The sequence below is a fragment of the Amblyomma mixtum genome, chromosome 7, assembly GCF_055824585.1.
Source record: "Amblyomma mixtum isolate Tamu chromosome 7, ASM5582458v1, whole genome shotgun sequence".
In the NCBI taxonomy this organism is placed as follows: Eukaryota; Metazoa; Arthropoda; class Arachnida; order Ixodida; family Ixodidae; genus Amblyomma; species Amblyomma mixtum.
In genome coordinates, this window is record NC_143018.1 from 103,076,439 (window position 1) to 103,148,350 (window position 71,912).

Genomic DNA, 71,912 nt, shown 5'->3' on the forward strand with positions numbered 1-71,912 from the left:
AAACCTTCTGGCCGTGAAATCCTCAATAAAGCGATGTTTTAAGAGGTGAATAATAAACTATATAGATTATCCATCTAATAATCTGGTCAGATATAAGCGAATATTACATTCGAACAGGGTCGCCAGACTACCTCTGCATTCTTACTAACCGAAACCTCAAAGAAACAGATGTGCCAATTGGGACAAGGAGCATGTCCTAGATTTATTTTGCTAGCCAGCTGCCCAGCTTTCGCGTGATCGAAGGCTCAGGGCTGCAGGAGTTTATACTTAAGCAAAAGAAAAACTTCCCTTGTGAAATGCTAATTGCTAAATATGCAAGTGGAGATGTGCAGACATAATTGCTTTGCACTAAAGCTTCTCGTAAGACGGAGGTCATTACTGCTACACCACCACCACTGTGGTTCAGCGGTTGTGGCGCTCGGCTGCTGACACGTAAGACGCGGGTTCGTTCTTCGCCTCGGTGGTCGAATTTCGATGGAGGCGAAATTCTAGAGGCCCGTGTTCTGTGCGATGTCAGTGCACGTTAAAGAACCCCACGTGGTCAAAATTTCCGGACCCATTAACTACGCCGTCTCGCGGCCTTAGTCGCTTTAGGCCGTTAACCACCCCGATAAACCAAACCAGCCATTAGCGGTACCTTGTTTACTCGTCTAAATTGGAATACTCCCTAAATTTACGTCAAAATGATGTTCAGAAAGCACTACCTGAGTATTTGACTGCAAGCCCTTTGCGGGGTTGTTAACGAGAACCTGTCATGCAGTGAAAAGGCCACGTATCTTTCATGTTGAAGGGATAGAAATTGTGCTGCTCAATTTAGCTCTTCACAAGAAGATATCTATTCAGGCATTTCAGAACGAGAAAGCCATCAAGGAAACGAATAAAGGCTGCGGTGGCAAGACATTTTTTTCTTCTCTTTACATTGCTCAGAAGAACAGGTGCCACGTCCGGCTCTACGCACAGGATTTTTCCAACAAGCAACACGTACTTGCAGGCTTATCTAATCAGTATACTTAAACGCATAAACGGCAAAGTTTACTCAAGTGCACCCCACCCACAATGATGCCATGTCAGAGCTCCGAAGAGAGTTGTTGACGACCTACGGTAAGGTGAGCGTGTTTTACCAGGCTTCATAATAGAAGCAGTTTCCGATGTCCCCGCATTCCTTAGTTCCTGGTTGTTATAATTTCACCCAGCAGAAGCAATCAACGCACTATGTTTAGGCTTCCCTTCAATCCCAGGTCCACTCAATTCCGTTAGAAATAATTGTTTTCTACATTGAGAGAGTAGAGAATCAATGGTTTTCAATAAAACACTAAACTCGAGCATATGCCCTAGTGTTATCAACGCATGATAACACTTGTACGTTTTTATTTTTTAATCAGATGCCGAGCGCCGTGCCATTTTCATCAGGTCTGCAAGCTAATCAAAACTTTTGCAATCGATTTTACTCTTCTCATCGCAAGATTTGTAATCTCAAGCCATCGATCGATCAAACCTCTATGGAACAAGTCATCTCCGCTCACAGCCATACGAGCCCGTCGAAGTTAGCACTGCTTCCCAGCTGTTCGTTGGACAACACAATGAAATGAAATTATCTTGATGTGATCAACCCACCGGCCTCAATTGAAGCACACATCCCGGAAAGAATGAGATGCTACAGAACATGGCAACTGGCAACCTTCTGACTAGGTATCGAAAAGGGGGTTAGTGTCAACCTCGTCGATCCAGCAGGGCCCCGCCAATTCCATTTCTTTGGCTGCTGTTAGCGATGATTTAATCTGAATCTCTGTGGGTGACCCCTCCACGGAAGGACGATGTCATTCATCGCACTGCAAGGCATTCACACAATTTTATAGACTGTAGCACCATAGCCACAACTGCAGGTACTCTTCATTCACTGTTCAGTGATATTGAGAACCCGTTAGTGCTTGCGCGTCGTTTTAGCAAGAACGCACTACTTCACAGGGTAGACCCCAACCAAGAATCCCGTGAGTGTGCGGAAATAAAATAAAAATTGGCTAGAACAGATCAGCTTCGCTGGCAACTCCAAGAGAGAAATGAGCTATTGGATTCGGGTAGGAGTGGCTCTGACTCCTTCTGTGCGTCATCGCTGGCGTGACAAACGTTTACAAGTGAATGACAAGTGTCCCCATTGTGGTGCTGCGCCAGACCAGTGTGACGAAAAACACTTGCTGTGGGCTCTCCCGGCTACAGCCTCCGTGAGTCCACGCTTCCTAAGGAAGGTAGGCCTGCGATCGGACGTTGCAGGCGACTATCGCAAGTTGACTCATGATAATTGCTTTATCGAGAACTTCTGCCACTTTTTAAGCGAGGTTTGTTTACACTCCTTCTTCTAACTTTCTCTCCCTTTCTTATTGTGCCTAATGGCAAACATCTCGAAAAAAATTATGCTAACGCCGAAGTCAATCACGCCTCGTGCTAAACTGCGGCACACTCTCGCGCTGACCATTGATCATCATCGTCTTCATCAACTTCCATCTGCGGTGCCAACAGATCTGATGACCTTAGCCTGAGTTTAATATTGTCGCAAGACGTGCCGAGGACCCAGCAAAGCAAAACCATGAGCCAGTCAGTCTCAACACATGCTTTCGCACGTCTACTCGAATTAACTACGTTAAAACCCTACCACTTTTTTCACTTAAGACGCGACAACGACGGAAGCACAGCGGTTCGTATTACATGCACTGAACCATTTGCTCTAAATGTATTATCGCGATGACAGTGCTCGTTAACTCGGTCACCATGACGCCAAGCAAGGATGCAGTGTAGGGTCATTAATAACAAAACAAAGTAAACAAAAACTGGAGCTTAAAACAAGAAATCGGCAAATGCGCGTGCAGAATTCATATTGCCTTCCTTCTGCGCGTGTTCTGAGACAAGAAAAAACAGGCCGCCCATAGAAATGCTTCTGTTTCTGTTCTCTCGGTATGATCAAGGCATCGCATTCCTTGAAGTGCATGCGGATAAGCCTGGCAGGTTCCAGTTTGGAGGAGGAAAATGGCAGACACTTGAAATAAAGTACTTAGTCTTCAATAAGGACAAGAGAGGCTGACGCGAGAAACCGCAGCTCAATCCAGAGCAAAGTAAGAAAGAGCTGTAATATCTCTTGAAGTAATAAAGCCCTGATTTCACTGAAATGACATCAGTTAAAATCTTACCACAAACACCACAGGCGCAAAGAAAAATAAGGAAGGAGTGGTGACTGTACCGTTCACGCAATCCTCGAACTGCAGGTTTCTTAATCGTTCATAATGGGCCAGAACTACGAATACACTCCGGAAGTACTATTGTAGTAGAGACCAGGATCATGAAACATTGACATTTACAGTATGCTTTAAGGCCACAGTGCTGATCTGCGGAAGCAAACCCTCTGTCACAAACCCCTCTGATGGCAGAGCGAAGTGATATCTCCTTCAACTCATGAACCAAGGCAAATTTCAATTCAGGTGATCCTGAAGATGCCAAAAAGGGCTATCATCCCAGAACGAATACTTACTTCAGCACAGTTGGGATGCAAGCAAATAAACGCTGAACTGAACCAATGAAGCTTCATAGCGCTGTAGCTTTACGCAGGTGTCCCAAGAAAGCATCAGCCATGGCAGCCAGGGCAAATTTTTCATGGAAGATGAGAACCTCACCTTCTATTTTAAAGGTCAGATGTACCAGTAATTCCTTCGGACGGGTCACAAAAATTCGAAGTGCATGGCGATAGTATGGGGTATGCCGCAAGTTTTAGACAGCGTCGTTGAAGGGAAGGTTCTCGAAGCAAATTCACGAAGCGTGTGTACAATGTACCCGTACAATTAATTTCAGCAAATTTACCCATTTCTTCAAATTAAATTCGTGTCCTGAGCACTCAAGAGCATTACGACGAAGCCCTTTTTGCACATTAAGAGCTTAGTGCAAAAAAGATTTTCCGTGCAGATTTCTGTTCCGAAATCATAGCTGTGGCACGGAGAGTGGCCAAAACAACAGCGTTTTTAAATATTAAGTGAGCGGAGAATAATCATTTCAAAAACTATTTCTCAAACAACCGCACCTAGCCGCCCTCTGAGACAGCTCCCACAATACGTGATGTCATGCCAACCCTCCTTGCCGCAAAGCTAGTGCCAGCAAGAAACGCATGAAAGGTCACGTTTAACCAGTGCTTAACCGGACTGATAGTATCTCTAATAAATAAATAAAGAAAGAAAGTGACGGGATTCCTGCGGGATCTCCCACCCCCACCAGTATTGGCAAGGTGCCTAGAACCGTATGCTAGAATGTAGGGACTACTTGAATCCGAAGCAGCTAGCGATTTTTAAGTCTTTTTGTCAGTGGTCGTCGGAATATTTCTCCGTCGTTTAGAAAATTTCACTGTGATTTTTATTAAGAATCATTAAGTTTTCGATAACCGGAGAACAAGGAAATAAAATTTCGCACCTTTAAACAAAGGCTGGAAGAAAAGGGGAAGGCATTGCTCTCACCCCATGAGGCAGTCCAGACCAAGCTACTAGGCTCCAAGGCTACACAATGGCAACCAGCACCCTGGCAGAGCATGGGGATCGTTTGTTGCATGTTTTTTTTATAAATGGAACAAGCAACAACCTTTAAAAATGATTCCTCCCGTCTCTATAAAATTATGTGTGAAACATGCCGACATCTTCTTACTTTCGCTTATTTCTCTTTCCACCTGTGCTCGAACTACTAAAAATCACCCATGAAGCCAGACTTCAAGCAATGCGTTTAACTCGGTTTTCTCGTTGTAAACTCTATTTCGTTCAGTTTCCTCGCATCCAAAATACAAGTTTCTCAGCCTGCATCTCCCAGTGGTTAAGGCACTCGGCTACTGAGTTGGAGTTACCGGTTCGAGCAGCCATAGAATGTCAAGGTCGCGAATTAGCCTAGACTTAAAGAAGGAACTGCAGAAATAAGTGAGGCGAAAGCCCATTAACGAGTTAACTGTAAAATGGAATATAGAAGAATTCAGAATATCGCTGCCGAACTGATATACGGCTTTAACTGAAGGAGACCACCCTAATGTTCAAGCAATAAACTATCATCTCACAGCTGTCATTGCGGAGTGCTCAGTAGGAGCAAGCGGTAAGCTGTTTAGACGGGATCCGGCAAGGTGTGTAAGCAGATGAAAGATCTGATTAAGAAACGCCAAAGCATGAAAGCGTCGAACCCTACAGACAGAATAAAACAGGCAGAGATATCAAAGTTAATAAATAAGCGCAAGGTAGCGACATAAGGAACTTTAATATGGAGTTAATCGAGCATGCCCTAAAGAACGAAGGTAGCCTAAAATCGGTGAAGAGTAAGCTATAATCAGGAAAAAGCCAAATATATGCGTTCAGGGACAAAGAGAACACTTTAATTAGCAATACGGATCAGGTAGTCAAAGTAGCCGAAAGTTCTACACAACTGTATGAGTAGCCAATGTAATCAGAACTTTAATGAGACAGGCAGTAGAGCATAGCAATGAGATATTCCACCAGTAAAAAAAAGAGGAAGCCGCTGGTGAGAATCAGGTGACCGCAGATCTGTTGAAGGACGAAGGGAAGATGGTCCTAGGAAAACTGGCCACCCTGTATACGCGATGCCTTATGACCTCCAGCGGACCACAAGTATGAAAGAACACTAACATTATCATAATTCATAAGAGGGGAGACGCGATCTCGCCAATGGTATTGCCACGTATCATCGTAGTGTCCGTTCGTTCGCGCAAGGCCGCAGGAAAGGGGTGTTATCATTTGTGTTCGCGACGCGAGAAGCGACCGGACTAATCTCGATTGATCACAGCCATGCCGAGCTGCAGCTACGTGTTTCCCGATTACTCTAGTTGATCTCGACCTGTTATCTCGAAGTTTCCTTGCCGGCGTTAAATTGAGCGATGCCGTGAGCAGCGGGCATTCGTAGTTTGATGACCGACGAGCACGTTTGTTGCTTACGCCGCCGCCGAGTGATTCAGTTCTTTTGCGGGCGCAAGTCAGCCCAAATAAAGAGCTTCGTTTCCAAGACTGGCTGGTGTCTTCCTGACCGCTGGACTGCCGTCACTACAACGTGATATCTGGTGGAGGTGCAGGGTGGCCTTCCATGTTCCGGACACCCCCTACAAATCGTGACGCCAGCCCTCTGAGTCATCTACCGCAGGACCTAAGCCCAGTCCACCGCGCAAGCTGACGTCTGCAAGGGGACGCACCTAAGTTCGGGATTCTGCCCGACCCTACCCGGAAGCGAAAGTCAGCCACAACGTCTCCCATGAGCTTGCCCCAGACGACGACTCCAGTCATTCTTCAGCAGCCCCGGGTGCCACCAACCTTCGACGCTTCGCCTGGCGCCGACCCCGAAGAATGGCTGGAACAGTTAGACCGGGTGGCGGTCTGTAACAACTGGGACGATGCCATGAAACTTAGGTACGTCTTCTTCGCTTTGGAGGGGCCAGTAAGAGTGTGGTTTGAGAATGAGGAAGTTAGCCTTGCGGACTGGGAAACCTTCAATGAACAGCTTCTGAAGACTTTCACAAACGTCGTGAGAAAGGAGAGAGCCCAGCAGCTGCTACAGTCTCGCATTCAACACCCAAACGAGACCGTTGCAGTGTACACTGAGGAAATGAAGCGTCTCTTCCGGCGTGCCGACGTCAGCATCAAGGAAGAAGAGAAAGTGAAGTTGCTTATGCGAGGAGAACAACTCTTTGCCGGCCTCGTCCGCAACCCACCAAAAACCGTCGCGGAATTCGTATAAGAGGCATCCAAGATGGAAAAAACACTTGATGCCAGCGCCCGCCAGTATGACCGCCAGCAGCGCGTTATCTCAGCAAACTGTCTGGACGATAACAACGATAACCTGCGGGAGGTTATCCGTCAAGTTGTATGACAGGAGCTCCGACGATTGCTGCCAACAAGAACGCAGCCTTAGCTTTCATCGCTCACAGACGTCATCCGGGACGAAGTTGAAAAGGCTTTGGGTGTGACGCCGTCATCCACGCAGCCTCTACAGGCCCCAGTCATAACTTACGCCGCAGCACTGCGCCGTCCTGCACCTCGACGACGGTATCCAAGCCCCTATCGCCCACAGCCAGCTGCATTGGACCGCCGCCCTCTCGCCCCGACCCGCCCGTACTCCGAGCGTCCCACACAGCCGAGGAAATGCGACGAGTGGAGAACTCCCGACGAGTGCCGCCCACTATGCTTCCACTGCGGCGAAGCCGGTCACATTCTCCGGTACTGCCCATACAGAAGAATGGACATCCGAGGGTTTTCTTACGACGCCCCACGACCCCGACACGGCCAGAGACCAGCCGAAATCGAGTTTTTGCGTCGGGAAGAATACTCATCGCCGAGCCGCCTATCACGTTCCCCGTCTCCATCGTCACCATGCTTTGTATCTCCTAACCCAGGTTACGCCGTGCAGGGACGCTCCCCCAGCCCCAAAGGTTAAACTGAATAAAGCAGCCTCTGGAGGTGAGGTTGCTTCTAAGCGTAAGGACAAAGATCCTCCACCGACGACAACTCCGACGACAACTCCGACGACACCTACAACTTCGACGACAACACCCACGGCGTCGACAACGCGGCCAGACTTCACGCATTTACCGCTGCCCATAGAAGTAACGTCGGAGTACGCCCACCGCAGCCTCACTACCCGACGAAGCCGAGATCGGACCCCAAAGACAACGTGCAATACAAAAACGCGAACAAGTGACCTTGTAGTTACGGTCGACGGTCACGCGATTACAGCCTTAATCGACACGGGAGCTGACTACTCCGGTATGAGCGGGCCATTCGCTGTCCGACAAAGGAAAGTGACAACTTGGGATGGCCCGCTGATCCGCACCGCAGGTGGTAACCTTATTACGCCCGTCAGGACGCTGCACCGCGAGAGTTACAGTAAATGGGCGAACATATGCTACCACTTTCCTGGTCCTACAGAAATGCTGGCGAGACGTGATTTTGGGAATGGACTTCCTGAATGAATATCGAGCGATCATCGACCTTCGATCCAAGTCGATCAAGCTTTCCACGGACAAAGCCATATCTGCAGCGACGACAGCGACTCATCGCGTTGTCTTAAACGTCCTCGACGAAGCACTGAGCGTGCCGCCCCGATCAAGTGTCGTCGCCTGCATAGGTACTGGAGACATCGAAACTGCTGAAGGCGTCGTCGAGGGGAACACCCAGTTACTCTTTGATCGAGGACTGGGCGTCGCAAGGGGAGTCGCTCAAATCCGAAATGGCCGAGCCCAGGTGTTGCTAACCAACTTCACCGAAGAATACCGGCATCTAAACAAAGGTACGACGATCGCTTTCCTCGACGAGCTCGCAGACATCAGAGACGTATTTGCCCTACCCGACCAGCCCGCAGAACCATCTGACCAAGGCCATCAACCCACGTTCGACATGAACCCGGCATTACCCCGGAGCAGACAAGACCAAATACGCAGTCTTCTTCAAAGGTACAGCGATTGCTTCTCATCAGCATCGAATGTGCGACGAACCCGGCTTGCCAAGCACCGCATTGTCACGGACGAACACGCCCGACCACTGCGGCAGAGCCCCTGCCGCGTATCGCCGATAGAACGCCAAGCTATCCGCAAGCAAGTAGAGGAAATGCTACGTGACGACGTCATCCAGCCATCAAGGAGCCCCTGGGCAGCACCAGTTGTCCTAGTGAAAAAGAAAGACGGCACCCTTCGCTTCTGCGTCGATTACCGCCGCCTGAACAGCATTACGAAGAAAGATGTCTAACCCCTCCCCTGAATTGACGACACACTGGATCGGCTATGCAACGCTAAGTACTTCTCATCGATGGACCTGAAGAGCGGCTACTGGCAAATTGAAGTCGACGAAAGAGATCGCGAGAAGACTGCGTTCATCACGTCAGACGGACTCTTCGAGTTCAAGGTGATGCCATTCGGCCTCTGCTCTGCCCCAGCGACGTTCCAGCGAGTAATGGATACGGTGCTCGCAGGCTTGAAGTGGCCGATTTGCCTAGTCTACTTAGATGACGTTGTTTTCTTCTCCTCAAGCTTTGAAGACCACCTCATAAGGCTTCGGATAGTGCTGGAAACGATCAAGTCTTTAGGCCTGACACTGAAACCAGAGAAGTGCCACTTCGCCTACGAGGAGATGCTGTTCCTTGGTCACGTCGTAAGCAAGGATGGAGTTCGCCCAGACCTCCAGAAGACGGCTGCGATCGCAGAGTTTCCACAACCTAATGACAAGAAAGCTATACGCAGATTCCTTGGATTGTGCGCTTATTGCCGGCGATTCGTCAAGAACTTTTCGCGAATCGGTGAACATTGACCTAACTTACCAAGGCGGACGTGCCTTTTAAATGGGAAAGGCCGCAAGAGGAAGCTTTCAACGAGCTGAAGCGCCGCTTACAGTCCCCTCCTGTGCTCCGGCACTTTGATGAAAACGCCGAAACCGAAGTTCATACCGATGCAAGCAGTGTGGGCTTAGGAGCGGTCCTCGTTCAGAAAAATGGCAGACAGGAGAAAGTTATCGCGTACGCTAGCCGTTCACTGTCGAGAGCCGAAGCCAACTATTCGACGACAGAGAAAGAATGTCTCGCCATTATTTGGGCCACGTCCAAATTTCGCCCCTACCTCTACGGACGACCATTCAAGGTTCTGAGCGATCACCATGCTCTGTGCTGGCTGGCCAATTTGAAAGATCCCTCCGGCCGCCTTGCTCGTTGGAGCCTGCGTCTTCAAGAATTCTACATAACTATAGTCTACAAATCTGGCCGCAAGCATTCCGATGCAGACTGCCTATCGCGAGCCCCCGTAGACGTAGCACCGGAAGAGGAAGACGACGACGCTTTCTTAGGACCGGTCAGCGCCAGCAGTTTCGCGCAGCAGCAGCGCTCGGATCCTGAGTTGCAAAGCCTAGTTGATTATTTGAAAGGCAAGACCGCATCGCCTCCCCGGGGGTTCAAACGCCAACTGTCGTCCTTCGTCCTTCACAGTAATGTCCTTCTGAAGAAGAACTTCGCGCCCAACAGGACAGTGCATCTTCTTGTCGTGCTCAAAAATCTCAGGCAAGAAATTATGCAGGCATATCACGATGAGCCGACTGCAGAGCATCTCGGGATTGCTCGCACGTTGCACCGCATCCAGGAGAAGTAATTGGCTGCGGCTAGCTGCCGACGTTTCCCATTACGTGATTCAGGAGTGCAAACTGCTGGGCTAGTTGGTTCATATTGCAAATAAAGGGAACCAGCGAAAAAAGACGTAACACAAGAACAAAGAAGGCACACACCACACCAGCGTAGTGGTGTGTGCCTTGTTTGTTCTTGTGTTGCGTCTTTTTTCGCTGGTTCCCTTTATTTCCCATTACGTGAAAACGTGCTGTGAGTGTGAGCGACGCAAAACGCCTCCGACTAGACCAGCCGGACTCCTGAACCCCATACCACCGCCAACTAAGCCCTTTCAGCAAATGGGGATGGACCTCCTCGGCCCCTTTCCGACTTCATCATCAGGTAACAAGTGGATCATTGTGGCCACCGACTACATGACCCGCTACGCCGAAGCAAAAGCGTTGCCTAGTGGTGCCGCAATAGAAGTTGCAAAATTTTTTGTCGAACAAATTCCCCTGCCACACGGCGCCCCCGAAGTGCTCATCACAGACAGAGGAACGGATTTACAGCGGAGCTCACGCAAGCCATTTTAAACTACAGCCAGACAAGCCATCGGAGGACAACTGCCTGTCATCCACAAACCAACGGACTCACAGAGCGTCTGAACAAGACCATCTCAGACATGATCTCCATGTACATCGACGCCGAACACAAGGGATCTCCATTCTGCCCTACGTGACCTTCGCTTATAATACTGCCGTCCAGGAGACAACCAGGTTTACCCCATTCCAGCTGGTATACGGCAGGAAGCCCACGACAACACTCGACGCAATGCTCCCGTTCGTTTCGAACGAAGACAACCTCGACGTCGCCGCCTACCTTCATCGCGCCGAGGAAGCCCGAAGACTTGCGCGGCTTCGCATTCAAGACCAGCAGCACACCGACGCCCGACGCTACAATCTGCGCCGACGAGACACGCATTACAAGCCAGGTGATCGTGTTTGGATATGGATCCAGTTCGCCGCCGTGGATTGAGTGAAAAGTTGCTGCGACGCTACTTTGGCCCGTACAGGGTTCTCCGTCGCATCGGTGACCTCGACTATGAAGTCATCCCCGACGGCACGACAGCATCTCAGCGACGCCGCAAACGCCCGGAAGTCGTACATGTCGTACGCATGAAGCCATATTATGAACGCTAAGGGACTCAAAGTTTGCATCCTCCGTGTTTATTTTTATTTTAAAGCATCGAGACGATGCTTCTTTGGGAGGGGGGGTAATTCCACGGATCATTGTAGTGTCCGTTCGTTCGTGCAAGGCCGCAGGAAAGGGGTGTTATCATTTGTGTTCGTGACGCGAGAAGCGACCAGACTAATCTCGATTGATCACAGCCATGCCGAGCTGCATCTACGTGTTTCCAGATTACTCTAGATGATCTGGACCTGTTATCTCGAAGTTTCCTTGCCGGCTTTAAATTTTGCGATGCCGCGAGCAGCGGGAATTCGTAATTTGACGACCGATGAGCACGTTTGTTTCTTACGCCGCCGCCGAGTGATTCAGTTCTTTTGCGGGCGCAAGTCAGCCCAAATAAAGAACTTCGTTTCCAAGACTGGCTGGTGTCTTCCTGACCGCTGGACTGCCGCCGCTACAACGTGACAGTATGCATCGGCTGTTTACAGGAGGTTTTCCGAGGCATCGATTGGGAACAGTTGGAGATAACAGTTCATGGAGAATACTGTAGCCATATGCGATTCGCTGATGAGATTGCGTTGCTAATTCACTCAGGAGATAAACTGCAAAGCATGGTCAAAAGTTAGACAGGCAGAACAGATCGGTGGGGCTAAAAATTAACATGCAGAAAACCAAAGTAATGTTCAACAGTCTAGCTAGATAACAGCAGTTTGCAATTGATGGCGCAATGCTGGAAGTAGTAAGATAATATGTCTACTTAGGGCAGGTAGTGACCGCAGATCCGGATCATGAGAAGTAATTATCTGGAATAATAATGCGGTGGAGCCCATATGGCAAGTTCTCGCAGATCATGAATGGCAGTTTCCCAGTATCCCTCAAGAGAAAAGTATATAATAGCTGTATCTTACCGGTACGCACCTATTGGGCAGAAACATGGAGGCAAAGAAAGAGGGTTCAGCTTAAGTTAAGGACAACTCAGCGAGCTATGGGAAAAAATGGTAGGTGCAACGTTGAGATCGGTAGCGGGCGGAGTTGATGAAGAAACAAACGCGGCCTAATAAAATCCTAATCGCAATCAAGAGGAAGAAATGGGCTTGGGCAGGCCATGTAATGTGAATGTAGGATGACCGCAAGTTTTTAAAGCTAACAGAGTGGATTCCAAGCGTTGCATGCATAGGAGGGGGTGGCTGAAAGTTAGGTGGGCAGACGAGATTAAGTTTGCGGAGATGGGTGGCCGCGGCTGGCGAAGGACGGGGTTAAATGGAGAGACATGGGAGAGGCCTTTGCCCTGCAGTGGGAGTAGCCAGGCTGATGATGTTGATGATGACCTCATTTTTGCGTTTGAACATTTTAGGAGAAAAGCACATTCCTCGGACAGCGCTTCACAACTGCCATTTTAACGCCCCTTCCATGGTGACCCCGTCATCTTTTAGGAGATTTAACTGTTTGAAAAGACAAATAGGTCACCAAAAGGTGGATGACTTGTTCTCTTCACCCATTTCACCCTATGGGACACGAGTGAGCGTTGATATATAAGTACTGCAGGCTAACTGATGGCTACAGTGGCAATATTAGAATAGGATATCAGGAAGATGCATATAGAAAATGATCAGTAACTTTGCTACAAAGGGGGAATCTTGGTGCAGGTCTCAACACCTCAGCGATTTTTTTAGAGAGCATCCCGAACTCTCCCATAGCCTGGCACTCCTGCAAACGACCATGGTTTCGCGATTTTCTCGGGCCCTAATGTCTTTCTTTTTCAATGTTAAAAATATTAGCTGACCTCAGGATGACGTTATATAGTATGGTTCTGGCTGAGACGCTAAAGACGTCAGGAAACCAGCCAAAAACGTTAGCTGCTGTCCACTGAGAAGCATACGTTTCTGGCTTATTCCGGTGCACCGAAGTTCGGTCGCCTACGATGTAATGAGATGTTCGTGGTTTTATCGCCAATATTTACCATGTGTCTACATTATGCGGCCAACTTTACTTCCCGCATTTATGCAGACACAGCCATTTTTCCTAAGCACCTTCTACACGATGATAACAGAGGTGGAATATTGCCCTTGACAGGGGCTGTGTGTAGATGGTGGCACCCACGGCTTTTCGATGGATATCACAGGTGCCGTGAACGAGCTGTAACTTTTGAAAGACTCTTTTTTGTCATCAAGTGAGAATAGTTTGCAATTATAAGCATATAAAATTATCTGTCTGCGATATTTTGTGCAGACATCCTTGCTTTCCTTTAGTTTCGTTACCTGCGGAATTACCGCCTGCTTTTTAGTAACGTTGCTGCTCACGTCGCACGGATTTCAAGGTACCTATAATATGAGCAAGTTTTGCATAACCTTTTGCTACCTGCATGCGAGCCTCAGTGCAGCCGGCTTCAGTGCGCCGCGTTCTTCCCAGACTGGCACACAATAAGGTATATGTTTGGATCACACTCAGTCATACCTAGTCCAGAGTTCGACGAAAACTCGTCTGCAGTCATAGCAGTCATACCTTATATGCTCGACTCTAGCACGGATACTTTTTTTTTTCGGAAAAACGAGCCTGAAAACGAAAAGCGTGTTAGAATTGAGCACGAGCATGAAACTATGTCAATAACACCCTATTGTCATCGGCAGTACAATATGGCGGTTTGGTACTTATTGCACGTGCGTCGAACCAGTAAAACCTCGTAACCTCGAGCCCCGTTAATTCGCACTATGAGATAAGTGGAACAGGTGGCATGGTCCCGAACGACGGCCACGCAAGTCTATGGCGTTGGACGCTCACTAATTCGCATATTACCCGTCTCCCAACAGTCGATTTGCACAGCTTCATAAAGGGGAGCCACGTTGAGGTACAACTGCACCGTCGTCAAAAGTTGCCCTACTCAAACCTGAGCTACATGCTGCAGATATGAGGGCGAATCTCTGATGTGGGCGCAGCGGAAGGCTTCACGAAAAAAATGACTGTGGCTTAGCTAAGGGTAAGCCTAGATAAGCGAAAATCTCTCGCTGCTTTTGAGCCAATTCCCAAGCTACCACTTCTTGATAGGTGTTTCTGCGCCGCCCGACTGTTGCTTCGTTTTCTCCTTCCATGGCGAGTGTCGGCGCCTGTCCTGTGGGCAAGCGCGCCTTATATACCCCTCCTTTCAAATGTGCGCGGCTGCGGCGAGAGGTCAAACGGTGGCGAGGATGGCCGCCTCTTCTATGGCCGCCGCCGCCGCTCACGCGTTCTCGCAACGCCTTGCGAAAGAACCTTCTCCTCTTGGGACGGCGGCGGCGACCGCGCGGCAGCGGCGAAGGATAAAACGGTGGCGACGAGGGGAAGCGGCGACGCTCAGACGACGGAGTCAGCGCGCGGCGGCGACGACGGCTGCGGCAGCAGCGGCCACCTGCGCTCCGAGTAATTTCGCTCGGTTTTGCGCATGCGCAGCTGCGGCTAAAATTGATCACGGCGCACGCCAGACCCGGTGTTGATGAGCCTAGTGAAGCTTTTCGCTTAAAACAGACGGCCCTCACCTCCAAGAACAGCCCGACCGCTTAGGCTTGGTTTCTCTTTCCTGAGTTTCTCGCCAGCCCTCGGCGACTGTGGTTATCCGCAGCGCATCTGCCAGCCAACCGAGCTCAGCTGTGCGCTATTTAGGATGGACGTTGATTGGTGCTTCTGCGGATTTCTTTCGCTTCCAATTCGCCGAAAACTGCGCGCTCATCACGTGGCGTTCGCTTTTTGTACAGGAAGCATGAAAATCTGGAGTGCGTTACAATCGAACACGTAGCGATTTTTTACCGGAATATAGCCTCGAGTAAGAGTATAGCCTTGAATAATCGTTTTACTTTGGCCGCTTTCCTCGTGCTATGGAGGAACGGGCGGACAAACGGGCAAAATTCGGTGGGCATAGATACGTGTAAACGCACGCATTTAATGTATTTTTGCTATAATACCGCTTATACGCAATCTTAGGTTTTCTGCTTCCCTATCAACTGACCTTAGAACAACCCTTGGGAAATTAAAGCTCATAAAAATGTTTTAACAAGTAAACTATTAAAAGGAGACCACCTAGCAAGCAAAGTATACCATACAGGTGCTTCAGAGTTTGATACGAAATGCCGTTAATAAATGTAGCCTTAGCATTTGTGTTTATTTTTGCTTTAATTTTATTTTAGCTAAGATAGCTGTCAAGTTCTAGTTTCCTCAGAACAGCAACCAGCCATTGGATCAGTGTTATACGTACGACTTCTGTGCACCATCGTTGTAATTTTTTTGTTTCTCTGGTGCGGTATATCCTTGTAATGACCGTTTGTCGCGATGAAAACTGGGCAGGTCTGGCTACTGTATGCGGTAAAAAGCATGTGCTCCGGCTCGATTCTCTCTGTGTCACTTTTATTTTTGTTAAGCAGTCACTTTTATAGCGGGCATCCGACACCGTTCAGCCAAATACACTTGAAAATTCAAAAATATACTCTTACATGCGCATACCATTCTGTATTTTACCATTTTCGCCACCATCATGTTAAAAATGTTAACGATTATTTTGGAGAGCTGCCGTACTACAATATATATTTTCCATAGTGCTCATTGCTTTTTGTATATTTTATACCTCTGTGTATATCATCATCAGACGTGAGCACGAAAATTTGTAAGCCTCTTTCCTCTGTTCTTACTTTTTTTTTAATTTTTACACATCTTTACTTTGTATTCCCTTAGCCCCTCCGATGTCCAATGTACTCTGTAACTTGAGGATAAAATAAATTATATGAAGCTACAGGCCTATTGCTTATCTCCGGTGGTAAAGAGACGTTCATTTTGTTTTTTAGTTTTCCGACATTTTTATTCACTAATTCATTCATCTTTCTTGACGTGTCCGCAGTTCATAGTTCTCAGCGCAGTTTTAAGTCTGCAAGTACTGTGCCGTGCCTGTACAGTGTGCCATCAGTCTTAATCAGGAGCTCTTAACTCAGCATCGTAAGAATTTGAAACCAAACAGCATTGTCTTCCTAACGAGAGATTCTTGGAGGTATACTTTCGCATTTGAAACCATCTTTTCTGCATTCAGACATCCAAAGAAAATAAAACATCTAGCACAACCTCTCAGCGCTTTTGGTTATAACTGGAACCGGAGATAATGCGGAAGAATGGGCAAGCAAGTGGTTATAAAGAGAGTGACTGCAGTTCTACGACTATGCACTACCGTTTCACTGTCTTCATGTGACTTTTCACGTGAACATGTGCCCCTACGCGCTTGATACTCTCACTGTCTTTGTACGGTTACTTTCTATGGCCGATTGGTTTGGTGTTCTTGCGTTTTTCAAGGCATATGCTGAGAGTTGTTGCCGTTCGGGCGGGCTTCCTGGAAGTAGCTACAAGAACGTGTTTGTCATTTTTTCTAGTGCCTCAAACTTCGAAAAGCATAGAGATGGCCTGTAGATTTCAAAAAGGACCTGTTCCCGCCTTCATGATGCTTTTTGATCAATTCAAATACCTATTAATAAAATATTGATTTGTTCATTTAAAGCACACAGTGCCACCGATTTATTGTGAAATGTTTTCTGTCGGGAATGTAAGAGTGCCATTTATAGATGCTGCTAAGCAGGGTAAAGGGTTCACGTTCGCAGAGCATGCTAGTGGAAGTAGCACGATATTAGCTGTTCAGCATCAGATGGTACGGCACACCATGCTGTGGTAAAAATCTGCGATGCTTTCTTCGGTACAGACTTTAAATTTTTATCGAATTGTAGCCATTCGTTTAAGTTGCTTCACTCGAAGCCGCTGTGTGAAGACGATCTCGGGCAGCGTCATGAGGTCGCACAGGCTGGTGTTAGTGTTCTTCACTTCGTATGTCAGCACCTGCGATGAAGAGGCAGGACATATCAGTTTATAATGATAATTATGCAATGCACAAAAGCCATTATAGGCTCGAGCTTCTAGACATTTTTCTCTGGCTTGAAAGATTGAAGCCACGTACAATGAGCAATTCACCTGGGTAAGTTATTAGGCGAGTTGGTGATACTATTCCGTAACTACACCGTGATGAACGCCACGTAGAAAAAGGGAACACGCGGGGACACAACACAGCGCTGTGTTGTGTTCCTTCGTGTTCCTTTTTTTTCAGGTATGCCCCATTCATCGCGCTGTAGTTAAAAAATATTCACTGTTTTTGATGTGCTGTTTTCAGTGTTTCTGCCTGAAATCGCCACCGCTCTTGCTTGCCTTAACAAAAAGAAATCTTGATCCCGAGCGGTATTTGGGACGTCTTGACGTGCTGTGCACTTGCGCCCTCTTTTAAATGTACAGAAGCTTTTGATGTCGCCGTTAATTGTCTGCTCACTGGACTCACCTGAGAGTGGTAGACATAGAACTTGCCACTCTTATCCGACTCGTTGTCCCGTGCGACACATTGGTGGTACCAGTAACGGGTCCTCTGCTCCAGTAGCCGCAGTTCACTCTGCATGCGCTGGGCACCGAAGGACTGCACACGTTCCTCAAAACGCTTGGCGAAGTATTCATAGATCCGGGTGTCGACAGCGTTTAACTTGCGAAGCTCAGTAGCCAGGCTTGCGTCAGGCGGACGCTGGAAGACGCTCTGCGCGCATGTAGTTGAAATATTATAGCTTCGCCAGGGCTCGTTAAGTCATTTATCCATATCAGCTACCTTTTACTGAAAGCACATATGCGATGAAGAATTCATGCAGGATGCTTACATACCTACGAACGGCTGAACAGTTGTCACACCTCGTTCTCCCAAGCATGTCTCAAGATATATTTCAAATGTTTGCACGCGCTTTACATCCCCCGGCATGACTTATTGAGACGTTGTCTATTTCAATACATAAGAAACCCGAGAATACTAGTAGAGTAGTACATGAAAAAACATACTGACTGGCGTTACTGATCCGTACGCATGGGCGATGTTGCAAAACACTTGCTACATACAGTACTTACGATTTTACTAATCCTTCAAGTTCTTTTGCAATAAATTAAAAAATTATGATAAATATTTCGCCTGTTTTTTAACGATGATAAATCGCAGTCTGGAGAATATATTGAACTTTGTCATTACGGCAATAATCACGCGCAACATTTCCGGCTTTTTTCTTTCTTTAGAATTTTCTGTAACTCCAGATGGCATTGGCATGTTCAAAAATTTGTCATCGAAATTAATATCATGCCACGAATCTCAATTTTTTACCCTGTGGTGGCACGCTAGTGAATAAATAATTTCAACAATGTTTTAACAATCAATATTTTGCTACTCTCTGGACTAGCGCATGTGAATACTCACCAAATTACTTACCTAATCTAAATTCGCTAAGTAAAACATAGCTCCGCGGCAGTAATATTTTTATTTTTAGGTCTTCAGGGACGTTTGTGGCAAGATATTCGTATCCCAATTAAAGCACCATGGCACCGTTATAAATCACTGAAGGACAAGAAGTTGGGCAAGTTGGCTGTTATGCATGGTTGGAAAAGCGCGTACCAAGACAAACGGACGAAGAGAAAACACAAGGACAAGCGCTAATTTGGAACTGAAACTTCATTCGAAGCAGCTTCACGTATTAATAGGGAACAACGGCCCAGAAACAACAATTGTCCGAGGAATAGATCGGCTGTCACCGTTTGTCAAAAAAGACTTGAAGCAATAAAACAAATCATCGCTGAAACCCGAGTAAGGAGGTAAAAATTCAAATTCTCCATCTGTCAACTATTCAAAAGTTTCGCCGGTCATCTGTATGGAAGGCTTGCATTAGTTCATGGACTGGCTAGTCACGGTGCCTGAAAAGAATAGACACTGTGGCAAAAAACGGCGTGTATAGGATTTTTTTCTTCTTATCGCTGTTACTTCAGTACGGCAATGCTTTGGCATGTTATGCAGCGAGTCTGCGCTTAGCAGTCTTTTGTGTTCCCCTAACTTCTCATTATTATATCCGCTGGTTTGGTGTACCAAGCACAATATGACAACGGCAACTTGTTGGTTTGTTTGTTGGGGTGTAACGTCTCAGAGCGACTCAGGCTATGAGGGACGCCGTAGTAAAGGGCTCCTGAAATTTCGACCACCTGGGGTTCTTTAACGTGCACTGACATCGCACAGTACACGGGCCTCTAGAATTTCGCCTCCATCGAAAATCAGCCGCCGCGGCCGGGATTGAACCCGCATCTTTCGGGTCAGCAGCCGAGCGCCGTAAACACTGAGCCACCGCAGCGGTGCCAACGGCAACTTGTACACTACCCGAGACCACAAGAAACGACCGCGCCTCTGTGCTTGATTCTGAACTCGTTTTTTTTTCTTTTCCTCTCCCCAGCATCAATCTTCTGGCTGAGCACTTAAAAACAAATCACTGCCAAATTGCAAGGCGCTGAAAATACCGCCTTGTGAAAATACCAAGTTTTAGAGCAACCCCAAAAATTTTTGAGTACATGTGCCATTTTGTGCACGACTGGTGACACTGCGATCTCTGATTCTCCGTTGTCACGGCTTGGGACCTCGACCCAACCTTGACCCTCTTATCAACCTGCTACAAGCTAGCACGTTCACATGATTTGGATAAGCGCTACCCTTGAGTTTGTTCACCTGTGACCTAACACTCTCATTCTATGAATGAGGACAGGACGCTCTTGGGTTTCTTTTCCTACCTATATGTGTCCCAGCTTCGAATGTTTCAGTGACGAGTTTACGCTTCTCCTTGTGTCTGTTCGTCCATTTATCTTTTTACGTTCTTTTGCAAGCAGACATTAAACGTTATAAGCATATAAGCAACGGTAGTTAAGGTTATTCTGATCTTTAGGTAAAAGCCTTTTAAGTTGTTACCAAGATCGGATTTGACGAATGGCTAAAAAATATTGGTCTGTGCAAGAACATCGGCTTATTGTGGATTAATTTTTGGCGCATCCCGAACAACATTTCTCGTCTGCCAACCAGGCAGCTTTTAACTTCATTATTTTGGTGGCGGTGTAGAAGGCAAGCTTCACCATACGTTAATTTTACCTCAGTCGTTATTTCACAGTAAAAAAAAAAGCATTTTCTGGCGGGGCTATTTGCCCAATGCCGTAGCGAAGTTTTGCAGAGAAATATAATTGTTCACGCTCATTTGTAGCTGCCGTTTAGTCACAAAGCGGGGGAAACGTCTGCGTAAAGGTTTTAAAGTGAAAAGCCGGATTGGGAACTGCACTGGTAGGCAAATTAAACTATTTACTCCCAAAATATATATGGGAAATCATTTCTTCTATCACCTTATCAAATACATCAATGAACGATATAGATTTAGTTATGCAGCGGGTGTCGATTACCGTTCCTAAAATCAGGTATAGTAACCTCAATTTTAACGCCATATATCCTGGTGTTTCATTAACTGATTGGAGCAATAAAATGCTCCGCATCGTAACACGCCATATGTTCAGGAATAGTCACATCAATCGATATCCAGATCTTTCATTCCCTTAATACGCCGCCTTGTAATGGATTGTTCTGATATTGGTCAGTACTAAGAGGGAAACAGAAGCAAGTTCGTGTCAGGCGACGAAGATGCTCCCTGTATTGTTCGAATGAGGTAAGCACTAGGCCCCAGCTGCACAGCACATCATCTGTCAATTTTGAATTGAGAAAAATTGGAAAAAGGACGGTCCACCTAGGGTTTAGTCTCAGTAAGGTGGCGTACACACACATTTAGGATCGTAATTCAAGGCGTTATTCTCGAAATAAAGCTGTTACTCTGAAAACAAAAACATGTATGGTATAGGGTAATGTCTTAAATACGTCACGTCCAACGCTCGGTGAAGCCTCTTTTACAGGGACATCTAATGAGACACAAAAAAAGGCGTGTTCTGAACCTTATAATGTGCCTTAAAGTAGCCTTATACGCGCTTTTTTTCTTGATAAGGCTCCTGAAAGGAACCTGTCAGTAGTGAGTGCACGTAGCAGGGTTCAGGTGTCGACATTTTTCTTACTCCGCGAAAGCGAAACGCTGACGTTGTAATTCCTTGCGATTCCGTCCGCTCGGTGTTGTTACTATGCAAGCCTTGTGGGATTGCCTTGCACTGCACGAAAATTTCCGCTCTAGCGACCAAGTTTCTGCGGTACCGAATGTTGAAATTAAACCTCACAAGTTCGCTTTTTTGAGCGACAAAAGGTTTCAAGCACAGTACCACGCAGCTACCTAGCAAGAGATATAAAACCTGCACACAAGCCTAGGAAATACCTCTGAGATATTCGTTTAAAAATGGAATGTATTTAAAAACGGCAGTGCATAAACGCTACTGTTAGGGAAAACAATCAGAGAGGCAGAAAAGAGAGTTAACGAGTGTACGGTTTGGATTATGAGGATCTCCACAATACAGCTGAGCATACCGCAGCTTTCAGACATGCGTGCCGCCCAGCCATCTCGGCGTTCTATTAAGTAGCTTCAAACGCAGTGCACATTAATGGGAAGAACGCATTCCAACTCTGCAGTGCTATGCTCAAAATTTTTCCCCCTATGATCTCGCTACATATGAAAGGGTTGTTTTTACTGACAAAAATCTTATTACGTTATAGAAATAATAATGACAGTACATTTTGCACTTTACGCTTCCACTGAGAGTTCGCGATTTTTGTTTGTAGTTCATGCTTTGAGTCTATGACAAAAGAATACCTTTCCAGCCATGTCAGCATTGGTGGGCTTGGTTTAGTCTACCTTTATTTGCGAGAGATTTTTCGCGTTCCATGCTGTTCCAAGAAAATAACATTGGAGTGTCCACGCATTCCTTCAGATAAAATGATTTATTGTTTCGCCAACTCTCATTACTTTGTAGAATTTTTAAGCTTGTCCTTGCCCTCTAGTTATGCGTCAAGTTAGTTCCCTGTTCATTTCCTACTAGTCCTTTGTATGCTAAGTTTTCTTGTTTAGTGTGGCGCAAGCAATGAAAAAAAAAAGGATTTCTCTGGTTTTCTCTCCGCCCGCGTGCAGCTGGATATGCTTTTGCTGTGATTCGATACGACTCGTTACGAGGGTACAAATTCCTCCCTTCGCATATGGTGCGGTTCGGGTGTCCACAGAGATACGAGACAATTACTGCGCTAATTTCATTCCTCAAAAACGGATTTTCATTTTTGACTAATGCTGGCCTACACGCCTTACAATGAATAAGGGCCGTAACAGTACAAGTTAAAAAGTTACCTATTCGATATAAGGTACCGAACCTACTGTTAGCACGTCTTGGCTGTATTCTCAAGCGCTACAGCGCTGACAATGCTATCCGAAAATATTACTTTTCTAACTGAAAGGGCCTAATTGAAAAAGTGCGGGACATCTTAGGTGAAACACTCGGTGTAGTATGTGTAGAAATTGGTTGCGTCACCAAAGCGAACACAGCAGCTGCTTGGTCCCATTTTGTGTTCACGCCCGCTTTCTTTCTGCGTACAGTACATATTACTACTCCTCAGCATAAACTGATCAGGCGAAGTCAGTGTGGTGGAGTCTGGCTATTCTATGCCCCTGTCTCTTTACTCTGCTTTAGCCCTTTCAAAAGTGGCTATGAGTTAAGCAAAAAATCCATCAGTCCCTCATGCTGAATTACATACCGTGGTGGCACTTTTCGGTGCGCTTCCTTGCGATTAAAGGCCTGTGCAGTCTATCGCGCAAGCTCTGGCGACGAAAAAGATGGCATTTGTGCTACAGTTGCATTTACGTGACAGTAAGTTTCCCATAAAATTGGGCGGTGGGAGCATAGCAATTTTTTTTTTATTTTACTTCCACGCCGGTGTGAAACGCGAACTTTGCTTTGCGTTGTTCCTCGGTTGGGCTGCGCGCGAGTGGCTGGCGAATTGAGGTCGATTGTTCATTTACTACGGCTGAACGCCAAAAGTAAAATAATATTTGTGTATTAGACGGTGTTCGCGCCACACTATCGCCTGACACACTGCGTTCGTAAACGTTAAAAGAATCAATTACAGCGCTGGCCATTTAGGCGCAACTCCTCGGGACAACACGTCTTCGTCGCCTTCAAGAAGCGGCTTTGAAGCCCAACCTGATGGTAAAAGGAGGGGTTCAGCGGTGATTTATGAAGCGGGGTAGGGAGGAGGGGGGGCCGGGGGGGGGGGGGGGGGGGGGGGCACAGCACATACCACAGCACATAGCGGGATCACTTAGTCCCCCTGTGCATATAGCTCACGACTCGCGCCTGGCGCTAAACGTCCCCGAGCAGTAACGCACTGGTCACCCCCTAATGCATGGCAAATGCTGGAATTGCAAATCAAAAGAAGCAATAGTTATCGCGAATCATCTGCCTAACCACGTTTGCAAATTTCAATAATTGTTTTTTCTGACGCTAACAGCTGAATTAGCTGCAAGTGCGCAGAGTAACATTTCAGATGGCGTATAAGATGGGACTCACCCGGCGCGCATTAATTTTGAACATGACCACATCGTCCACATCCCAGCAAAGGAGGCCGCGAAGGAGCACCAGAGATTCGTTTAAGCGCTCGACGACCATCACGAGGTCAAACATGGCGTCCATTCTCCCTATGAAGGCATCCACGGCCGAGGAGTTGCCCTCCTGGGTGAGGTCAAAGCCGAGGTCAAAGGCCATCTGGTTGAAACCCAGGATGCCCCGATTGGGTCCTGGGAAGAACCTCTGCAGGCCATGCTTCCGCGATACGTGTCTCACGGCGTCCGGGAGTTGTTCGAGCTTGATGCCAAAGCTTTTCTGCAAGGAGAGAAACGCGAGAGTAGATTTAAAATCAGACGTTAAGCACGCTCCCCCTCACCTTCTTTCAACGGAAACTAGAAAGAAAACGAAGACTAACTTGAACAATGTGGATACGCTTGGAGGCGTCGGAGGAAGCACGTAAGGAACATTCCGCACGATACTTGTGCGGGACAAAGATGAACAGAAAACTTTGTGATTTCTTAGTGATACCCACAGTTCGGCACATGGCAGACACAGAAGGAGCACCTGCTTACGCGGCACGAAAATGGAACAGAACGTGCGCTCACACCACCGGCTTTCCCATCTGTGCGACCCCTTTCTGCCTTTTCTACAGCTCTTGCTCCAATGCAATACGAGTTTCACCGATTGTTGTATACCCGACCGAGTGGCCCTAACTCGTAATGGACAGATGTGCCTCGAAATAGGCTCATTAAAAGCAGTTTTTCTCAAAAAGAAGGCGTTTCGGAGTACCAGATAATATTTTTTATTTCATTTTTGTTTCCAGAAAAAATTTTGGCTAGACACCTGAGCTAAAAGCTGCTTTTTTCATCTTGACGAGGCCCAGGGCCCAGCGTATTACGAGAAAAGGCAAGTCATACAAATATTGAAAACACCAATTTAAAGGAACATAAAAATATAAATACTTAAACACACAGCACAGGTAGACGTGTAAAATGTGGTTACAAGTAGAACGTGTATGCAGTTTTGAAGTAATGTAAAACTGAAAAAGAAACTTGTATATGGATGATTTTAAACATATTCAAAATCAAAATAACTAATATTAGTCCAACACGAAATAGAAAAAGAGTGCAAAAGAAAATAACAAATAGTTTATATAATATGGTTATAATAGTATGATTATACTGCTTCAAAGCCGAGAGCTTCCCACCTTTGAATACTCTTGAACTGCCAACACTAAGTCAGATACCGCCACTTGAGCGCTGTGTGACTACACGAGACACGGGAGGTGCCTCAGTATTTGATGCTTTAATTTTCTTGGTTATTTTATATATTATGCATAGACTATTTAGTTAGCGAAGAGTCAAGTTTTTTTCTTTGTTGACTTTTTGTGAAGGAAAAACTATTAACCAAGTCGCGCGCGGCATCAGCCACGTTTCCTTGGAGTGCACTTCAGTTTTGCAATTACCAACAAAGCGTATAATAAAACCCATGAGTAATCTGCAGTGTAAGCCAAAAATATAGGCGACAAAACATGTTTCAGCCTTCTTTCCGACTTTGTCAGAAAGTTGCTGCTTTCCATACAAAATTTCATTTTATGCCCCATGTCACAAATGAAGGTACTCTAAGCATTTCTTTTTCCACGGCTACAAGGCACACGTCCTTAATATTTACAGAATAAATTGGGATCTAAGCGATAAAAACATGTACCGGCGACTTTCATTGTTATATACGAAACAAAGCGATAAGAAAAACTGTCCAAAAACGTCATTTCCTAATGCAGTTACTTACTTTGTCCAAAATAAAGAAAAACCAATCCCCAATTTCTCTGAACATTTCCGCAAAACGACCCTAGAGCGTGGCAGGCAAGAATACGAAAGAGCACATTTCTTTAGACTGTTTGCGTTTTGAACGCTCAAACTTATAGCTTCTCGAGCACTGGCGTGGGTGCCTAAGAAAGGTTCGAAAGCCGCAAAATGCGGCGTCCGCCGCTCCATGTTTTTCTATACATATTAAGACTGAGACCTTTCCGGAGAAGAGTGACTGTACTTCATCACAACTTAATGAACAACATAGGTATCAGGCGTAAGCAGTGTGAGGGTAACAGCTTGAGGTGCCGCCCAAAGGAATGCACGTTAAAAAAAATTTAAGTAGGATTCTTATTTCACAGTGCACCTACGAGGTCATCATTGGTCAAGAAAGCAAATTATATCTTAGAAAATAATGTTAAACAGAATGGAAAACCGTAAAACATGTCTTCGAAACCCATATATCTTCAAAATACCGCGGTATGGGCATATGAAGCAAGTCAACTTTCCTTGAAACGAAGGAATGCATACGAAATTATTGCGGTTTTCACCAATAAAAATTAATAGTTTCAATTCCAATGACTATTGCCTTCCTTTATACGTGAATTGTACAAGCTCCACATTTTTTTTTTACCCATGTCTGCTCACTGTGCGCTTCCCAAAGTTGCACCGGCAACAGCAAACTGTGGTAGAAAAGACCCATTCGCTGTGAAATGTCATAAAACGTCATTTGGAACTGCAAAATTACAGTTCCACATTTTCTTCCAGAATACACTTGGCTTTTGCTAACGAAGGACGACCTCGTAAGTTCGCTGTGAAGTCCTTGCTTTGAAAACTTTCGCTTGAATTTACTCCTATGAGCCGCACCCCACGCTGAGACTCATACCCTGAGATGGCGGCGCCACTGCGCCCTGCTTGCGTCGCATTTAGGTCTCCCTCTAGAAGAATTTAATTAGGTATACCATCAATCCGCCGAAAAGGTGTCTTGATATCTGGGAAAAATGAAGGGCAGTGGAACGAGGATTTTCAGGCGTCCGAATTTCTCTAGAGGTTCTTATTCCGATGCTTGAGGTGCTACAGATTGGAGCTCGGACACGACTGTTCCAAACACGGAAACGGAAGATATTTTAGCGTATTCTTTATCGCCTGCTTTTAGGGACCTGTTTCGGAAAGTCATAAGAGAATTGTAGTGGTTGTTTTTGCTTTTATTTTTTAACAATACCACTACATTAAACATTCCAAATTTGGGGCCACGTTTCTTATACCGAAGTTCAGTTCAGTTCAGTTGATTTTCCTTAAAGGCCCCCTTGTATCGGGGGTATTACATAAGGGGTGGGATTTTAATTAAATGAGCAAACAAAACAGCGAATGTTATTTAGCGCTGAAGGTGATCGGTTACATGTTCTTGAAAAGTAGAGGATGAAGCGATGTTGTCGATGTCACGGGGTAGGCCGTTCCAGACCGTTGCTGCTGGAAAGAAAATGAAGCGCAAAAGGTGGCAGTATGCGATGGCGGCCGGGCAACTTGTAGGGGATGACTGGTGCGGTGAGATATGCGTGCTGCAGCTGTGATGTACGGTGACCTTACACACAATATAGGGCCCATCTGGGTCCCACGCAGACAAATGGGGTTAGGGCGACCATTCTAATACCTACCTCGGCTTCCTTTTGTGGAATAAGAGTGTAAGCACAAAGCAGGATTGCTGCCGTTACTTTTACGTGGGTACCATATCGACGTTGCTAGAACTAACACTGACCACATTCCTACATCCAGCCCACATCGGTCCCTTGTCGGGTACTTTAGGGCATAGGCAGAGTCAATCTAGGCTGTATGAGGAAAAAAAACTTGCCTAGCCTAACTGAGGCTACACGCACAAAACCACTGTGGGTTCCGCATCGGCCCTAGCGGGTCTCGAAAACAGGCGTACACGCATGCAGCCCAAACCTGTTCCCTGTAAGGTACTTCATGGCTGACGCTTCATAAATGCGGGCAAATTTTCAAGTCTCGTTATGGAGGTTCCGTGTCGGAAACTTTGGAGTAGCTGCCACGTAACTATGAACTCTGAGAAAAAAGCGCAGCAAGCCGAAATGAGGCTATCGATGAAAACGTGCAGCCGGACCTGAATCGATCGTAGCGGAGCTAAACAAAGCGGCGGGAATCGATCCTTCGTGCAACTTTTCTTTCGGTTCGCTCATTTGAACTGCGTGTGCCCATAAGTTACCGTTCCAGATTATTTATAAAGTAATTAAAAGCATCTTTACTCGATTAATAAATTGTACACATTTTTGGTGGCCACACTCCCGTATAGTGCGCACAATGGCCATATCACGCTCTGGAATACCTGTACCACCGTGCCAGGGTTGTAGTACTTGTGGCTCTTCAAATAACCTTATAGTTCAGAACACACACATCGGTTGCTTCCAGTTGGGCCAGCATAGGCTCAGTGTGTGCAGCCTATATTGCTCAGTGCTAAAAAAAATGAGGTGGGCTGCTTAGATCGGGCTTAGATTAGATCGGGCTTAGATTGGCTAAGTTGGCCTTGCCTCTGCAGAACCCTCACTAGTGCCCACGTCGGTTTCGGAGAGGATAACCAGAGAAGAAAATGAACAGTCACCCTGAGGGGCTGCCCACAGCAGTCTAAAGTAGGGCGGATGGGGTAGCAAGGTGCGCAGCCTACAATGAGCAATGCGGGCCGAATGTGTGCATCTCCACGTGGGCCGATTACATCGATCTCAAATAGGAACAATAAGCATGTTTTGCGGGCCAGACTGTGAGGGCGACTTAGGCCCCCGTTGCACAAACCGCAATATTCCCACAGGGGCTCAGATGTGAAGTCCACATCAGACCCATAGGGGTCCCACTCCATAGTCCAATTTGTGCTACATGCATGCTTCACTTTTATATATAAGAATGATAGTTGTTAAACTTTTATTCGCTAGAGGCTTGTTTTTCATGTACAGTTGAAGGCGCATTTACTGTAGCGTGGAAAAAAATTTTGTTTTAGTTTCTCAAACTTGGTGTTTTTGAAGCTGTTTCTGGAGAGCAGAAACTTCCTCACAACAATGTAAATTAACCGGACATGCTGGATCCTGCCATTGCATTTAGCACAGAAAACATATTCAATTATGGCTTCCATGACATGACTCGTACGTCACTACAAAGTTAAAAAAAAAGCCCTGAGTGTGAAAAAACTGCCTGTCCCACGAGAGCGCTCATTACTTTTGTGTACGGAAAATTCGCATTTTTTCTAAACGAAGTTCTACTGGCCTAATAAATATTGCGTGCATAACGTACAAAAAATGACTAAAATTAAGCTATAAATATTTAGGCTATCCCGATAGCTTGTGGAACCACCCTGCTTAAAGAGCATCGCGCGTTTTTAGACACACTTCTACTCAAATTGAACGATGTGGTCAAGTGCCTCCCAAGAGAAAAAGCAGCTCCCCAGCGTCAGACTCTACCAACACAGTACAAAGAAAAAAATGAGCATCTTTGTTTCTTTGCTGTCCCTGGAGCCCTACTATATTCTGTAGCGTTCTGTATGCGCAACTGCTTGTTACACCAAAAATCTGTCTTTCTTTCTCACTGTACGAACACTCACCTCAGTAACGAATGGCCGGCAATCTGTCAGTGCTATCAGACGTACTACATACTAACATCAGGCTGATGGGCAGTTCAATGCGTGTCTGCTATAAAGCAGGGGTTAATAGGTGAATGTGAAAGTCGGGAGTCAAATACATTCGCTTGTATGAATATGATCTTTACTTGTCGGCTTCAGTATGCCACTCGTTACTTTACTAAATGATTCAAAAGTGGTCTACACGAAGGATTTGGATGCTTCAGACGCCAGCAACAAATGGAAGCTGTTACGCTTCGTCCTCGTGTTTTCAACTTGCACCGCCAAGCATCGACCACGCTATACGCAAGTTCTGCAATAAACTGCGAGCCGGTTAGTAACAAAGAGTAGAATAATAAGCCAAGGGAGTGTTGTGCAAAGCTCAAAGCGCAAGCATAGGTAGCAAGATACACGCGAGAACAGGCAATCATGTTCTGACTTCGTAGACTGCACTCGTATTTTGCCTGGCAATATTAAACACTAAAGCACAAACATGTACAGTCAAAGGGAGTATGGAAACACATGACCCACATTCTTATACCCATTCCACCTATCCAGGAGAAATTGGCACCAGAAGCAAAATGAGGTATGAAATGTGCTATGGTGGCTGAGTCAGTACTTACATCGTAAAAGAAGTACGAGTAGAGCGACTCGAACAGGGCAGCCGGCTCGCGCACGATGGTCACGAATATTGGGTCACGGCGTAGCACGGCCCGCATTTCTGTCTCCTGGAAGCGGGTGTGATGGGCCAAGATGTCGAACGGCGGCTTTCCTACGGCGGCCATTGTCCGGACAAAGGGCCTCGGGTACCCCATGAGGTTACCCCGCGAAGGCAGTGCGAACGAGAGGTTGTGTACCTCACCGTAGCGCATCAGCACGTTCTGCACTGAGGAGCTGGCGCACTTGTGCATTTTCAGGAAGCAGACGCTGCGGTTTGTGGCGGAACAGGGCTGAGGTTGCCTGGAGGCAGTGGGTTTTGACCGCAGCCTGCGTAGACAAGGCCATTATTTTCGCTACCTTCATGCACCAACTGAATTTTTTTGCAACGACAAAAGCATTACGTCCCTCAGAGGTTGTCAATTACCGCCATTTTGAGATGCTGCTGCCCACCCCATCTCTGGAATTGTCTGGTTTATTCGATCGTCTTGATATTTTGTGGTCCCCGACTACGTTCCTTTCACTTTGTATCCCTTCAGTTACAATACAATTCATTCCTGCTACACTGTAGATCGATGATGTGATCACAAGTGGTACTTCGCTGAGTGTTTTTGGTTGTAACAGCTGCTAAGTGACTAAGGCTATCAAGCACCAAGCGCTAGAAGGATTCTGAGAGCGTGAGCTCTTGCTACTTACTTTTGTCAAGGACGGGCCTTTCTGCAATAAAGGTGAAATTGACCAAAACAGTAACCCACATCACAAAAAACTCAATAGTGGTCACGTAGCGCCTTAATTCATGCCTATACTTTCGATTCGTTATATTTGTGCCAGTATAGCCGCCACCGAAGTAGGACACCCCTCCCCCACGAAACCACCTTTTGCATAAAATTTAGGGGCTACTCGTTTGATGCACAATGTTCCAAGTGGTGTGAAAATACGACATGCTCCTCAGAATAAAATTACTAATTGAGATGAAGCCCAAAGTATGTGCTGAATTCGCTATTGCAACCTTTCGGCCCCCAAAGCGTGCCTTCTGGTTACCTTCAGACGATCCTTACGGCAGGGGGTTCCGAAGGGAGTAAAGCGATTCGTTCTGTTGATAAACGAAACCATTTACAGTACGTACTTAGACAGATAAAAGAGACCATTTACAATAACTGCATAGTAGCCCGGTGTAGTAGAGTTCCGTACTACATTGGAGGTAAAAGAGAAACAGGCAATAAGGGAGTAATTACTCATTGACGTCCACCCGAGCGCAGCCATACGGCTACAAAGGAAAGCTATACAGCTTTCTCATAAACTTCGCAGATAAAGAAAAATTCGTCCTGGCCCGGGGTTCGAAACCGGGACCACCGCTTCACCGCAGCAGTCGCTCTACCAATTCAGCTAACCGGGACGGCAAGCTTATGGTAGGGCGAGAGCGAATTGATCAATAACTCGAAGTGGGAACAGTGTTGACCAAATGTTTAGGGGAATCCCCCAAGGTGGAGTAGATCTGTGATAAGGGAGTAATTACTCATTGACGTCTACCCGAGCGCAGCCATACGGCTACAAAGGCAATCTACTCCACCTTGGGGGATTCCCCTAAACATTTGGTCGGAAAAACAGGCAGTCCAGAGCAAGAAATTCTATATAAGGATAAATCACAACCTCTTCGAAAATTGCGATTACTTTTGAGAAAAAACCGAATCCCCTTAATGTAATTTCAGAGTGTTTCGACCACTCGTTAGTGGTGCGCTTCATATCATCCTACAAAGAGTCTGAATCGTCCACTGCACCAGTAGAACAGAAGAAACCAATAGGACGTATTTTGGAGCTGCACCTGATGACGATGTCCCAAACTGCAATGGAGAGTATAACAGCGCCCAGCAGCAGGCATATGGCAACCAGTGCGACCAAACCAGTAGGATGGCGTTTGCGAGAAACACTGGACGACCGGAACAAAACCTGCGAAAGACCTAAGACTGAAGATTTCACTAGCAAGTAAAGAAGCAACCAATACAGCGCACAAAGCAGACCTAACCGAACAGTACTGCCCCCCCCCCCATCTTCCTCACTGTACCAGCAATGAGATAATATAAAATTAAACAAAAAACTTGTAGCTCGGCTTTCTCTAGTTCCGACCGCCTGCCAGATCAAACTACATTGAGCAACCGTTGCTATTTAATTAAATGGGGTTCATTTAGTTACGGCGTATAAATTTAGACGGTAAAGCGCGTTGCCGCAACATTGCTGACGCCATGTAAACAAGGGTGTGCTTAATTTCTCGTGTATTTTATTCGACTGGTTTATCACCAGCCATTTACACGATTACCGTACTATTTGGCATTTTCGCCTTCTACCTTGGAGTTCCTACCAATACTGCTGAGGATGGAGGAGCTCGCGTCGACATCACCTATGCCCACCGCATGCACTATGTTCCCGGACTCCCATAAAGATATTCGAGCAGTACAGTACTGTCACATTCCATTCGTACTCCACGACGAATTAACATTTCCAGTTGGTTCGATACCACGTACCTCTGCGTGCATCTGGAGAGTTCCTGGGAACGCTGGGATTGCAGCTAACAATATTCCCACTCTCCTAAAAATTAATACATTGAAACGTGTTCGTGCGCTCTTTCCAGTGTGGAGGCTGTTCGATACAAGAAAGACGACTTCTCCCACTGTGACAACTTCCGCGAAAATACGCTCAAAATTCTCTCCCCACACACCTCCTTATCAACTTCGTTCACTGGACTCCTTCATCGTTTTCAACTCAACGTCCTGCTCTCACCCGAAAAAGCGGACTTCTTAAAACAATCAACGTCCCCCACATGCTACAACTACCTCAAGCCATTGGGCACTTTCACTCATCGCCTTCTAGAATGCCCCACGACCGTTCAGCCTCTGCACCTTCCCGCTCCCGTGGAGTACCTGGCTCGCCTCAGTTCAGCTGCTAGACTAGCTGGCCGTCTCGTACGAGGTTCGCTCCCTTCTTGGCGCTGATTTTGAGCAACCAAATAAAGGGATTCTACTTCGCCTAGAACTCGATTTTCAAAAACTAGCCATGAAGCAACAAAGGGGCAAATATTATGCTCAGTCACTAGTGTGACATTGAATCATGCGGCGCTGCAAATCGCAGTGTACTGAAAAACATGTCACTGCCGACAAAACGTGAGAAAAATAGGCTCACTATTCTTGTCAATGAAAGAGTCTGTCATCGCTGATATCCATGAAAGCCAAGCCACACCTCTCAGACATCTTGTGGTGATTTCTAATGAGGCTGACGTTGTAAAGACGCTTAAAGAATGTTCTCTACATGTTGCCAACTGCACTGCGATAAATTTCAGTTTCTAACTTCAGGCGAAGCGCTGAAAACTACAATATTTACTAACTGATTACTTGGACATTGTATTCAGCACCCTAGAGCATTGGTTGGTTGGTTGATGGCGGTTTAACGTCCCAAAGCGATTCAGGCTATGAGGGACGCCGTAGTTTCCGGCGCTCTTCCCTACTGCGTCCCTTATAGCCTGAATCACTTTGGGACGTTAAACCCTTATCAACCAACCAACCAATACACTACGGTCCCGCAGGTGGTCTTCGAAGCCGCCAATATTTTCGAAGTAGGAAAACAAATCGAAGAGCGACCCGACGCGAACGCGAATAAAGGACTAGTCAAAGCAAGGCCTACGCATTAAAACTACAGAGAACCAGGCTGCTGCATTCAACTTAATAAATCGACTATACCTCAACTAGGTGCTTATAAAATTCAGAGAATTTTTCAGCGATTTTCTCTGAGTGTATATGCTATCACAATAACGAGAACGAGCAAAAGCACTAAACACACACCTTCGACTGCAAAAAACTGAAGAATATTTTTTTTTTTGAGAAAACAAGTTGCCGAAGCCTAGAATTAAAATGTTCTTATTGTTCTGCGAATTCGCTGGCTGTGCACGGATTGCTCTCACTGGTTCTCGGTAAACACTGCTTGTCATGCGACGACCGGCTTTTTTACGGTATCGAGTACTTGCCTTAATCCTTCGCCGAATTTCTATGGAGACAAAGTGCAAGAGAACAGGTGTAGGGAGAGTCGAAGCTGGTTAAAGAATCTTCGGCTAAAGGTTACTGTGCTGGCAAGTCAAGTTTTGTGGTATTGGACCAAAACGTTCCGCATAAATTAGCTCGAACATTACGGCTACTCATACATGACTTAAATGACAGCGATATCATCCACTTAATCCTCCTTACTCGTTTTGAACAAGTTGTTAGATATTCGCGCCAACTTAATGAGCGCGAAGGTGAGAAAATTTTTCTATCAGTTTATACAAATGAAACAGGCAATAGAGAAGTTTTCGCCCAGCAATAGTGTGATCCAAGAAGCGTCCTGTAAGCGAGCCTTGTTCAGAAAAATAAATCTAATCAATATGCAATGTAGTTTAAGAACACAAAGCTACTTTTCTGTTTTTTATCTTATACTATGTGCAAGATACGTGTGCGTGTGCAGCTTTGTTGTTGTAAAAAGAACTCGTGCGCATCTGTTGGATTAGGTTTCATGAGTAACTATTTTTCCTGCCCACTGGATATTTTAGGAATAAAGGAAAAGCGCCTTCTTAATGCTCATTTTAAAAGCAGTTCATGCCATCTTTTGTGCGACAGTGAACATTCTGCTAGCTAGGTAAAGAGATACACGTACGCTAATTCCGTCTGCTTTTCTGTCCTAGATGCTTTTCTGTCCTAGATGTCTTAGTACCTATTCCCGCCATTACCGCTGAGCAGTGCTGTGCTTGATCAGCTGTACACTTCCATACAGCTCTTGCAATGTTCTCTCTCCGCTCTCTAGGTCGCATATGTAGTTAAAGTAGTGAGAAGTGCATTATTAGAAAAAAATAGTTGCAATTTCTTTGAAGCCGGTGTCTTCGCAAATCGCGACAGATGTTTTTCACGTCATTATGAAGTGCGCCGAGACTCTTTCGTGGTCTCTATAACATAATAGTGGGTTCTTTCTGTAACATCACTCTGACTTCTTAACAAACCCGTTTTGCGAGACTAGTACAGAAGACAAGTCTCTCACCTGTTATTACAAATGAAGTGTAAGGATAGCCACTTTAAGGCCAATGGGGAAGGCTCATCAAGTTTAAGCTAGCAGCGAAGGGTTTACTATGCTGCGTGGCACAAAGTAAAACGTTGTCTTCCCTGAGCGCTCTTTGTTTTTCGCCTGCTTTAACAGTGCGAGTGTGACAAAAGAAATTACTTTATTTACAGGAGCAAGGACCTTGTTGAGATATAGCATCACTTTAGTGTGGCCATTAGCGAGCAGAAACTCTTCAAAATTTTATCACTTCACAATTTTTGGCCCAATTTTCGTTGAAATCTTCGCGCATCTGTGTGCCTTTTTTTCTTCACACGAGATGTGGCAGTTGTTTCTTGTGTACCGTGGAATGTGCATTAATGCAGGTCTTACACCTCCACAGTGATTTCTTAGCTCCACATATAAAATAGCTACAGATAATCCGCACAAATGCATGACTTTACATAATATCTTATGCGGAGCATGCAACCAAGGAACCGAAGACTGTGCGATTCTAGAAAGCTTGAAGCCTTCAACTCACCCGCATTGTTTGCTTCTGGCTATGGTACGGACTTTTGGTGCCTCCTAATTGCAGAGAGCGTGAGAAAGTCCAAAATCCACTCGAAAGATATGACTCTAGGTGTTCTCCTCAAACGCTCTTCGGATACTGCGGCTCGGAAAATACAGACTGGTTGTGACAATCGAGAGAAGAAAAAAAGTATGCATTGCACTAAGCGGAGCAAGCGCAGAGCAGTGCTTTGGGCTTTGAGGCAGCCATCCGGTACCGCCGGGACAAGGTCTGAAAAGAGGGGGCGTCTCTTCCAGCGGTCCAGTTGCGCTTGGGTGGTGAGTGTGCGGTGAGCATTCGTAGCCTGAGAGGTTACGCGCACAGTGGCTCCCACATCTGTGCGCTCACAGGAGAAAATTCGGTCAGGGCCTAAACGACATGAGCTGTGCCGGTTGGTCTATACAGTAGGTGCTTATACTTTTCAACTCCGTTTATTTCATTCATATAAAGCGTTCGTCATTCTTCCACGTCACAAAGAAGGGGCTTCACTGATATGAGCTCCCATGTTTTTAATGCCGATATTTAGGGCAGAGCAGAGCGACGAAACAGAATTTTGTGTGGAGCACGCTGTTTTCTCCTGCTGCAGTATACCAGTTAATGAAATACTCATAGCACCGCTGTATGTATAACGGGCTATTAACATTTTGATTAAAGACAGCTCTTGCGCTGTGCAGTACGGAGACCATTGTCGATCTACACGAAATAATGCCGCATTGCAGAGGCATCGAGGTCTGCTCAAAGCTGAGCATGTTCACGTGGAGGCACATCAGTTGACTAGTTTGCTGAGAGGTTCGTCGATACACTGAGACAGTATTATCAGAGTCTTGGCGTAGAATATACCTTAGCAGCGCTGCTTCATGGGTGTTTGCACAATGCGAAGATAGACCAGCTGCGAAGTGTTAGGGCGTGAATTTTGTGTGCTGGCGATACAGAAAGGGGATGACAGTGGAGTTCTTGTCGGGCACTGAGAACATAATTCTAGAAAAGATGATTCACCGGGATTACAAGGTCTTACGTAAATCCAAAGCGCTGTTGCTTATGAAACATCGCAAAACATACAGAACGAGCGTGTTTGAAGCGTTACATTACGTCATCGCCAAGGTGACGATGGATAAACGCCGCTCCCTCAAGACACAAGTCGTCCATGTGGCCCGCTTGAAGCGCTGCCACCGTCGATCTGCCTGACTTTCTCGAGGACGAGAATCGTCTGCACCAGGTGAAATTGTTACGCCGCGTAGCGGCTTACTGAGTACTTGGAGGAAGAAGAGTGAGGCGCGCGCAGGCTGTTCTGGTCTCTGAGCCGTTTGCGGCCAGCGTTGTTCCGTCGAGCTCTCGCCTGTATTAAAACCACTTCATCCGGTACAATATATTTTCTCTGCAATGCGCAACACAGTACTCACTTCAATTAGCTTTTTGCGCTCAAACTTCTTCTCTGTTTACGTTTTTTGCCCCCACCTAATATAGTGATTCAACGTGAATTTATTGGCACTAGTCCCTATATATATTTCAAGAATATCGTGCGCCTTCTGCGTGCAACACGTATCGAAAACTAACCACGTGGCTGGTCATTGGCGCGTCACTTCATTAAGAATGGGTGCAGTCTTGCTGGTGTCACAAATGCCCAGCTGAAAAAGCCGCTGATTGTATCACCTCGTTGAAATGAAGATTGTAAAGTCAATGATACAAAAACCTGTTGTAGAAAAAAACTCGGAGCGAAGAGAGTGAACACGTGCCTTTTGGTGTCGGAGAAATTTTAGACCTCCTTTACTCCAACAGTTTGGGTAATTCTCATCACTACGACTTATGAGACTGTATAATTATTTTCCTTAATTCGAAAAACACGTTGGCCCTGGGACGAAAACAGCTTTCAGGTTATAGGACGTTTACTGTTTCACTGAGTGTACAGTAGGTTCCTCTCGTCTATATGCCGGGTGCGCAAAATCTGCTTGGCAGTTTGACTTTTGGGAATACAGTGCAACCCACTTACAATGACCGCAGTTGCAACAAACGCTCGCTCATTAGGAATGAGAGTGGAGGCACCATCAAAATTTGTATTAAAGCTATGGCACAGCGTCTCAGATAAAACGAACAATCATGGCTCAACCACTCCGTTATAGCGAACAACGAGGCGCAGTAAATTTTTCTCCGCCGTCGGGACACGCCTGCTCCTCGCCTGCTCCCCGCCAGATCGTATCTGGTGGGGAGCGCAGATCATATCTCACCTACCGTGGACCCACCTCCTTAATAAAGCGAAAGCGTAGGAGCCCAAGAAAAGAAACAATTTAAAAAGGTGGCATAGCTTTTGCAGTTAACCGCTGGCCAAGTGCAGCCCGACAGGTTACGAGGTTAACTGCTGCTTGCATGCGTGCGTGCGTGCGTGCGTGCGTGCATGCGTGCGTGCTGACTGCGCCAAGCATCTAAAGTGGAAGAAGTTTAGTAAGCGCTTGACACGGGGGAAAGTTGAAAGCTAAACTACCGCTCACGGTCGGCGATCAACCAAAGACCATAATTTGAGAAGTTTGAATACCAGTCACAAGGTATCCCTTGTTGATATCCGTCTTCGTCGGATATCTGCCTTCTGCTCTACTTGCGCGCAGACAGAAGACAGTCTACTTCACCCTTGTGTAAAGAAATCGAGCAGTACGCACCAATCAACGGCCCCAATTTTTCTTTTAAAGCCTTAGTTCTCGTGTGGTCTTTAGGTCTATGTGGCTCTAATTCCGCTCAAACGTTGCTTCATGAACGGCGGCGAGGTGTCGCTTTATTTGGAGCCCGACGCGCTACTCGCGTGCTTTACACCATGGCTGCGCATACTGCATGTCCTGCGTGCACATACCCCGTAGTAGCTTCGCGGCTGCATGCTTGTCGATGACCAAAGCCGAGGATGCAATCCTAACGCCATTTGCCGTAAACTTCCCAATTGTTATTGGTATTATGCATCCTTAAAACGGCTCTTCTGCAGGTGATGTCTCGGTCAGGAGCGTATGATCGCGCTGGAGCGCTTTGAAAGCAACCTCATAGCTCTGGTTAGAAGAAACAGACATCCACAAGAGAGTTTTAAAAAAACTGAAAGCAAAGGAAATAAAACGCCACTTCAGTTAATTACCAGTATTTAACTTTCTTAATTTTTGTTTCAGAGGGCATGCTGTATTTACGCAATTGGAGCTCGTCCTGCAAGTAGTCCAACCAAGAAAAATAAATTTGATCAACTAATTTTTACCTCGCGTCACCCTAGAAGTCACCCTGTAAGGCAGATTCACACTGTAATAACCGGAAATGAGCGCCTCTGACGTCGATTGCTCCGCCCAGCTCTTTGCACCGCACTGTTGACGTCACCAGATGGCCATACTGGTGGGTCAGCAGTATCGATGTCAACCTCGGTCCGCTCTGCGCCCTCGCAGTTTGGCCCCGCGTCTCGTCCTGATGAGCACTGTCATTGCACTCGCAATCCTACCTCACGAGAACTGCATGGTCATTGTCGTCTGTCGGTGTGCAAGAAGAAAGGCTCACGTCATTTTCAACCGCTGAGTGCACGCCTTGAACAGCTGCGTTTGCATCAGCAAAGCGTTTACTCCCACAACTGCGCACAAGCACATTGGATATATTATCTGTCTAGACACCCTAGTTGGAAAACTCTTGAGCGTGAAGACTCCTCTGTGTGGATAACTGTAGTAAACCGTGCTTTAAAAACAGCTCCATAAGTATATGAATTTTACTTTCTGTTCAAGGCACATATTAGGCTCAAATTATAACAAACATGAAATCCCGATGATTGAGGTATCACGCGATGATAATGAACTAGATGGAGCGCAAACTGACCGTTTATGGCCTCACAACTCACTTCTTGACAGCGCATGACACGTTCAATGCCATACATAATTCATTGAAGAAATAACTTTGTTCGCCTCTTGGTACATTGAACACTTGCTATTGGAAAAACGTACTCAACGCGAGTTTTTTTTTCAAGCGAACGTCCCTATGATGGTTGATTGGCAGCACTTTTATGGCACTGAATGTTGTGATGCGTGGTTCATTAGACGCGCGCGTTCATGCGAAAGAGCAGACAAGTTTCCAGGGGCGAACGCTGCGCTTATTCCCGCATGTTCGTCGGTGCGTGGCTAGCCGATAATAACCCACCCGTAGGTTGCGGCGCAGGCCTTTTATTAGGTTTGAAGAGGGGTTTATTGGCAAGTTCGAAGGACTGGCAGCGAAACGATGGCACAGGCTGTTCGAGTAGCGGCGGCACCAGAACAGAACCAAGAGCGAGCTCGAGCTCTCCACGCGCGCGGCCGCCGGAATCGGAGGACGCACAAATCGCTTCGTCGTCGTTGGTGCTGGCGCTCTGCCTTCTTCATTGCAACTGCCCCGGCGAAAACAGGGAGCCATCCTGGCGACTCAGGGCGAGCAGATGACGACAGGGTCGTAGTACGGTTTTAGCCGGCTCACGTGAACAATTTCGCGGCCGCGACGGCGGTGGTCCGAGGAAGGCGTGACCGGTTCGACTATGTAGTTCACAGGTGAAGTGCGCTGCACGACACGGTAGGGACCGAGGTACTTAGCCGCAAACTTGGATGCAGCCGGCACAGACAGCCAGACGAGCGAGTCAGTTGGAAAGTCATGAGTGGGCTTGCCTTGGTCAGTCTCATATTTGCGGAGGCTTTGAGTGGCGGATGTCAACGAGCGAGCCAGCTGGCGGCACTGCTCGGCATGACGGGCAGCGTCGGAGAAAAAGGTGCATTCAGAACTGTCGGGGTTGTAAGGAAGGATAGTATCCAGAAGACAGGAAGGTTCACGGCCGTATAAAAGAAAGTAAGGGGAAAATCCGGTGGTGGCCTGGGAAGCAGTATTGTATGCATAAGTTACGAATGGTAGGACTTGATCCCAATTAGTGGCGTCAGAGGAAATATACATGGCGAGCATGTCACCAAGAGTCCGGTTGAATCTTTCAGTGAGGCCGTTCGTTTGGGGATGATAGGCGGTGGTCGTGCGATGAACGGTGTGGCACGCATCCAGAACCTCGTGAACGACTTCGGATAAGAAAACGCGGCCGCGATCGCTGAGTAGTTCCCGAGGGGCCCCGTGGCGTAGGACGAAGTGATGAAGGAAAAAGGATGCGACGTCGCGAGCAGTAGCCGAGGGCAGGGCGGCCGTCTCCGCGTATCTTGTGAGGTGGTCCACGGCTACGATAATCCAGCGATTCCCGGCAGGCGTGCACGGGAGCGGACCATACAGGTCGATGCCCACGCGATCGAAGGGACGAGCTGGGCAAGGCAATGGCTGTAACGGGCCGTCGGAAAGACGAGGTGGTGACTTCCGCTGCTGACAGGCGGTGCACGAGCGTATATAGCGGCGGACAAAAGTGTACATTCCGCGCCAGTAGTATCGCTGACGCAGACGCTCGTAGGTTTTCAGCAATCCAGCATGTGCACATTGTGGGTCGGCATGGTGATGCATACAAACATCAGAGCGAAGGTGGCGAGGGATGACCAAGAGCCATTTGCGGCCATCCGGGCGATAGTTGCGGCGATACAGTAGAGAGTCTCGAATTGTGAAATGGCAAGCTTGACGACGAAGTGACCGAGGGAACGATGCCGTAGACGGTGCGCTGAGGAGGTCGAGGAGCGAAGAAATCCATGGGTCTCGTCGTTGTTCGAAAGGGAGATCCATGGCGGTGAGAGCGGCCAGCGTCGAGTCGGATATGGACGAAACGGGCGCAGGAGACGGCAAAGGTGAGCGCGACAAGGCGTCAGCGTCGGAATGTTTGCGGCCCGACCGATACACAACGTTAATGTCATATTCCTGCAGACGAAGGGCCCAGCGGCCGAGGCGTCCAGAAGGGTCTTTCAGTGTAGCCAACCAGCAGAGGGCATGGTGATCAGTAACAACGTCCAGGGGGCGGCCGTATAAGTAGGGACGAAATTTTGTTAACGCCCACACTATGGCGAGGCACTCCTTTTCTGTAACAGTGTAATTGGCTTCCGCTTTGGTGAGTGCACGGCTGGCGTAAGCAACAACGTATTCGGAAAAGCCCGGTTTACGCTGCGCAAGGACTGCCCCGAGGCCGATGCCGCTGGCGTCGGTGTGGAGCTCAGTAGGCGCGCTGGGGTCGTAATGGCGAAGGATCGGTGGTGAAGTCAGAAGACGACGGAGCGTATTGAAAGCATCGTCGCAGGTTGAGTTCCAAGCAGATAGCTTGGTGGGACCATTCAAAAGCTTTGTAAGCGGCGCAATGATAGAGGCGAAGTTGCGCACAAAACGGCGGAAATACGAGCAGAGGCCCACGAAGCTTCGCAGCTCTTTAACAGAAGTCGGCTTGGGAAAGTGCGTGACAGCACGTAGCTTCTCTGGATCGGGCAGGACGCCATCCTTGGAGACAACGTGGCCGAGTATGGTCAGCTGGCGGGCGCCAAATCGGCATTTCTTTAGGTTCAGTTGGAGACCGGCGCCGGTGAGACAGGTCAGTACCTTGTGCAACCGCGTGAGATGAGTCGGAAAATCGGGCGAAAAAACGACAACATCGTCTAGGTAGCATAGGCAAATATTCCACTTTAGTCCACGCAAGATATTGTCCATCATTCTCTCAAACGTAGCGGGAGCGTTGCAGAGTCCGAATGGCATGACGGTAAACTCATAAAGGCCGTCAGGTGTGACGAAACCGGTTTTAGGGCGGTCAGACTCAGCCATGGGCACTTGCCAATAGCCGGATCGGAGATCCAAGGAAGAGAAGAACTCGGCTCCTTGCAAACAGTCGAGGGCGTCGTCAATACGTGGTAGCGGGTAGACGTCCTTGCGCGTAATTTTGTTCAGGCGGCGGTAGTCAACGCAAAATCGAATCGAACCATCCTTCTTTTTGACCAGCACGACGGGAGACGACCACGGACTAGAGGAGGGCTGAATAACGCCGCGCTGCAGCATGTCGTCAACCTGCTCAGCGATGACGCGGCGATCCGGAGGCGACACACGATAGGGCCGCTAGCGTAGAGGGGCATGAGTTCCGGTGTCGATGTGGTGGACGATAGTGGTCGTGCGGCCCAGGGAAGTTGTCTGGTGGTCGAATGATGAGCGGAACTTGTTAAGCAGGGCGAGGAGCTGCTCGCGGTGAGGTGGGTCGAGGTCGCTGGCAACTGAGCGGTGAAAAATCGCCGAGGACAGCGGGTCGCAGGTAGCGTTAGGCAGCGTGAGGGCGGCGATTGGTGTACTTTCGGAAAGAGCATCATCGTCGAAGGGTGCGATCAGGTCAACGGGTTCAACATGTCCAAGGCACTCTCCACGCAGCAACCTGAACCCAGAGGGTGAGGGATTCGAGACGACGATCTCGGCGGCACCGTGGCGCATGTCGACGACGGCAAACGGAAGAGGAGGGTGTCGGCGAGAAGCAAAGATAGGCGAAGGGGTGAAGAGTACAGGCTCGCAGGAACCAGAAATTGAGGAAAGGGGAACGGGCACGGCACTGCCGGCGGGAACATCGGTGTCGGCGGCGACAACGCATTTGGCACCAGAGCAAGGCGGCTCTTCGTCGACGGGCGCATCGCAGAGCATGGAAAAGGAGACGTGAGCACGGGCACAGTCTATGACGGCATGGTGGCGCGATAGAAAATCCCAGCCAAGGATGAGGTCATGGGAGCAAGAGCTGAGCACTAAAAATTCGACGACATATAAAACGTCCGCGATGACGACACGTGCCGTGCAAGCGGCAGAAGGATGAATGGGCTCGGCGCTAGCGGTGCAAAGAGAGAGTCCAGAAGTAGAAGTGGTGACTTTACGAAGTGAACGGCAGAAGTTTTCGGCTATCACGGAAACGGCAGCACCAGTGTCCACAAGCGCAAGTGCTCGTCCTTCGAACTTGCCAATAAACCCCTCTTCAGGTTATTGGCGCGCATGCGCATTAGCGACGGCGGCGGCGATAGCCGGACACCACATCCCTCCCCTTTTATATTGGATAATTTAACAAGCCAATCTCCAGCTTGATATCTGTCCGGTGGTCGACGGTCTCTGGTCGGGTGGCGTCTTGCACCCGCCGTCTGGAACGCTTGCGAAGCGGCAGGACCACTGGTGGTAGGGGCGGAGGATGTCACCGGATCAACGCTTGGTGGAAACGCCAGGAACTCGTCTCCCTCCTGGTTGGATGCCTCGCGGTCCGGATCCGTGATCCGCGCGAGCAGCTGGTCCTTGTGACGACGCCAGGTGAAACTGCCTCTGTGTGTGTTAGCACGAACGGTAAAAGACACAGGGCCGGACTGCCCCACAACAACACCAGGGACCCAGTTTGATCTGCCTCGATAATTGCGAGCCATCACTTGGTCACCGACTGCTATGTCACGATCACGACGTGGGCGAGCCACGGATTGCTTGAACTGATTATATGCAACCCTTCCTCCCACCGCTGGCTTGACAACATCGAGTCGATTTCGCAGCCGTCGTCCTAGAAGCAAGTTTGCTGGTGACTCAGTTGTTGTCGCATGGGGCGAGTTGCGATAGGTAAGCAAAAACTTGTGAAGCCTCAGATGTAATGTGTCCGCTCCGCTAGACTTACGAAGAGCGTTTTTAAGTGTCTAAATGAAACGCTCTGCAAGCCCGTTTGAGCTGGGATGATACGGTGCCGTAAGCACGTGACGACCGCCCAATTCTTCCACAAAAAGCTTGAACTCTTCGGAAGTAAACTGCGGACCGTTATCAGTGACCATGGTTTCTGGAAAACCAAACCGCGCAAACGGCTCTCTCAGTTTGTCAACTGTAGCGTCCGACGTAGTCGAGCGCATAACAAACACTTGCGGACACTTGGAATGCGCGTCCACGACTACAAGAAACATTGCGTTCAAGAAGGGGCCAGCAAAATCTATATGTACAGAGGGCAAAATGCATGTCTAGAACGGCCGAACTGCGTGCTCCCGGCCACTCGGAGCTACGTGTACGATGTCTAGCGCTATAACGCCTGGTTCGAGACGACGGAGTGTGGGCATGCGTGGCCAAACTGATAGCGCCGCCTGTGTTCTCGGGGCTCGCAGGCGGCCGCGGCTTTAGCTCCTGCTTTTGTCTTTAGTAGCGCTGATTTGCGCTACCGTCTGCGAAAGGACATACGCGGCAGAGCGCGCACAACTGACTTCTTTTTTTTTTACTACTTTTTGTGCGACGACAGCCACCACACCTGAGGCCCCAGTATGCTTTCAATAGTCACATGCCTATTTTGGCATTTGCCGAAGAACGCCAAAACGCCAAACCTCGCTCCTTTATCTAAGGCTCGTAGCCGCGATGACGATGCAGTACACCAGCGCGTATGTGATGCGGTGAATTGCTCCTCGCCAGAGGTTTGCAAGCGCACAAAAAGAAAGTAAAAAAAAAAAGAAGTCAGTGGTGGGCGCTCTGCCGCGTATGTCCTTTCGCAGACGGTAGCGCAAATCAGCGCTACAAACGACAAAAGCAGGAGGTAAAGCCGCGGCCGCCTGCGAGCCCCGAAAAGACAGGCAGCGCTATCAGTCTGGCCACGCATGCCCACACTCCGTCGTCTCGAACCAGGCGTTATATCGCTAGACGTCGCGCACGTAGCTCTGAGCGGCCCGGAGCACGCAGTTCGGCCGTTCTAGACATGCATTTTGCCCTCTGTACGCGCTGCCATGGTGCTGTTGGCCAAGACCAATGATGTAGGGGCGCTTTGCACGGCTCGGAACGCTGTTCTTGACAACTTACGCAGGCCTTGACACGATGCTCGAGGTCCGCCTCGATGGACGGCCACCACACGTAGCTGCGCGCCAGTTGCTTGCTGCGCACGATGCCTGGGTGCCCCTCGTGGAGTTCGTCCAGCAGCAAGTTGCGCAACTTTGCCGGCACGATCACTCGCATCCCGAACATGATGCAGCCTTGGTGAACTGTGAGCTCGCTGCGTCTGTCAAAAAAAGGCTTCAAATCTTTTTCAGTCACAGACGCCGGCCACCCCACGTTTATGAAATATATCACTCTACAAAGCAAGGGGTCCCGAGCTGTTCGAGCAATGTCCTGGCTTGAAACTGGCATTGATTGCAACCGCAATAAATAAAAAGTTTCCTCTCTTTCTTGTGTTTCGTCTTTCACCACTGATAGCGGCAGGCGCGAACAGAAATCGGCTTCAGCGTTCTCACTTGATTTTCTGAAGATAAGCGAATACCGGTACGCTGACAGCGTCACAGCCCAACGCTGCAAACGCGCTGCTGCGATAGTCGGAACACCGGTTTTTTGGGCCCAAGATTGTTTGAAGCGGTTTATGGTCGGTGACTAATGAGAACGAACGACCGAAAATGTAGAAATGAAACTTCTTAACACCAAATATTATTGCAAGGGCCTCTTTCACAAGCTGGCTGTATTTCTTCTCGGCATCGGTCAAGATACGCGACGCGAAAGCGATTGGCTTTGTGCTGCCATCATCCGAAACATGAGAAAGAACCGCGCCTAAACCATAGTGCGATGCGTCGCATGATAGCTGGAACGGTTTGCACGGGTCGTAGTGCGCCAAAATCGGCGGAGACGCTAGCAAGCTCTTTATCTTGATGAACGCTTCCAGGCAACGCTCATCCCAGCACCACTGGGCGTTTTTACGTAGCAGCCTGAAAAATGGTTGTGCCACCGTTGCGAGCTTAGGAAGGAACTTGCCGTAGAAATTGACGACTCCCAGGAACGACTGCAGCTGCTGCCTGTTGTTAGGGGCTGGAGCCTTGAGTAGTGCGTCAACCTTCTCCTTCGTTGCAGAGATGCCTTGTGCGCTGATTCTGTGTCCGAGGTAGCGAAGTTCCTGTTGGAAAAACGAACACTTCTCTTTCTTGACACGAACGCCTCTTTCAAGAAGAAGTTTTAACACAGCTTCCAGATTGGTGAAATGCTCTTCGTCACTTTTACCAGTGACCAGAATGTCGTCTAGGTAGCAGCAAACGCCGTGCAAGCCCTTCAGCATGGTGTCAATTATTCTTTGGAAAATCCCAGGTGCAGACCTTCATGAGCGCGTGTTCATGCGAAAGAGTTGACAAGTTTCCAGGGGCGAACGCTGCGTTTATTCCCGCATGTTCGTCGGTGCGTGGCTGGCCGATCATAACCCACCCGTAGGTTGCGGCGCAGGCCTTTTATTAGGTTATTGGCGCGCATGCGCATTAGCGACGGCGGCGGCGATAGCCGGACACCACATCCCTCCCCTTTTATATTGGATAATTTAACAAGCTAATCTCCAGCTTGATATCTGTCCGGTGGTCGACGGTCTCTGGTCGCAACAACTGGCGACGAGGACGGGATAGAAAACGGCGTTCTTCAGTTTTGGAAGGCAAGTGTTTCCGAATTTCACTCCGTGAAGAAGACTACCGTTGTTGCAGTGTGCGGAGCCGGTGACTGTCGTCATGATTGGGGCCGAGGCAGCAGTGACGCACTACGCTGGGCGACTGGGCCAACTGGAACGCTTCGACGAGTCCGCCAGCGATTGGGCTTCGTACGAAGAGCGGCTTACGTCGTTCTTGATTGTCAACGGAGTACCCGACGGCGACAAGGTACACGGCTTTTTGAGCATTATCGGTCCGAAGACCTACGGGTTGTTGAAGTCTTTAACTGCTCCAGACCTGCATTCTACAAAAAGTTTCGATGTCCTCAAGAAAGTTTTGAGCGACCACCTGTCCCCGAAGCCGTCCGTCATTGGAGAACGAGCCAAGTTTCACCGGAGGTGTCAACGAGAAGGAGAGTCCATATCTAGTTATGTTGCCGAGCTTCGTAAACTGTCGCAAACGTGCGAGTTTGGAACCGCCCTTGACGAGTCTCTTCGGGACCGCTTCGTGGGTGGCCTGCTACGAGAAGACATTCAGCGAGTGCTTTTCACGGAAGATAGCAAGCTTACGTTCCAGAAAGCGGTGGAGAGGGCCCTTTCAATGGAAGCGGCTAAAAAGAGTGCTGCTGAAGCACGCGGCACAGACGCCGCAGTCAGTGATGTGCACAAGATGCAGGCTGAAGCGCAGAAAACACGCAAAAGCTGTTTTCGCTGTGGTTCGCCAAAACACGCGAGTGAAGCATGCCCTCACATGGACGCCACCTGTTTCAGTTGCAACAAAAAGGGGCATATCCAGAGAGCCTGCAGAAGCAGTGGTAAGACTTCTTCCAAGAAAAAGCAAGTGAAAAAGAATTTGAACATGCTGACAGTTGTGTCTCGGAAAGCTTGGACCCCCAGTCTTAACGGCGTGTCGGCAGCTCAGTGCGACGCTGTCACCGTACAGATGACCATCAACGGCGTCTTGGTGAACATGGAGTTGGACACGGGAGCGGCTGTTTCCGTCATGTCGAAGACGCAGTTCCGTCAGCTCTTTCCTTCGGCTCTTTCGCATGAACGCGTGCTCATGAACGCGCGCGTCTCATGAACCATGCATCACAACAACTGGCGACGAGGATGGGATAGCCGGACACCACACTGAACATCATCAAGAGCAAATAAAAAATTAGAACTCTGAGTTCTGAACACACACAAAAATAATTGACTCTTTACCTCCCAGCAGTTGAACAATGCGTCCATTGTTACGCAAACTTTTTATTGAAGTGTTGCTTTAGCGGCAAAATTAGAATGTGTGGAGTGATATGCAAACTCAGAAGGCGGTGGTGGTGGTGAAAAACTTTAATCAAAGAGAGCTTGAGGGTTAAAAAAAAAAATAACCCTGCTGCATGGTCGGTATCCTTAGTCCGGGACACCGCATGACGAGGCCCCGTCTCGCGCCCGCTTGACCAGAGCCCTTTGGGACTCCAGTGTGGAGCAGTTGAGCAGGGCAGTCTCCCATGCCTCTCGGGTGGGGGTGGGGGAGGGGGGAAGGTGAGGATTCTGAGTACATGCCCACACCATGTGAAAGATATCGCAGATCTCTCCACAGTGCGGGCAGCGCCCATCTGTGTTCGGATCGAAGTGTTTTGCTATTGCAGGACAGAGAAGGGTTCCTGTCTGCAGGCGCCGCAGAGTTCGCTCCTCCGCCTTACTCAAACCCTTGGCAGGTGCCGGGTAGAGACGGTGGCTGTCGCAATAATAAATTAGGATTTCGCGGAACCGCAGAAGCGGTTTATGAGCTTCTGAGCCATGAGAGCTAGGATGAGGAGCCCGGTGTGTGAGCGCTCGGGCGGCCGCATCAGGGGCCTCATTGCCTCGTAGACCCTGATGGCCAGAAGCCCAGATCACTTTTGTGCGAGTTGCATCGGCGAGAGCGCGTCTTAGAATTTGCGAGGCCAGAGGTGATATTTCGCCTGCAAGATAATGTTCACAGGCCCGTCGAGAGTCTGTGATAACCGTTTTCCATTTTGGATCGGCGGCAGCGAGAGCTATTGCGACTTCCTCCACTCGTGTTGAATTTGGGGCCCGAAAAGATAGCCCATCGACATTCATTCCCCGGTGGACTACGGCAGCCGTGAAGAATCCCGCGGGCGACGGCCCTGTGATGTCCACGTAATAGACGCCCTCTTTATAGCCATATTGCCTCTCAAGCGTGCGAACCCGCGCTTGTCGTCTGCCTTCATGTGAAGCCATGTCCATGTTACGCGGGAGCGGAGCGACCAAGAGCATGTGGCGCCACAGCACCGGGATGTTCTCCGTCCCCTCTGGTATGCATGTGTGTTGGATGTGTAAGCGGTTAAGCAGACGGCGCCCAGGCACCGTCTGCGATAGCCGCGTATATTGGTTCACGAGGTGGGCCTCCCGCAACTCCTGATAGGAGTTTACCACTCCCAACGCCTTCAGTTTGGCGTTGGAGGTAGCCACCGGGAGGTCCAGTGCTCGCTTTGTTGCCTTCCTGATGATGGCGTCAATGCGCTCGTCTTGTTGTTTGGTGGTGCGTAGGTACGGCACGGCGTAGAGGATCCGGCTGGTCATGAAGGCATAGGCGAGCCGTAGCGCGTCCCTGCCCCGCAGACCACCCCGCTTGTTGGAAACACGACGGATCATGCGCCCTACCTGTTCACCTATGCTCTTGAGTTTCGCTATATGTCGTGTCCGGTCGCTGTGTTGAATGCAGCGAAAGACGCACACGGTACTTTTAGACTTCGTTTATTTAAAGCTGAAGAGGGTGCGACCAGCGTCGACCGAGGCAGCAGCCGAACTGGCCGCCCGAAGAAAGGAGGGAGCTGAGAAGCGTCCACGGGAGGGAGTGGCTTCCCAGAACAGGAGGAGGGTGCGGGGGGCGCACCGTGGGGGGGCATCTGGTGACAGCGTGCGACGAGGGCCAAGTGTCGTTAGGAGGAGGATTGAGTGGTCGTTAGGAGGGGAATGCGAGTGGTCGTTAGGAGGGGGCGCACACACACAAAAGCGATAAGGGGACACAACACTTCCTTCCCCCTTAGAAAGTTGCCTGGTATCGTGCAGGGGGTCGGCGCTCACGCGTGGAGGCGCGCTGGCTTTGTGCGCTCGGGGGAGAAACACTTGTAGGCTGGCTGTTGTTCGCTGTGTCTCCTAGGTCTGTCCTGGGCGAAGTCTCTTCTTCCGGGAAGAGGTGCCAGGCTATGTGGGAAGATGACTGTCGTGTCCTCTCCGCTGGCGGACAGCTCTCAGACGGCGTCGTAAATCTACGCAGCTGGTTGAGATGTCGGCGTGCTACTGTGCCATGTATGTTGACGAGCCAAGAGCGCAGGCCTATGCGTCTGACAATTGTAGCTTCCTCCCAGCGTGGCTTTTTCAGAAACTGTCGGGCGAGGACGCGCTGCCCCTCATTAAGCGTGCCGCAGCGCGGAATTGCTTTTTCTTCCCGGAACGTCTCTGCCTTTGGCTCGGGGAGGATGGCTGTGAGCTGGGTTCGCATTTCACGCTCGAACATCATTTTCGAGGGGGTCTCGCCTGTTGTGCTCTGAACCGTCGTGTGCTGCTTGAAGAGAAAGCGCGCAAGGCGGCGCTGCAGCGAGCCTGTCTGATCTCTTTCAAGGGCGCGTTTTAGCTCGGCTACGTAGCGCTCGGCTTGTCCGTTTGTCGCTGGGTGGTAGGGGGCCGATGTAACTGATGAGATCCCGTTGTCGCGATAAAACTTGAGGATCTCCGCAGACACAAACGGTGTTCCGTTGTCCGACACTACCTTGCGCGGCAGGCCGAACGTTGCAAATAGTGATCGGAGGTTGTCAATGACTGCTGCCGAAGTCGTCTGTCCCATTTGCCTTATCTCAAGCCACTTTGTGTAGGCATCTACGACCACAAGGAAAGTGCAGCCCTCAATTGGTCCTGCAAAATCAATGTGCAGTGTGTGCCATGGTGTGTCTGGCTTTTCCCATTCTGGGACAGGAGCTTTCGGCGGGGCGCTCCGGCTGCTCTGGCAAGGCTTGCATTCTCGCACCACTGTTTCGATGTCGTTGTCAATGCCAGGCCACCACATGTAGCTTCTGGCACACTTTTTCATTGCAACGATGCCCCGATGTCCGGCGTGGATGAGAGACATAGCTTGTGCGCGTAGTTCTCTCGGCATCACAACTCGGGACCCAAATATGATGCAGCCGCGATGGGTGCTCAACTCTGTAGCTCGCCTGCGGTAAGCGTCGAAGTTGTCCCCTTTGAGTTTGTGCACGTTGCCTTGTTGAACAGCTGTGTAAACTAGCCGGAGAGCTGCGCACTTCTGCGTAGATGCTGCAACTGTGCCTGCTGTAAGCGGAGGTTCTGGCAGTGCTTCGAACATCAGAACGTCTCCTGGTGGAAATGGTTCGTCAACAGTTGCGTCTAGTGGCAGACGGCTTAGCGCATCGGCGTTTTGATGTTTACTCCCTTTCATCACGCCTAGTGGAGAAAACCAGTTTCTCCCTAGAAGGCTTGATCCTGTGCCCTTCACAACAAGCAGAGGTAGCGTATGGGTCTGGCCGTTGTAGTTAACCTGCACGTTGGCAGAGCCCAATAGTGGCAGATTCTGTCCTGACCACGTTCGCAGGTGCGTGTCGTCTTGTTGCAGGGCGGGTGCGTCAGATGGCCATGAAGTTCGGAACGTGTCCTCACTGATCAGAGTACAGGCTGCGCCGGAGTCCACCTCGAACTTAATCAGCTGGTGATGTACGCTTACTTCTGTAAAAATCTTCGGTCGCGTGCCGAGATTCATGGTGTTCAGGTCGTACAACACAGATGGTGTTGCTGATGTTGTTCCATGGAGATCAGATAGCGGCGTATTCTCTGAGGCGTTGACGCTGTGATTAGGCTGGGAAGGTGACTTTATCTTGGCAAGTCTCCGTTTCGTAATGCATGCTCTTTCGATATGCCCTCGCTTGTGGCAAAAATTACACGTGGCTGACTGGAATCGACATCCCTGGGGGTTGTGTTGGTCGTCACACCGCCAGCAGCGTTGTGCCTTTTTGACCGATTTTACAACAACAGAAGGCTTGCGCACCTGGTTGCTTGTCTGGTGTACCGGCTCGGTGTTCCGGCGAATCCCTCTCTGCTGGTGACCGGCGCTCTCCGCTCGAACGGCGATGTCGTAAGCTTTGCTGAATGTGAGGTCCTTCTCAGCGAACAGGCGCTGCTGCAGTGACTCGTCACTCAGTCCGCACACAAATCTGTCGCGTAACATCACGTCCAAGGGAAGCATGGTGGTGTTAGCAGAAGAAGCTGCGTCTCCCTCCTGCCCGGTAGCTGTTGTCGACAGCGTTCCAAAATTGCAGTCGGCAGCGAGCTTCTTGAGCGCGGCTACGTAGGCGCTCACAGTTTCTCCTTCCAGTTGATCTCGTCGTTGGAAGCGAGCCCGGCTGTAGACCTCGGATGGCCTTGGGTCGTAGTGCTTTTGCAGCGCTTTTACGATGTCGTCGTAAGACTCTGCCGCTGGTGTGCTTGGCTGAATAAGGGCGCAGACAGTATCGTAGGTCTGCTCCCCGCACAGCGTCAGCAGGTTGGCCCTCTTCAAGGCTGGGTCTGTGATGTTGTTAGCTTCAAAGTAGAACTGAAGGCGTCCAACCCACGATGACCACGATGAGCCGTTGAATTCTGGTATCTGATTGGGAAACCCTCGCGTAGCCATGGCTTGTCAATAGCGTTGCGTAGCGCGGGTCGAATCCACTTTCTCGTCGCCACTGTCGTGTCCGGTCGCTGTGTTGAATGCAGCGAAAGACGCACACGGTACTTTTAGACTTCGTTTATTTAAAGCTGAAGAGGGTGCGACCAGCGTCGACCGAGGCAGCAGCCGAACTGGCCGCCCGAAGAAAGGAGGGAGCTGAGAAGCGTCCACGGGAGGGAGTGGCTTCCCAGAACAGGAGGAGGGTGCGGGGGGCGCACCGTGGGGGGGCATCTGGTGACAGCGTGCGACGAGGGCCAAGTGTCGTTAGGAGGAGGATTGAGTGGTCGTTAGGAGGGGAATGCGAGTGGTCGTTAGGAGGGGGCGCACACACACAAAAGCGATAAGGGGACACAACACTATAGTAGAGTCCGGCCTAAGTTTGTTATTGATGAACAGACCCAGGATCCGGAGCTCCGCCACTTCTCTGATGGGACCGCCCGACAGAGATATGTGTAGAGGCGTGTTGTCCTGGTGGTTTGTCCTGATGTGTAGAAGCTCTGATTTGGCGGCAGCACATTGGAGACCACAGTCGGCAGCATATGCTTCGACTATGGAGGCGGCCTGCTGAAGGCGGTCCTCTATCTCCCCAAGGCTCCCCTCGGTGGTCCAGATTGTAATGTCGTCTGCGTAGAGTGCGTGTTTTATGCCATCCACCTGAGCCAGTCGGCCGGGAAGGTGCATCATGGCGATGTTGAAAAGGAGCGGTGATAACACCGCCCCCTGTGGTGTACCTCGTGTACCCATAGAGTACGGGCCGTATTCCTCGTCCTAGATCCGGAGGAGTGCCTGACGCGCAGAGAGGAAGTCTCTGACATAGGCGAAGACCTTCGCCCCGCAGTTAGTGGTGTTCAAGTTAGAGAGTATGGTGCCATGTTTAACATTGTCAAACGCCCCCTTAAGATCGAGGGCGAGAATGGCCTTGTCGTTTTGTTGCATGGCTGTGGGTTGTATTATATCCCTGTGTAGTTGAAGTAGGACATCCTGTGCAGACATGTGCGGGCGGAACCCGAACATAGTGGCTGCAAAGAGGCCCTTACCCTCCATGTATGGAGAGAGGCGATCCCGAACCATCGTCTCCATGAGCTTTCCCACACACGAGGTTAATGAGATGGGTCTCAAGTTGTCCGTAGTCACGGCTTTACCTGCTTTGGGGATGAACGTTACAAGCGATGTTTTCCATTCGAGTGGGAGCGGACACCCATCCCAGATATGATTTATTTATTGTAGCAAATGGAGATATGCACAGTCGGAGAGGTTCGCCAACAGTTTCACTGTTATGCGATCCCGACCCGGTCCCCACCTCGGCGCATTTTAGCCAGGGCCGCCTTAAGGTCATGCAACTCAAAAGGGGCGTCTAAATACTGATTTGGCTTGCCGGAGTACGTGTACTCGGGCCCAACCGGGTCGTTTGTGCGGCAATGATACCTGTCGCACAAAGTGTCCGCAAGTTGCGCCGTCGTACCTTGGTACCCGTGCAGAGCCCGCCGGAGCTGTTTTTGCGTCTCCCCTTTCGTTTGAGAAGGGTCGATGAGGCTGTGCAAGAGACGCCAAACCCCTTCGCGCTCATCTGACGCGCTGACGAGTTGCAGCGTTCTATCCAATTGGTGTCTGTGAGCTGGGCGGCATATGCCGCAGCCTGCTCCGTAAGTTGTGCAATACGAGCTCTAAGCTTGCGATTCGTCTTGTGTTTCTTCCATCGTTTTGTTAAGCTCCGGCGCGCCTCCCACAGATGCAGGAGGTGATTGTCCACTGCGGGGATCTCGTCGGTGGTGTGGAGTGTTTGCGTGTGTTGTTTCTGTATGTTGGTGACCTGTGTTGCCCACTCCGCATAGCCGTCGGAGAATACTACCGGAGGGACGTCCTGAATTCGAAATTGGTGCCAATTGGTTATTTTCGCCTGGCCCCATTTTTTACGGGCTGCCTTCGCCAAAAGCGTGATGCGGAGAAGGCAGTGGTCGCTGCCCAGGGTATCCCCCAGGTTCTCCCATGTGGCGTTTGTAGTGTTCCTAACCAGAGATAAGTCTGGACACGTGTCACGGGTGACCGAGTTGCCCACACGTGTGGGGCAAGACGCATCCGTGAGCAACGTAAGACGAAGGGTGGAGATGAGCCAGCTTGCGTCCCCTGGATTTCTTCGAAGTGATAGCCCCAATGTAGACTGGGTGCGTTGAAATCCCCAATGATCACCAGGGGTTCATTGTCAGCCGACTTGAGAGCACGATAGAAAATTTCGCTGAAAGTAACACGCGGCTTATGCGGGGGCAATACACATTAAGCACATGTATTGACGGGTCGCGGCGCCTGAGAGGCAGAACCCTCACCATGGTGTATTCTTGCTCAGTCTCCAGATCAAGATCGACCTGAATCGCGGTGTATGCTTTATGCACCAGGATGCAGGCCGAGGGGCCCCCTTGAAACGAGCTATAAACAGAGAATTTAGCATCATTGCCGGGCTCTTGCAAAGCATGAAGCGCCGGCATGTCACCAAGGGACTGCAGGTAGAGCTGGAGATGTGACCGTTTTTTGCAGGCTCTGAAACCCCTGCAGTTCCATTGAATGATTTCGAATTGGTCTAATTTTTTAGCTTTCTGAGAAGGTTTGCCAGCCATATTGATGTTTTTATTTTACAGTGCTGGGTAGCCACTCGGTTCGGGGGCCGGCGCAGCCCCAGGTAGGGGTTGCATCAACGCCGCGGCTATCGGCCCGGAACCGCTTTCTTCCGCTGCCTGTCGAGGAGCTAGTTTACGTTTTAGCTGCGGGGAGTCGCAGGAGAGAGAATTTTTTATTTGGGAGCTGACCCAGGGCTGCACCGCCTTAAGGATAGAGTCAGTCACCTGGGCCGCAATGTCGGGAAGCATTGCAGCAAATGCGGACCTGAACATATCCTGAAAGGACTCGCGGACCGCAATCATAATTTGGTTCGGGAGCGCTGCCACCCGCTCCTCCAACTGCTCGGCTTTACGCTCCAGGGCCTCGAAGCGGCCGGCGTCCGCGGGGGCCGAATCGACCACCGTGTCCGCGGTTTGCCGCGAGACGCTAGTTAGGCAAGATGATACTCAGGATCCGTCATCACTATCCTCGGGCTCAGCGTTCTGCATGGGCTCGGACTGCCCGGCCTGCTTAGCTTCTAATTCTTGAATTTTAAGGGCGAGAATTTGATTTTGACGCCTGAGCTCCTCTACCTGCCGCTGTAGGGCGGATTCGGTGGGGGAGGGAGGGGGGTGGGCCCAGAGACTAACCCACTCCAACTGCTCACCTGATTTTGGCGCGGTACCAGAGGTGGGAAATCCTCGGCTTTCAGGACCGGTGGCCTCGTCGAGTTCCCGGACTTCACAAATTTTGGCGGCCCGGACTGGGCCTTCTTGGGTTCGGGCTTGGGCCCCGGAGCCTGCTTGGGTCCGGCCGTGGGCGTCTGGGCCTTTTTGGGTCCCGGCGTCTGCTTCTGCTTTGGGGTGGGTGGGCGTCCCGGCTTGACGACCTTGCGGTACTTGCCCGCGCAGCCAGGCGCTCCGGTGGGATGGCTGCCTCCGCAGATGAGGCAGCACGGGGAGCATTGATGTTCAGCTGGGCCACCGTCAGGAGCAGCAGCAACCTGAGCCCCGCAGCGTTCACAGCGTCCAGGCTGCGGCCGCGGGCAGGCGTCGGCCCGATGCTCCACCGTGCCACAGCGAGGGCAGGCAGGGATGGTTTTCTTATAGAAGCGGACGGGGAGACGCTCGCAACTATAAAGCACGGTACGCGGCACCCTTGTCCTTACAAAGGTGACCACAGCAACCTGCGTTTTGCCCAGTTTGCGCACGGATACTACGTTGGGGTCCTCACTGAGTTTTTTCTTGATAGTCTCAGATGTCTCGTCCGGGGAGACAGTGATGACGCCCTTGCAGAATTCGCCGCAGAGCTTAGGGTGGCCCCGGAATAGCGGCGTGCGGCCTCTGACCGGCAGCATGACGTCCCGGAGCAGCTTCTCCGCAGCTTCCACTGATTTCAGTGTGCACACGAGCACATTTTGCTCCCACACGGGCCACACTGCAAGCCCCACACTGCGGAGTCCCCGAGGATGCTGCGAACGGCAGCGCCGGCTTGTCCAGGACCTAAGGTGGCCTTCAGGTCGATGGTTTCTCGTGGCTTAAGCACCACAATGATTTCGTCTTTCCCGATGCGGGGCGTGTGTTGCGGCCGCCACCGGGGCTGTTTTGCTTGTTGCACAGCTGCATGTTGCGCGTTCTCGCCCTGCACATGTGCAGAGCGTCCCGCCACCCGTTGCTGGCCGGCGTCCGTGTTGGCGTCCCTGGAGGCCTTAGTCTTCCTGCGTCCGCGCCATACGCGGACCATGTCTTGGAGGTATTCCTCCTCGCTGGGAAGAGGCTCTTCATGTTGAACGGTTTCCATGTTAACGATCCCTATGGAGGTGGGATCGTATCCGGTGACTTGGCCTTGGACCGCCATTGCCGAGGAATCCCAGAGGAAACCCCGAACGCTGCCGGCGCAGGCCTTGCCACCGTCAGGCTTAGCGCCGCAGAGATGGGGCGAGGTCTTCAAAGCACTGAAAATGGAACAAAATTCAGCGCACCTTGGCAAATGTGGTGTCCACGGATGCCGCTTAGGTTGCCGGAGACGAAGGGTACCAGAGGCACTTTGAATTTTACGAGAAAAGCTAGAAATGCTGTCCCTCCGGAGCACTACATATCAGGTAGCGATCGCGCACAGAATCAAGTTCCCGCCTTAGTATTGCAGGCTGAACCGCAGCGCGTGATGTGATGGTCCTCGACTTAAGATCTTCTACATTTTTAGGAACATGAATGAAAACAGCATTTTTTATGTACCTGTACAGGAAGGACACTAAGGAGGTATAGTCTACAGATCTTGTAGGGCATAAGACAAGCACGTTACATCCTATCCATTGCAGTGGAAACGTTCCATCAAGATGCTTCACAGCACGTCTATAAGAATACACTGGCGTTCAAATGTGCTGGTAGCACGCTTATCTGAACAATTTGAGAGGCAGGGCTTCGGTGAAATCGACTTCTCCTTCCAGAATTTCTTCGCAATGCTTTCTCAAAGGCAGTAACTCTTCATAAAAGTATAGCCGACGATTCCTTCTTTGAAAATGCTGCACCAAACCTTGAATTCTCGCCTCTTGCGTGTTTGTGCGCTCGAAGCCAGACATAAGCCCAGTAATGGGCATGCTGCAGGTTGGCAGACGAATTCCGACACAACTATGCTTCATTCGTCCGGATCAACTTCTGTAAAAGCCAGGATGTCTGACTGAATCAGGGCCCATTTACAGGAAGCGTGCCTTCGTTCAAAGTCTCTCACTTTCAGCCGCTGCTGCAGACTCACATGAAAAAGATGTGTGCTTTTTTTGACGAAGACTCTTCACACTGGGCTCAATCTTATTTGTGGCTTAGCTCTTACGAACGCAAGCACGCCGATTTCAAGCTCTTTGTCCAGAACACATGCTCTATGGTTTTTTGTTTGCGCCACAGAATCTGTAGACGCAAATTAGTTTAAAATCCTCATAAACGATGTCTCCGCTGGAAGCCGGCGCCTCGGGTGCATGGAAGCATAGAACAACGCCGCCAAAAGCTTGTTCTTTTTCATGATTAAATATGGGAAAACCATGTAAGCTTTTAGTGTGCCTGCTCTTATAGAGGCGATTCCCCGTATTCAGCCGTTGTGTCCGTCCGTCCGTCCGTCCGTCCGTCCGTCCGTCCGTCCGTCCGTCCGTCCGTCCGTCCGTCCGTCCGTCCGTCCGTCCGTCCGTCCGTCCGTCTGTCTGTCTGTCTGTCTGTCTGTCTGTCTGTCTGTCTGTCTGTCTGTCTGTCTGTCTGTCTGTCTGTCTGTCTGTCTGTCTGTCTGTCTGTCTGTCTGTCTGTCTGTCTGCCTGTCTGTCTGCCTGTCTGTCTGTCTGTCTGCCTGTCTGTCTGTCTGTCTGTCTGTCTGTCTGTCTGTCTGTCTGTCTGTCTGTCTGTCTGTCTGTCTGTCTGTCTGTCTGTCTGTCTGTCTGTCTGTCTGTCTGTCTGTCTGTCTGTCTGTGTCTGTCTGTCTGTCTGTCTGTCTGTCTGTCTGTCTGTCTGTCTGTCTGTCTGTCTGTCTGTCTGTCTGTCTGTCTGTCCGAAGCCATGCAGAAAGTTGGGCGAGTTGGTAATGTGGCAGTTTTGTGGCAGGCTGTTCACCTGCCCAAGCATGTGTACTATACCGCAAAAGCAGTATTTTTATTGCAAAAAGCCTATTTTTGAATATATTTGAAAGTGTTCCCTGAAGCACCCGTATATGTACCTAGCGGCCTGCCCATCGTGTCAGGCGACAGCTCAATTAATCGTTAGAGGCTGCTTGGGAAGAGCAGCCTGGGCGCCACCCAATCCAAGCGACCAACCCCACCGATGGCAGCACCCACCACAGAAAGGCAGTGGCGCATTTTAACTTGACCGCGGCACCACTCCGCTAGGAGCGGTAGGCAGACTCCCCGGGATCTATGAATGGAGATAATGACCAATTCCGCGTATATGGACATTAACCTGTTATCGCTATCTGAACTGCCATCCGTGAACACTGGATCTGAATACCGAAACCGAAGGGAAAGCAGAACTGCTAGCGCACCTAATTCGCATTTGGCTGAACTACGCGAATCAGCTATCATCTCTTTCTTCTATGAATAACCTTCTTGCAGCCCCCCTCCCCCCCCCCCCACGCAATTCAGATGCCGATGCTGCAACTCGCGACGAGCTAGAATGGCATGGACCTCTCTCTCTTTTACACGCTTCGACAAACCACAACAGCCAATCAGTGTCGCTTTGAAGATGGATCGCGAGCGCAATGACCGTACGTATTGAGTTCCGACACGAAGCGAAGCAAAACTGGCAGCGAGACAGCGGGGCCCGCCTATCTGGTCCCCAGGTGACGTCGGCAGTGTGATACAAAGGGGGTGGCCGAGTGATGCACGTCAGAGGCGCACACCACTGCTGAGTTACGGTTTGAAGCTGGCTACCAGGGTGACTTTCAGTTGCAATTCAGTTTATTAACTTTAGAACATGTGCATAAAAGCGGGTGACAAAAGCACCTGGGCCCTCAGCAGGTTCCTAGTTTTGGCTCATGCAGTAAGTGTATTGAATAGCGTACCTGGGCTCCAGTAACAGATAACTGTAAAATCTGTACGCTTGTACTAGCATAGAGGTAGGTTGACCGAAAGTAGCAGTCAACAGAAGTATACATCATGTGATATGCGGGGACGAAATGTCAATATGGGACAATGTTAACGGGTTAAAAAATAACTAAATGGCATGTAAAGAAGGACAAACGTTTCAACACGATTCTATGACAATAAAAGGCATAGTTGCAACATACCACGACATTTCGGCCAGAAAGAAATGGAAGTTATTTTTGTTAATGCTGTCCTTGAGTGAGCGAGAAAAACTGCTGCTTCTTTTTACTGCTCCTGGGGGAGTGTTGAACACATTTGTACAAGTATATGCTACCATTCGCCTGCTGTATAGCTTGTGAATGGCTGGAATGTTGAAATTATAGTTATCTTCGCTTCGTGTGTGCCTTTGGGGGGGTATAAAACTGGTGCAAGGAAGCGGGATGTTATTTTGCTAAATTGTAGGCTCAACACATGCTGCTCTGTAATCGCGTGCTGCTTTGTATGGCACATTCTGATGTTTGGAAAAAGTGGTGCTGTATATTTCTGTAGTTTGAAAAGGTTAAAATGCGCACAGCACATTTCTGGAAACTTATGAGGGGTTCCAGCTAGGAAGGATAACTATAGTGCAATGACTGAACACAGTAGGTAAGTAGGCAGTGAAAAATTTCGAAGTATATCATTCTTAATGCTTTTAGGGGAAAGTGTCGACGTCCTTAATAGACTACAAAACATGCGCGAATTAGTGCCAGAGGGTCACAGTTATTACCTTTGTGTTCCCACGGCCGCATAACTTATCTGCAGCGGTGGATATCACGCACCGCTCACTGCCTAATTTTATGGAATCTGTGAAGCTTAAATTTGAACACCCTACAGTTGCGATGGAAACCACGTGAAATTTTCAAACAGTGTTTGGAAGTACGGATGGCGCAAATGTGTTTGTCGGTTGGTGTGCTTCCCCTCGAACGAAAAAAAGCTATCCTTCATAGCTTTTACGACCTAAGCTGCGAACATTAAGCGAAGTAGTTTCGTATGCTATGCCTCCAGGGAGAGGGGTGCTGAAGGGGATGCTTTGCAGTTTTGACTGCCTAGTTACGCCTATTGGCCTTTGTAAGCATCGACATACCGCTCGCTTTCCTTCGTACGTGAAGACTTCACTGGCAACCTGAAAGCAGAACAGTAATTTGCAAAAAGTTTCGTGTGGTCATTCCAAATCACTGCTACGTGCTGTTATGATAGTAGCAGTTTTCGGTGATTTAGAAAACATCCGTGTTTCGTGAAGAAATAGTAGTAAATCTTTGGTTTCGCATGTTTTGCCCCACGCGACATTTTCGAGTCCTTGCAGTGCGAGTTCAGTCATCAGGTGTTTTCTTTCGTTCTCACGTTTGTTGCTTCTGTTTATTTTCTTCTTTTTTACAGAGACTACGTCCATGTAAACTGCTTTATTATGTCCATATGCTCGGTACGTGACAAATTAATTTTGTCGCCAAAGCCCCCTCCTTCCTAGCCTTATTACGCAGTTGCAGGTATTTTTCTATAAACAGACAAATAAAACCGATGCGAACCTTCTCGACGATATTCCCATTCCACAAAACAAACTTTCCTCTCTGAGTAGCAGAGCGAATATAGAAACAACATGTCAGTTGATATAATACAATTCAGCTTATATTAAGAGCCTAAACGAATTTGTACAGAAAAACGCTGCCGTATAGAGTGCTACACGATGAGACTTCCATGCTGCATACTACCTTTAACAAGGCCATCCTCGTGTCATAGGCCCTGCTGGCAGTTGCTGCTTTGTGGCCGCAAAACCTCTTTCTGACAAGGATGAGCGTTTGTTCGCGGTAAAGCAAGGACTTTTGAGGGTTTGTTAAACAGCGTCCTTCATAACAGCCATCCAAGTGTACGCACTACGTGCACCAGCTGCTGTCAGTCAAATCAAAGATGGATAAACGTAATGCCACCACCTGCATCCGCTCGGACCTCCAAGTGCCATCATTCAAGAAGAACATTGGCCTAATTGGTTCCGAATAGCTAGTTGCAACGTTGGTGCTAGCGCACAAAAAAATTCAGACGATTACGATATATCTGCAATGCGAAGATTGGGCGCTGCTGTTCGCGTATTTTAATTATGCTACACTTTGGGACCTTCACGTGGCAGCCACCTTCCAGCTGTCAATTTCTCCACTCTCACTGTGGCAGGTGGCGTTTCACTCGGCTACTACTCGCAACCTGTCATCTCTCAAGTGACAAGCGACAGGTTAATCATTGACCTTTCACGCGGCGTGTTACGCCGACTACGCCGACGCGTAGTGCATGGCAGGTGGCGTGTCACGCTGCTCGCCAGCTTCCACGTCGGGTTTTGCTCTGCTTCTTAGAAAACCGATTACACCGACAACGCCGACGACTACGACGCGGAAGCCAGGAACGGGTGCATAGGAGCTGCGCTCTAAAAACACAATGACAGCGAAAAGGGTTAGACTTATATGACACATATTAGACATCAACGCAGTCAGCTGATGTCTAGCCTGTGTCTTGTCTGTTTTTTTTTTCGCATGTATATGGCTTTTTTTCGCACAAGTTACAATGTCACTAGTGAAGTGCTCTGTACCATTACAGCCACGCGCATGTGTACTTGTAAGGGGAGCGGCACGTTCCGCGTTCGTAAAATACTTCGGAATAAATTAATCTTCGCCTTAATGGTATGACGCCATAGCGTTCGTTGGTCCCTTCGCCAGCCTGGGGACTTATTTGCATACCATTTCGCAGAAACAGACTATGCTTTCTTTCACCATCGCATAATGCCTCCGCTACCTCCCGCGGAAGCGCTCCATCTCTTTCGGCTTAATTGGTTCTGCCTGCATGCCCCTATATCTAGAATTGGTCACTCTCAACTTTATTTTTATAGAGCGCAGAGAGTTATCATAATACTACCTCACCTCAATCTACACAGCACAGCCACCAAAGGCGCTGGTGAGATCCAGGTTGCTTGACAGGTTGCCGCTTGCCCAGCGTTTCAGGTGGCCTCCTGCTCTCCTCGACACGCCGACGCTGGGTTCTCAACTGGACGGGACCGTTAACGCCATCGCATGCAAAAGAACGCTTTTATCGGCCTTTTAGGCCGTGGAGGGGGTTTCGTAAGCGCTATTCGTGGCCTATGCCTTGACGAAGACTAATGAAGCATGCTAATACAGCGACAATGGTAGGCAGGCGAATGACACATTGTTTCGGTGAGTTGCTGCATTTCCTGGATTTATAAGTTAGGCAGCGGTTAAACTCTGCCGAACCCAGTTTCACAAAGCGAAATCTAAATAAGCATGATTAAAAGTGGTTTATCTTTGGTACATCTTTCATTGTTTCTTAATTCTCCCTACCACTTCACAGCCGCTTATTCATCCTCATTGATTGGCTTGATGGACACAAAGACTGGTGGATGGTCACGTCTATGCCAAAAACAAAGATCTTGACGCCATTACCACAGCCTGATGAAAGGAAAGAGGGCGGTTGCACACGTAGAAGGATTCTTAAAAGCAAACACGATAGCTTGCATAACCACACATGGCACACACACTGACAAACGGGTTAACGGTAACCTGTTGGTGAAACTGTCTCGTAGCGGTGGCACTTTCACTCAAACGAATCGCGTGAATCGTCTTTCTGTCTGCAAGGGTGTCTATCGGTGACTCAGAGTCGGTGATAGAAGTAATTGAGAGCGATGTGTCGCCGGTGGCTTGCCTTTGTCGCTTGTCCGCTTTTCTACGCCGTCTCTTTGCAACCCACTCTTCTCGTTCTTCTGGTGTTTCCGCCGCTCGTTTACACTTCCCAGTTTCATTTTTGTCGCGGACGAGCCCGCTCATGGCGAGTGTTGTCTGCCAGATGGTCACATGTAATTCACTATACGTGCCCTCCTCAGCGCTCCCTCCTTCATCTATAACGTCTAAGTCAAGCGCACAGCTCTGGTTATATATGCCCCATACCTGGCACCGCAACTGCGAATTGAATCACTGACACAATGTGATTACCACGTGGCTTTCTTATTACCTCTGCCGACAACTTTAAAGGTCGAAATTTGATGTCGAAGTTTAAGGTCAAAGGTCAGAAGTCAAGGTCAAAGTTGAAGGTCAAAGCTCAAGTCCAAAGGTGGTCCACTAAGTAGACCACACATAGTTAGGTACATGTCCACCGCAACACTAGCCGTGAGTTATCTCAAAGTCGTTTCAAAGTCATTGGGAGGCTCACGGCTAAGTGCGTCCTATCTATTGTAGCTTTCGCTACAAAACCATAAGAGGGCACAAGAAGTACTTGAAGCTGGGCTTGTTGGTGCGTATTCGTGAAAGAGGACACAACACCCGAAAGCCGGCGCACAATCGCAGAAGAGCAGGGCTCTCTGTACAGACAGATACGTCAATGTGACAGATTGTTGCGGGAATTGGTGGATGTTCTTGTTTAGAAGAGCTCCCAGAGGAGAACCCAAGAATGACCACACGCAGGTGCCTGTGTTTCGTCGTTCATGTGTTGTAGTCTTACCACTCTTTCAATCGAGAAAACTCACCATCTTGCACAGTAGTCAGCCATTGTAAAGGCGGACGAATTGTTCTTTCATGCTATGTTAGCCTCCGATTAAAGAAAAACTTCGTTTAGAAATAAGTGAGTAAAGGGTTGGTTTGGTTTGTGGGGTTTAACGTCCCAAAGCTACTGAGGCTAAGAGAGACGCCGTAGTGAAGGGCTCCGGAAATTTCGACCACCTGGGGTTCTTTAACGTGCACTGACATCGCACAGTACACGGGCCTCTAGAATTTCTCCTCCAAAGAAATTCCAGCCGCCGCGGCCGGGATCGAACCCGCGTAAGTGAGTAAAGCAGGTTGCTCCTAGCTACATTCGCTGCATGCTTCGGCACCCGCATGTGCGCTTTCGAGGCTACCAGAAGCCCTGCGCTTGCGGGACGGGAGCGGATTTTCTGCTACGATACAGTTACCGCCAGGCAGAGGTAGAGCTCAAAGAGTGGGCAATGAAAATTATAAAAACAAGCTTTTCTCTGCACCTGTGAAAATTAGGACGGAAGGATTAAAATAAAACGAATAATTCCAAAAAGTAACGTTTATAGTGACGAACAAAAATAGACATGTTGCCGGCAACGCGACAAGCTGAAAAAATAGGGGGCGCTTAGGACTGCTTACTTATAAAGCCTCTCAATGAACTAAAACTCCTCTCACCTCCTCCTATGCCCGCGCTCCGTCTCTCGGCTCCTCCCGGGAGCCGACGGGGGCGGCACCTAGGCAGGGGGAAGCTAGCACACGCTCCCAACACTAGCCCTTTGGCGCGCAGTAGACCGCGCGTGCGTTTTCTGTCTTGGCTTCACTCGAAATGACATCATGACATGGGAGATTACAGAATTAGTTACTCAGATAACTGCAGTAACAGCGTTGCACTCTTTTATCGAAACTTTTTGTACTGCGATCGATTTGACTGCTGTGCACGCAGTGGAGGTGCCTAGCGCGGCCGAGAGTATCCTCGGAGTGTTGTTTCTCAACGCTCACGCTTTGGCGCGCAGTGCACCACGCGCCCGAATTGACTGCTTGCGTTTTCTGAATCGATTCGGCCACAGTGAGATCATGGCACAGGAGGTTTAAAAATTAGTTATCCAAACAGCTGCCCCTACCCATGTTGCACTGCTTTATCGGAACTTTTTGTACTACGATCACTTTGATTGCGGTGCACACGGTGGAAATGGCATGCGCGAGCGAGCTTGCGGCACAGCAGTGAATATCCTCAGTGTTGGTTTTTGACTGGCGTCTTTTGTTGAATCTTATTCAAAATTTAACTCCGCCAAGAGGAAGTGATGCGACGTACAACGTGACGTGCGGCCTAGGCTTTATATGGACGGATGGCGGTGTAATGCTGCCATAATATATTCTTCTCTCAAAGGCGCGTTTGGTCGTGCAATCGGCTGTCGTAGGCGCCTGCTCTTGTCAGTTTTATTTTTTGTTGCGAAAGCAACACTACGCTAGTCACCCAGCCATTTCGCGGAGCTCTGGAAAGGCCAAGCTGCGCATGCGCGAGGAGGGTAACATCACACGGCATGTCTCAGCTAAAAAAAAATGTAAACGAGGAAAGAAATAGTGTACGCAGCGCCAGTTTCGCAACAAGAGAGTTAAGTTTTGTAATCTGTCTAAAGAAGGAAAAGAGAGCAGCGCATGCTTCATCCTCGCCGCGCGCCCGCCGGACTCGGCGCGTGGCGTAGGGAATAAACTGAATACTAGCACCAAACGCTGCATGTAATCAGCCAGTCATCTTCAAGCGAGGAAAATGACTCGGCTGCGATCACGAATGGACGCGCACACGTACTGCGATGTCTCGACACAAGAAGTGCAACGTCAGATGGCACGGCGATGCAATTTCATCTTATTTGTGCTGGCTGTCGGGTGCCCCGACTAATTTTGCAGGTGTTTTCACAGGCTTTGACCATGATAGTTGGCACATAGCTTCCATGCCACACATCGGACACAGGTGCGATTAGCGCAGGAGAATAGGCGCAGCTCTTAGCGGAGCACATCGGATGCAATATGGTGACAGTCATGAGACCAGCGCAAGGGATCTGCATATTTACGACGGCAGATCGGCAGCACGGTTATTTTAGACGGTCTTCAAGCAGAGGCCCGAATGCGGACTAGAAGACATTTAGTGCAATCTCAATGTGAAGGCAGTGCCAAACAAACACCACTAGCATGTTCGAAACATTACATTAAAAATCAAGATATGAGCAAAAAATTTTATAATTTCAAACCGTCAGTAAAATAGGACACCAAGTACTGTATCTATATTTGACAAAAGGAACGGATCTTCTTAAAAACGACATGTTGCCTTCACTAATATGGTTTCATCTCCATTTTCATGTCTTCTTCAAAATAACGGGTCTTGTCTTGGTAGCGTGAGCTCTTGGATGTGTTCCTGTGGCGGCTGCGCTGTTGTGGTGCTTGCCGTCACGTGTAACTCTCAATGAAAGTATAAAACTTCGATACACTCTTTATAAAAATCGCCTCGTACCGAAAGGCTTGTCCAGCGCTTTGTTTGTTTTTCTCATATGTCGCTCAACCACTTTGATGAACTCCGTTCATCCTGCGCTGTTTTGTTTCCAATAACTCTCTTAGAGCCATTGATTCCATCTGTTTACAGCAACAAGCAATCGAAGTTATTCGGCACACACGAAGGTTGTATTTTGAATCTCAAAAATAGTAGCGCTGAAGTATGCAACCACACAAGAATAAAGCACAAGACACAAGCGCTGCAACAAGCAGCTCTGCTTATTGCTTGTTGCAGTACTGCTTGTTTTCGGCGCCCCAGAAGCTGGAAAAGTTATGCCCACGCATTTACGGCTCCAAAAAACGAGGTTGTCAGATACGACATGACACTCCGTGAAGTGTTCAACAGGAGTGATAAACGCCATTCCCATAATGTGTGGAAAGTTCTTTGTCGGCGAAACCAGTCGTTGCTTCAAAGACCGATTGGGGTAACATGCCCGCAATTTAAGACAATTTAAAGGACAAGTACGAACATTTGGTTGCATACGTAATTAAGTGCAGAGGATGCGTGGCTCGGTTGCGTGAGACCAGGATTCTAGGTAAGAGCGCCGACAAAACAGCGCGTGTTAGCCTGGAAGCATACCATATTAAGAGATATGGCAGCAGCTGTTTGACCATTCCGTCTATATCACTCTTCGCTGAAAAGGTCGACTTTTTAGAAGCAGCTAACGTTTGAGTTTTTGTATGCCTTGTCGCTTGCTTGCGTGTGCTGTTATCATTCCCGGTTGTTCGCTCTCCTCCTTTTCACCTCTAATCATTTCCTCTGCATTCATTTCTTTTTGTGGCCCCTCTTCAATCTGCACGACGCACGGATTGTGGCTAGTTGGTCCTAGGGTGTATGCCGTGTTACAGCTCTTTTCAAGAATCTAGCTGCTGCAGCTTTGCTCCCAGGATTCCATGTAGACAGCGTCATCGTCCACGCGTGGGCATGGTACAAGATTGCAATCACGAGACCACCTCGTGCTCCCGTCTAGCGCTACTATCGTCGTCGTCGGGCGAGGCGTAAAACCATAACAAAACGCCAACAGACACATAGAAAAACCTCTCAAGGAAACAACCTGCAATTCGTCGTCCGTTCTGGCTAGTTTTGATCGCTCATCGAAAACAACGTTTTTCGGCCACTTTAAGATCAACGTCATTACGCGTAAGCAATTCATCGTCGATGTCCTTTACAGTTCACGAAAAGCTTCACGGAATAATTCGTAAACTCAACATATTTTCATGATCCAGGACAGATTGGGTGCAGCGCTAAACTACGTGCGTTTGAAGCGCAATTGTTGACTTAGCTGAGCCTCAGTGAGAAAATTAGGGGCCATGCGAGCACGGTCATTTAAAGTTTCAAGAGTGCAGATATCGTGGCAGTTTGATATGTGCAACGCGCTGCTAACTTCTATTGTGTAGTTCAGCGAACACTTCACTGATTACAATGCACACGCGAAGTGTAACTTTGCCATCAGAATATTGCTTGTTGTCAGGACCATTCTTACCTTGCAAAAAAGGTGATCGCCATCCACCCACAACAAAACAGCTAACTGGCGAGCAGCATCTGTGTAGCGCAGGGCCTAAAGCTTAAATTGTCTGGAAGGCAGAAGCTGCGCTGAGGTCTGACGTCACGACTCGGTATGACATGAGATGCTGTGGTGAGTAAGCATTCTGAACAAAGTAAGCAAACAATGAGAGTGGCATACCCTTGATGAAACATCCGCTGGCATATGTCAATTAACAGTACCGAAAACAAGTTGAGCGATTCAGTATCACGCAGAAATTTATTGCATAGAGTACATAAAAAAACTGCAGATTGCAACTAAAAACATTGCTACCATCATATCCACCGGAAGAATTAATGGTACGTCAGAAAGAAAAAGATTACGCCAAAACAAACATATTCGTGCAGATTATATTCGCGAAAAGAACGCAACCGAGTTTCTCACGGCACGAGTATTCCGATTTTCTAACAAACATTTATAGCGACTTCTGACACAGCGCGAGGCAGAACTGCTAGCAACGAAAGTTTTCGAGTACGCTGCAATGGCCGCTGACGCACATTACGACCACAGTTTGTTAAAAAAACGTGTTATTCCTGAGGAATCACAAGTGCTTCTGAGAACATCTGCTTCGAATCCTAAAACCAATCCTTATAGAGAGCTAGTCACGCACAGACAAATTTCCAGCGCTAGGGACGCAGCCTTGCGAACAACTTGAGACCCTCATGAGTTCGGTAATATTCGTACCTTCCTCTCGGTTGTGTTCTTGGCACTTCAAAACACCTGTTGAAGTCAGGAGCCCATGAAAGTAGCCCTCTGTCACTGCTCTCGGCAATCATTCCACGACCTGCGCGCAGTCCTCGTTGGGACTTGCAGCCGAAAGTTGAGACGCGACCCGGGCGAGGACATCGCTCGCCGAATCCACTGCGACTCGCAAAGGATCTTCTGCGTGCAAATGCCGCATGTCTAATGCTTGTTCCAGTTGTTGGCGGGCATTTTCCATTTCACCGAGCAGAACCTGCACGTCGCTGCCGCATAGAAAGATGCCCATCGGATACTCGCAAGCTAAAAAATGGTCGCGCATGTCCATGTTGGCTACGCGGCCATTGCACTTGAAACACGTTGTCATCTCGAAAGCGCAAGTTTCACGTAAGTGGTCGTTGAAGTCTTGCAAACGGCCAACGTGCTCGCAACCTAGAGCACGGTTGGCACAGCGCACCGGCTTTTCGCTGACATTGTTCGAGAACGCGTGGGACCGGTCGGTAAACAGCTCTTCCTGGTCAAGCAGGCATACTGCGTTCGGTGCCTTGGCTGTCTCGTCGTGACAATGATAGCAGATGACGTGCCGGCAGGACAGCAGGTACAAGTCAACGGTGACCAGGCCACACCACTGGCAGAACTGCGTCGTCTCGAGTTCCTCCAAAAATTCGACCGTCTTCCATTCCGGAAAGCCCCGATACTCTATGCGGAACACCAACCGCTGCCGCGAAGCAGCCATGTCCTCTTGGTCACTGCTTCTACACTGTTGCGTTAGTAGTGATGAAACCGGATGCCGTTATCGACACGCCTTCGAAGATCCCTCTTGAAGGGTTTACGTTGATCAGCACGCTTCTCTACTGAGGCCACACTGCTGCCGCAAGCCCGTTTCCTGGGTGAGTTCGTTCTTGCTTCTCTTCGAGCCCGCTAAATCCTCATAACTGAACTAAAACGCGGAAGTGGTGGGCGTATCCTCCTTATAAGTAAAAAAAAATAACGGTTAGGAAACTCAGCTACATGAACTGACCCAACATTGATCATTCTTTGATTAGATGCTCTGTTGCTAGTGCGGCTTTGAAGAAGTTATCGGTCAAATGATCGCTCACGCTGGTACCGGTTTCGGGCTCAGCTGATAGCACTGAATAAGTAAGAAAACAGCGTAGCGACGACGGACAAGACAGAGGAAAGGACAAGCGCTTTTCCGTCGTCGCTGCGCTCTTTTTAATTCTTTTATATGCACCAACTCGCTCAGTTTTCAGTTCTTTTGCTGATAGTACTGATTGTGATAATGCGCTGTGGTTGCGCGTGTATATCCCACAACAAAAACTGGCGTTATTTTACATGAACGTTTATGTAACTAACATTTTAGTGCTTTTGACGGAAACATAAGCTTATCCTTAGATTATTTACGATGACAAACAGCAGCCCCTAGGCGAGCAAGATTTTCTCTGTTCTAGAAATCCTCATTGAATTAATAACATATCGTCGACTTCTTGATTAGTTTAGCCTGCCAGTCTCAGCATCGTCACTCAACAAAAGAGGTGATGGAGTATGTGCCAAGAGCTTCAGCCGATACAATGCTATACAATTTCTGCCGGTCCAAATATGATAAATTGTGCAACGCCAGAAATGAGCGAAAACTGAAAACTTTCAAAGCCTGAGAGATGATTCTCATTTCTGATTTAGTATTTAGCAACCCCTGCTTCATTGTACCGATATATATGTTCGTGTTCACAAAAGTTTGGTTTATTGGGGCTTAAATTCCCGAAGCGACTCGGGTTTTGAGGGCGGCCAAGTTCACAAAAGTCTTGTAAAATGAAATGAGGTCGTTATTTTAAGGTTATCTTTATTGCAGTTACGGTTCTTGCATATGGCACGGCCAAGAAACGGAACAGCATACACTGAAGCTTGTTCTGCGAGAATTCTTTCTGTATTTTACTTTACAGTCGACAAAGCATGCTCAGAAGCGCCTCGTGATAGCTGCTTATACAAAACATTTTTTTTTTTTGAGCAACAAAAATTGTACCCTCTTGCTCAGGCTCACAACTTCGAACTTTTGTGGGTGAATTTTGCTCTAAGCCTTGAGCGTGGTATTCTTTATTCAGCTTACCGATATAGATTCCTTGAATATGTCTTTTACACCATCTGTTGTATAAGAAAAGCTTTCAGGTCTTGCCGCAAGTCACTGAGCCACATTCAGTATGCCTTACCTTTATTCACAGGGGTACTAGAAGGGCAATAACCGAAGCTATGGCGGGTTTGTTACCAGGTATATATAAAATAAGTGAACCAAGGGAAGCAGAAGAGATTATTTGTTATTTTTGTGGTAGCGTGAATGACGACAATCGAGCATGCACCAGTTATTTCTGCGGCAGTGTTTTTTATGTCCTGCATTATAAGAGAAACGTTAACTAAGCGATCTTATTAATTTAATGAAGCAGGAAAGTTTTTCAAAGCATAGTCATCACAGTGCACGAACACGCATCCTGGATTTGCTACGAATTCAGGCATGGTGAACTCCACTTCGATGCCAATCTCTCTAGAGTGACGTCATGCCGGTGTGCGGAGGCCTTATCGATCTAAGTAGCTCTCGCTTCAACAGCCGTTGACTACCCCGTGACTGGCAGCAAAACGGGAGCGCTCCCCAGAAAGCTTTGACGTCTCGTAGTTTTCCATAAACTTTATCATCACTCGTAACTTCATGCTGCTTTCAGTCACCCTCATTCGTATTTCCACGCCACGATTACCACTTCGAAGCAAAGCGCCTCGAATGCCTCACATCTCTTTACTCAAAGTCATTCATTCCACGAACACTCGATTGCAATCATTAGAAGCCTTAGTCGCTTTGGGACGTTAAGCCCCATAAACGATCAAACCTTAAGCATCCCCCAATTTTTCTTTAAGTGCTGTAGTGATGGCCGACCTTCATCGGCCGTGGAAGTGCATTTGACCACCGTCTCATCTGCGTGTGCGGCTGCATAAAAGTGCCATTCAGGAGGTCGTCCAGCCTTCATACCTCCGTAGTCAGCCGGCTCTATCGAGCAGCCCCCCCCCCCCCCCCTTAGCTCTACTTCCGCCGAGTATTTTGAAAGTGTGACATGAACGGATGACAGACGAGCAATACGACGAGATAACACGGAGCACACAATCACATGGTAC

At 48.7% G+C, this 71,912-nt stretch overlaps 2 protein-coding genes across 2 annotated transcripts; one reads left to right on the plus strand and one right to left on the minus strand.

The window, feature by feature from the left end:
* Positions 1 to 16,986: 16,986 nt before the first annotated feature.
* Positions 16,987 to 30,161, minus strand: LOC149337053 (galactosylceramide sulfotransferase-like). Its single transcript, XM_089554312.1, has 6 exons — positions 30,157 to 30,161; positions 29,670 to 30,033; positions 23,629 to 23,940; positions 17,629 to 17,845; positions 17,247 to 17,271; positions 16,987 to 17,122 (listed from the first exon to the last, which is right to left on the minus strand). The coding sequence occupies exons 1-6, from the start codon at positions 30,159 to 30,161 to the stop codon at positions 16,987 to 16,989; spliced, it is 1,059 nt and encodes a 352-aa protein (XP_089410438.1).
* Positions 30,162 to 46,671: 16,510 nt separating this feature from the next.
* LOC149337054 (uncharacterized) lies at positions 46,672 to 47,673 on the plus strand. The gene has a single exon (XM_089554313.1). It carries the CDS (start codon positions 46,672 to 46,674, stop codon positions 47,671 to 47,673), a length of 1,002 nt encoding a protein of 333 aa, XP_089410439.1.
* The last annotated feature ends 24,239 nt before the right edge of the window (positions 47,674 to 71,912 follow it).

Bases quoted from the DNA above. Each gene is read 5' to 3' on its own strand.
- LOC149337054 (XM_089554313.1), top strand. From the start codon at position 46,672: ATGATTGGGGCCGAGGCAGCAGTGACGCACTACGCTGGGCGACTGGGC.
- LOC149337053 (XM_089554312.1), bottom strand. The intron at 17,846-23,628 runs GTGAGTCCCATC...ACATGCGCGCAG, and splicing joins TCAAAATTAATGCGCGCCGG to AGCGTCTTCCAGCGTCCGCC. The intron at 17,272-17,628 runs GTGGCAAGTTCT...GTTACGGAATAG, and splicing joins GGACAACGAGTCGGATAAGA to TATCACCAACTCGCCTAATA.